At 36.7% G+C, this 70,372-nt stretch overlaps 6 protein-coding genes across 8 annotated transcripts in view; all 6 read right to left on the reverse strand.

Moving 5' to 3' along the window:
* On the reverse strand, positions 1-15,320 carry spop (speckle type BTB/POZ protein). The gene is made up of 10 exons (XM_028005141.1): positions 15,226-15,320; positions 9,247-9,463; positions 8,797-8,918; positions 7,408-7,559; positions 6,575-6,702; positions 6,324-6,501; positions 4,844-4,899; positions 3,760-3,882; positions 2,413-2,555; positions 1-381 (listed from the first exon to the last, which is right to left on the reverse strand). Exons 2-10 carry the CDS (start codon positions 9,322-9,324, stop codon positions 237-239), a joined length of 1,125 nt encoding a protein of 374 aa, XP_027860942.1. The 5' UTR covers positions 9,325-9,463; positions 15,226-15,320; the 3' UTR covers positions 1-236.
* Positions 15,321-15,833: 513 nt separating this feature from the next.
* Positions 15,834-23,538, reverse strand: cenpt (centromere protein T). Of its 3 annotated transcripts, none has more exons than XM_028025952.1 (14): positions 23,220-23,538; positions 22,047-22,167; positions 21,831-21,966; positions 21,646-21,739; positions 21,413-21,540; positions 21,211-21,268; positions 20,988-21,124; positions 20,202-20,654; positions 19,566-20,093; positions 18,238-18,528; positions 18,059-18,158; positions 17,786-17,953; positions 17,523-17,627; positions 15,834-16,203 (listed from the first exon to the last, which is right to left on the reverse strand). In XM_028025952.1, the coding sequence occupies exons 1-14, from the start codon at positions 23,303-23,305 to the stop codon at positions 16,074-16,076; spliced, it is 2,535 nt and encodes an 844-aa protein (XP_027881753.1). In that variant the 5' UTR covers positions 23,306-23,538; the 3' UTR covers positions 15,834-16,073. The 3 variants fall into 3 exon arrangements, with proteins under 3 accessions (XP_027881753.1, XP_027881762.1, XP_027881747.1); XM_028025961.1 differs by having other exon boundaries at positions 19,566-19,979; positions 21,404-21,540; XM_028025946.1 differs by having other exon boundaries at positions 21,404-21,540.
* Positions 23,539-24,962: 1,424 nt separating this feature from the next.
* Positions 24,963-30,115, reverse strand: LOC114149722 (cytochrome c oxidase subunit NDUFA4). Its single transcript, XM_028025757.1, has 4 exons — positions 29,923-30,115; positions 26,643-26,731; positions 25,397-25,457; positions 24,963-25,242 (listed from the first exon to the last, which is right to left on the reverse strand). Exons 1-4 carry the CDS (start codon positions 29,968-29,970, stop codon positions 25,186-25,188), a joined length of 255 nt encoding a protein of 84 aa, XP_027881558.1. The 5' UTR covers positions 29,971-30,115; the 3' UTR covers positions 24,963-25,185.
* A 2,064-nt stretch (positions 30,116-32,179) lies between these two features.
* Positions 32,180-44,044, reverse strand: LOC114134880 (glucocorticoid-induced transcript 1 protein-like). The gene is made up of 8 exons (XM_028001741.1): positions 43,365-44,044; positions 41,608-41,753; positions 40,152-40,253; positions 39,765-39,881; positions 37,786-37,914; positions 37,542-37,710; positions 36,452-36,614; positions 32,180-34,856 (listed from the first exon to the last, which is right to left on the reverse strand). The coding sequence occupies exons 1-8, from the start codon at positions 43,486-43,488 to the stop codon at positions 34,580-34,582; spliced, it is 1,227 nt and encodes a 408-aa protein (XP_027857542.1). The 5' UTR covers positions 43,489-44,044; the 3' UTR covers positions 32,180-34,579.
* A 6,581-nt stretch (positions 44,045-50,625) lies between these two features.
* Positions 50,626-58,721, reverse strand: rundc3ab (RUN domain containing 3Ab). Its single transcript, XM_028027617.1, has 11 exons — positions 58,360-58,721; positions 56,251-56,366; positions 55,281-55,408; positions 55,078-55,163; positions 54,581-54,670; positions 54,408-54,488; positions 54,053-54,215; positions 53,042-53,199; positions 52,019-52,138; positions 51,071-51,171; positions 50,626-50,978 (listed from the first exon to the last, which is right to left on the reverse strand). The coding sequence occupies exons 1-11, from the start codon at positions 58,464-58,466 to the stop codon at positions 50,836-50,838; spliced, it is 1,293 nt and encodes a 430-aa protein (XP_027883418.1). The 5' UTR covers positions 58,467-58,721; the 3' UTR covers positions 50,626-50,835.
* Positions 58,722-64,161: 5,440 nt separating this feature from the next.
* Positions 64,162-70,372, reverse strand: part of pth3r (parathyroid hormone 3 receptor) — a 20,777-nt gene continuing 14,566 nt past the window's right edge. Inside the window, exons 7-13 of the mRNA XM_028028568.1 lie at positions 69,690-69,843; positions 69,496-69,556; positions 68,668-68,734; positions 68,489-68,583; positions 67,157-67,298; positions 67,031-67,072; positions 64,162-66,174 (exon numbers count right to left, since the gene is read on the reverse strand). Of these exons, the coding sequence (XP_027884369.1) occupies positions 65,734-66,174; positions 67,031-67,072; positions 67,157-67,298; positions 68,489-68,583; positions 68,668-68,734; positions 69,496-69,556; positions 69,690-69,843 (1,002 nt within the window). The 3' untranslated portion in view covers positions 64,162-65,733. The remainder of the gene's footprint in view (positions 66,175-67,030; positions 67,073-67,156; positions 67,299-68,488; positions 68,584-68,667; positions 68,735-69,495; positions 69,557-69,689; positions 69,844-70,372) is intronic.

The following is a 70,372-nucleotide window of genomic DNA, read 5'->3' on the forward strand; positions in this document are numbered from 1 at the left end:
GGGTTCTGCGGGTTTTATTGTAAACACTAAAAAATCCACGTTACAATCCCCTCTTCCTCCTCTTCCTCTTCTTCCTCTTCTTCTTCTTTAAAAAGACAGGATACAGCAGGTTCTGGGTGGTAGTGTTGTAGGTAACATCAAGGAGACTGGTTATCCCTGTGTGTCTGGGAGCTTTTGTCTGTGCGTGTGTGTGTATGAGAGAGAGAGAGAGCGAGCGAGAGTGTGTTTTGTTGCCTTTAGGATTGTTTGAGGCGCTTGCGGGGCGGTCCGAGGAAGGGGCACTGGGCGGACGCCAGCGAGCGGTAAGCTTCAGCCACCAGGTGCGGATGGGAGGCGACCATCGACTTCCAGCCGGCGGTTTCCATCACCTCCGCTGCGTGGCTGGAGGGACGAGAGACAGAGGTCACCAGAGGTCAAACCAAACCGCCTGGCACATGTAGAAAAAATGGTTTTCATAGCTGGACATTCATTTCAAATAAAAAAAAAAAGGAAATAAAATTTTTTATTTCCTTTTTTTTCCCAAAAGGAAATTAAATGCTGTTCACTATAATCATAATTATAAGGTTTTTTTTTTATCTGTTAACCTTTAAAGTTCGTAATAAAGTCCAGATTCCTGATTTCTTCAACTTAAGTAGAAATCAGGAAAAAAAAAAACATTCTGTAAAAAATGTAAATTAAAAATTAGAAAGAATCAATAAATAAGAGAATTTTAAAAAAACCATTAAAAATCAGTTGGAATACCAAAAAACGAAGGATGAACCGATCGATCGATATCAATATTGATAACCGATATACTGTAGGTCTCCAACAAATCAGTTTTATTTTTCTGAATTTCACATTTTCCATTTAATCATATTTATTGTTATGGTGCGAATGAATACGGTAGTTTCTTAGTTTGTTTACTAACAGTTTTGTTAGTAAACAAACTACTTGTAGTTTGTTTACTAACCGTTTTTTTAGTAAACAAACTACTTGTAGTTTGTTTACTAACCAGCTGTACCAGACAAACTACAGTTTACTAACAAACTGCCGTGATCCGGCAGAACATTGAATGTTTTCTTTTAAATAATTTTTTTAATCAATAACCATAAAAATAAATCAATCAATAAACACAAAAAAGTAGAAATAAAATTTTTTTATACAAAATTCAAATTCAAAATAAAAAAAATCAATAAATAAGAGAAAGTCCCAGTTTTCCCACTTCCAAAGAATATCAACATATTTTAATAAATCTCTTCCACAACGTTTTTCTGAAAAAAGGGCTTTACAAGATACTTAAAAGCATTTCTGTTATTGTTTGAAAGAACTAAAACTCCTGATATTTTGATGTTTTTTAACATTTTAAAATGTTTTTTAGAGTTGAACTCAACACCAAAATGTGTCCATCATAGAAACGTTGCATTATTTTACCAAACAATCTGCAAATCTGCTTAATTTCTTTCCTATATTTCATTCAACACACAAAACAACAAAACATAAACATAAAATATTAGAAATGCATTAAAAGATGCAAATAAACAAATAATTCAATTCCTTTTTTAAATAAGAAAATAAACATTTTACTACCTGAAATGCAGTAACAGCATCCCTTTAGTGAAAGTTTGATTAATTCCAGGAAATCTGAAGCTAAAAATACTTTAACATCAACATGTGAAAATTCTGGCTTTTCTGTGGAGCAGCTGATTATTTCTGAATTAACTGATTGACAATTAGATGGAAAAATTTCCCTAAAAGGAGATTTCTGTTTTTAAGAAGTTGAACCTAAGCTATAACTGACATTTGAATAGTTTGGGTCGAACATATTTACAGTTTAGGCTTAATTGCTGTGATGTTCTTTCAGAAATTGGTCTCTTTTTTGAGTCTGTGTACTTCATTTATCGATTACTAAATGAATTGATAGTTACTTCAACAATCGATTAATTGTGATTAATCACTTCACCCGTATGTGAATCCTCACAAAAAACTACATTTTTCATGATGAATCAGTAAAAAACATTCAGTATTGAGAAAGGGGTAGTGCGTTTCTTTATCATATTTTGTCTATTTATGTTTCTTACCGCTAACGCAAACATTTTTGTGACCCATCGGCTCCTACACAAAGTCTGTGTGAGCCAGAAGTCTGTAAAGACACGTGATCGATCTTTATCACACATCCCGTCTCTGCGGCAACAGAGGAGGTGGCAATGGGGCGCGGCGAGGAGTCAGGATGCCCTGATCCTTCGGGAACATTCGCCACGCTTTAATAACATCAAACCCGCCACTTCGCCGAGACACGTGTGAAATTAAATCAGGAACTCTAACAAACCAGAGTCCTGGTGCCGTCTGAAAGGAAGAAACGAGATTAAACGAGCTGACACGACGCGAACACGGCGGACCTGTGAGGCGCGACGAAGAGTCTGTGTGTGAACTCACTAGTTGATGAAGTCGACCGCCTGCGTTTTGAGCTGGTCGGCGCTGTGCAGGTCGGCCAGGATGAGGATCTCGGCGGCGTTCTCCACGGACAGGCTGGTGCACAGCGCGTCTTCGCACATGACCTTGAGTCTCTCCAGAGCGTACTGAAAGGAGACAGAGACACAGAGGCTTTAGTGTTCCCTATACTTTCCTCTATTTTATAGCAACAAAATTTTAAATCTAACTTCTGACAGAGATAACTGGTTATAAGAGGAGGATAGTGCAGCTACAAAAAATGTACTCAGGTAAAAATAGCACTACTTGAACTGGAGGTGCAACCCTGTGAATTCTGAATCAATTTTAAAGTGCGTTTAAACTGAAGGTTTCCTATTTGAATGTTGCTTGTTCTTGTTTACATTTGAAAATTTCGCAAAATTGGAGGGCAAAAAGACGCTTTCTTTACTTCCCATCCATAACCGCAATGTCGCGGAGAAACAGCTCCGTTAGCAAAGTGAAACCTGGAGGTGTGGGTTTTATTATTAATTCAGTGCAATGCACCACAAAAAAGGAAGGAAAAAAACCCGCAGAAAACCATTGAGGAAAACTCATATTCTTCTTTTTTCTCGCTTTTTGTGCCGGCTACGCTACACGCAGACTCGTTGCTGTAGCAACTGACAACAACGCCGCTTCACGTTTCAGGTTTCAACACCAAACATTTCCCGCATAAAGAACCGAACATTCAGTCTGTTCCAGTTTTATGTTTTAAGGCTCGATGTTTGTTTTGAGATTAACATCAAAGAGTGTCGCCTTTTTTTGTTTTTTATCTGAAACGAAACACACCGAATTCCACAGCACATCTACATGTTACGGTTTTCAAAGTCAAGCTAGCATAACAGAACTGCTTCCCTCTCCCTATATATATTTTTCTCTTAAACTTTTTCCTGGCCTTGATATCTAGTTGTTGCAGTGTTGACACTTAGTAGGGACGCAAAGCACCGCGTCCCTTTTCTTTTTATATATCAGGCGTACAATTAAGATTTAGCGCGTTATATTGACAACTTGTCAGCTAAAACCAAAGCTATTCATCGCCAGCTAACAGCTGGGCGGCTGTTTTCCCCATGGTATAAATTTTTAACAATAGCCAGGCAGAAGATCATAAACAATTGGATATAATAAACATTGTAGAAACTTAAATGTAGCTGCATTTCGAAATGCGTTAACTGGTGTATGTGACCTGAATCACATTGGAAATATTTACAAATGACATGTTTTCTACCTGCTTAATGAAGAATATAATAAAATATCTACTGCTGAAATGTCTTCATTCCAACCTATGATGAGCCCTTGAGGAAAAAGTGAGTGCATTACCTTATCGGCTGCTGCTAGCAGGTCGTCGGCCATCTTGTCCAGGTTGGGAGCTTTGTCTGTGTAAATGAAGCACATCATCTCCTTGAAAACTTCTGGCTCCACGTCGTTGATCTCCACACGATTCTGACGGAGGAGGACGGTTGATTAATGAGATTTATTAAAACCCTGTTTGTGATCAGTAAAACTTTAGTTATTCCAGTGAATAAGGGAATTTTATAGGTATTTTTTCACAGCTATTCAACTTTGACTTTTATTATTTTTCACTGATAAAAGACGCTTGAAACACAGATTGTGAAACATTCACTTAAAATGTTATTTTTGTTCTTGTGTCCAGAGTTTCTACACATTTTCCACTTTGAAATTTCATCCTTTTTCAGGTTTTTCCCCATCAGTTTTAATAACACTTAACATTTGAAAAGGAAAAAAATAACATTTACCTGCTTAGTTTTTCCCTATAATTTCTGCAACAAATCATGAAAGAACACCGTACTAAAGAAAAGGTGGTCAGGAGCTAATCCGTAGGGTTTTTTCTTTCCTTTTTTCTCATTTTCTGGTAATTATTTTTTTTAAAATGTTGTTAAATCTTCACTTAATTATCCTAAATGTACAATAAATTAATTAAAACAAACGCTGGGACACGTCAGCCCTTTTATTGTATTTGTAAAGATATCAAGTTATGTGCTTCATCAAAGACAAATTATGCCACTTTAGTGAAAACCAATGTAAATATGATCTAATGATAACATTTTTTCAAATTTATTCAAAATTTATTTAAAATTAAAAGTATCTCTGCTGGTCTGACTAAACAAACAAAAATCAGTGGGGCTGTAATTTCATCTCTTGTCGTCAACAGAAGAGGCGAAAAAGCAATTCTCTGTTTCTGTGGCTCTAACAGTGAAGGATGAGTCCCGACCCCCGAGTGAAAGCGGGACAATTGCGTTTGGGTTTCACTATCATCCAGTTTCTGCAAACACCTTTGTGTTGCAGCTGTTCAGTGACATGCAATCTTTCAAAAATTGGAAAATTACAGCCATCAAGGAACAAAACAAACTAATTTTTTAGGAGAGGGACGGTTCGGACTCACCTTTTTGCTCTCCTCCATCTCGTGCTCAAACATGGCGCTGAATACAGGGGAACGCGCTGAAACAGAGGAAACAATATCAAGCACTTTTGAGCACATGCAAGCTTGTTTTAAGTAAATTATTCCTTAACAATTGACATGACGTCGGCTCCGCCCCCATGCGGAAGTAGAGCAGTCCCCCGACAACCACACCGTTATTAAGGCAGACTAACAGACCTCAGTGCGTTACCCTAGACATTTTTTGAGTCAATTTCGCCTTATAAACCAACGCTGAGGCAAAGACGGCGGGCAAGAAAATTCTGTAACTACGTCAGGTCTGTAAGGTTATTGGCGGGAAATAACGGAAAAATCAACGATAAAGACCAAGAGGACAAATGAGGGACAAAAAAGTCTGATCGGATGTAAGTGTGAACGCTGCGGGACAAAATGGGTGAGTAATTACTTAAATAATACCGGCTTGTGAAAATCCGCCTTCAGGAAAATGCTTAGAAATAAACAGTAGCATGAAACGGTGTTGAAATGCCAATATAGCAGGTTAGCGCAGTTTGTTTTCATGCTGCCACAGAGCTATCGTTGGAATCTACATGCATAAAATCCAGCATAACTACCTTCACTTATTGATCTGGAAATGATTAGATGTTTAGCATTGCTACTTTAATCTAACTGAGTTGTGAGCCGTTAGCACAGAGTTACCAGTAAGAATCATTACTGAAGGTAATTACTACCAGTTACCTTCGTGGTGCTGACTAACATGGTAGTTCCCGTCCATCGGTTTCATTCAACTGGACCTGAGGTCGGCTGCAGTCCATGATCCATTTCTTGCGTTATTCCAGATTCCTTTTAGATTTTGGAAATGTGATAAATTGTATTCCACCCTCTGTATGTTCTGGGTGACGGCTGTCAGGATTGCATATTACCCACTGACAACTTGGACCGTGATTATCTATTATTTTCCTCCAAATCTCTGTGACTGCAGTGTGTTTTCTATGATAGAAACTGTCAATACTGTTGGAGAACTGTACTTGGAATGCTGATTGGTCAGTTTCTGACAAATGCCCTGGAATGATTGGGGGAGGATTGCTCTATGTCAGCAGGGGGCGGAGCCGGCGTCATGTCAATTCCAGACCGAACGGATCAGCGACGACCCAGACAAATTACCGTAATAACCCCCAGACTTTGTGCTATCTGAAAAATTCCAACAGTTTTGGAAAGGGTAGACGTTGCGCTTTCCAGCCAACATCGGGTTATTACGGTAATTTCACTCCCACCGTAGCAGGAAGTGAAATTAACCGGAGGTAAACTGCAAAAATAACTTCCTAGATATTGAAAGTTTTAGTTGTTATGGATAAATCGGAAAATATATTTACACACAGGACATTGAAAGAACTGCATACAATTAAAATAAGCAAAAATATCCAGGCGGACATTTGAAACTTAGGACTTGGAGGGTTTCAGGGTTAACCTGATAGGTGTGTTTGTTTACCTGCCAGGATGGCTTTGTGGGCCTGAAACTCCTGTCCAGCCACACACAGGGAGCAGTCTGTGAAGCGCGAGTTCTCCCACAAGCCACCCAGCTCGTCCGCTAGCCGGCAGTCCGGTACCTTCACCATGTTCATCGTGTTCTGACCCGATATGTTGACCGAGTCCTGCACAACGCTCACCTGAAGGAAGCAAAGCCGCAGCTGAAACACAGCTCAGTAAACGCGATGAAAACGGGAGAAAAATCAGCGTTACCTCGCAGAACAGCGTTAGCTTATCGTCAGGTAGGAGACCGTTAGCCTCGTCCAGGAGGAAGTCTCTCCGGATGAACTTCTTAAAGCCCCAGTCTTTTCCCTGGACGAAGCGGTACGCCCTCTGGCTTTCTGCAGACGGACAAAGAAATGGTTCAACGTTTAAAAGAAATACACTGTAAAAAATTATCATTTTAAAATGTTACCACAGGTGGGAGGACTATCCAAAAATTGTACTCAAGTAGGAGTAATACAACATATTTTTACTCAAGTTAAAAGTAGCTGTCCAAGAAATTACTCAAGGAAAGTAAAAAGGTATTAGGTAAAACATTACAAAATAATTAATCAAATCCTAAATCATTATTTTTTTTTAAATTACATCATCAGATGAACCAAAAACAGTGGAAATTTCCGCATTTTAAAGATGAAAATGACAAGTAACAAAAATAACGAAATCAGGCAAAAGGAAAAGAAAGAAAACTTATGAAACTTTAACAGAAACTGCAGGTGTGTCTGTGTCTGGTGAATTTTTGGTTAAAACATGTTTGTTTTTCACTCAGTGGGTAGAAAATCCAGACATTTTGCTCCAGTAAAAATACTTCACAATAAAATTACTCAGAAGTACAGCATAGTAAAAACACTTTTATAAGTACATTTGTTCAAAAATGTTACTCACGTTAATATAACTAGTTACTACCCAGCTCTGAATGCTCCATAATGTTAATTCAAATTGCTTGTTTTGTTCTTGTTTCCTGCCCTTTGATATACAGGGCATTATAACTAAACTATATTATTATTATTATTATTATTATTATTATTATTAATGTTTTTGCTCACCCATTGCTTTGGTCTCCTCTCCCTTGGCGTTGAGGATGGAGAACTTGAACTTTGCTCGCACCTCTGCTTTTGGACAGCTGACCAGCAGCAGGTACAGAGACAGGTAATCTTTGCTTTCCTCATCCAGGCCTTTGGGATTCACTCGCAAACACCTGAGGAAAAAAAGAAATAAGAGCTCCTGTTGGTGCTAACCGACCCAAAACGTACTGGTTTCACTGGAAGAATACTTCACCTACAAAATGGGAAAATGTCTTGCTGTAAGTGAAAAAATCTGCTAGTAGAACTAGAACTTGGTTGCTAGGTGACGGGCTGGGATTGGCAGGTGTTGCTAGGTAACGGTTGTGAGACACACTGCCAGCGGAACTAGCACTTTTTCATTAATATCAAGAAATTATTGGCGTATAAAAAGCTCCTATTTCCAGCTGAACAGCTACTTCTAATTTATTTTTGTCTTATTTAAAGTGTACTAAGATGTATTCCGAAGAAATTAAGAGCAAAAAAACTTGGTAAGATTTGTATTTTTTTTTGTAATACGGAGAGTTGTTTAGCTCAAAGTTTAATTCTAATTCAAAATTTCTAGAATGGCACCATTCATGGAGCAGCTCCATTATGTTAGCCCTGATTTACTGTTTTTTTTTAGATATTATGATAATCATTTTTTCTTTGAGGCGTTGCATGTTTGGACAATTATTCCCTCTGGTTTTGTTCGCATCTCATCACCATTCTTTGAAGGTACTTCAATGATACGAGTTACGGCAACATTTAGTTTTTCTTTGGGGTAAATACAGTCATTTTGTATTGAATACTCATATATTACAACGTCCTAGTCGTTGTAACATATTTAAGTCCTGACTTAAATCCAACTGAGAATCGCTGGCAAGATTCGAAATCCAGCTAAATTTAGCAAAGAATTGGAAAAAAATGTCCAGATTCAAAATACTTGTAGATTAAATTACAGCAAAAGATAAATTTAAGGGACTAAACACAACAGCAGAGATATGAAGGTTCAGGTTCTCACCCAGGAAACTAGCCAAACGCGGTGTTAACGTTGTCCTACAATGTTTTCATGTTTAAAAAAGTTGACAGAATATTTTGGAAATAAAACATCAACAACAAAGAAAATAGATTAATAGAAGGTTATGCCGTTATCTTTTTAAATAGGTAATTGTCTACTAAAGATTAATAATGTTTTATATTGCTTTTACTGCTACTGTTGTACATATAAAAAATTGTAATTTAAAATAAACAGGTAACACTTAGCCTGGCGGGGGAGGAAGTAAAGCCTGGTGGCCCGCCAGGCTTATAATACACTGGGGAGTGAAAATATGAAGTTTGATTTCCAGCCTGTATTTTGTGTTTTTTTAACAGAATATTTCCTGTTATTCTCACCATTTGAGTTTGTCGTTGGCCCCAGAAGAGAAGGTCGAACTCTTGATGACTTCGCCCATTTCCTCACGACAGAAGCTGAAGTTGTTGATGGTCCACATGTAGGAAAACTTCACCACTTTGATCTGGTAGAGAGAGACGACGCAGCAAAAGATTGAGGTGTTTTATGATAGATAAATGCCTTAATTTATTTATTCAAGAACTTTTTTACTTTCTTAAGGTAAGTTTTCAAACTTTTCATACACAACATATTTATCAATAAGCTCCTTTTTAAACTTTGTTTTGTTCCAAAGTTTTATCTTTGCATTAAAAGTTTCATGTCAGTCTTATGCACAACTCTTCAAATGAAGTATTTCTGTCTCTTTTTAGTTTTTAGTTGGTGTCTGAAAGTATCAACTGCAAATAACATTTACAAGCGTTGTCACAGAATTGTGCAGGTTGAAATCATCTTACCTGCGTGTAGCACCAGCTCTCGGCCACGGGCCCGCTGGACATTTCCGCAGGGGGCGGCGGACTCGGGACCCTGGACATTGCCAGCGTGACAGAGGGAGGAGTGGGACACAAGGGTGAAGAAGAAGGAGAAGAGCTGGAATGTGACACTTCCTCTAGTCAGCGTCGGGTCCCGACGTCCATCTGCATCGGTGAACAGCAGAGGGAAGCAGGGCGCCCCCTACAGGCAGAACCAGACACAGTAGAGTCAATATTGTTATTATTCAGTTCATGTTGCAGGATGAGAAACTGTCTCTGAGTATCGTTTTAATGTCGGGGTGAAAAATAAACAAGGATCCTGGTTCACCTGAACAGAAAGAATCAAGTTTAAAATTAATTTATTTGTATAATAAATTAATTTTATTGTATAAATTATACAAGTTTTACCAAAGAAAGAAAGAAAGGAAAGACGGACGGATGGAAGGAAGGAGAGAGAGAAGGAGGGAGGGAGAAAAACAAGAAAAAAGAAAGAAGGAAGGAATAAAGAAAGAAAGAAGGGAGGGAGCGATGAAGGAAGTTGTTCTTATTTGTTCTGTGCGATCAGGCGGAGCTGATGGATTCTGTCATGAGGAATTCATGACACAATTTAATCTTCATTATTTACAACTGATATTGTTTCAATATCAATATGCCGCCTTAATCTGGGATCGTAATCTGTCATCAGAACCAATCAATGGGATTAAAGTGAAATATAAAATATTCAACAATAAATAAATTAGAATCAAAGTTAGTAGAACAGACAGATAAATAATTAGACTTTGGTCTGAATTTTAAATCAAAGTTATTGAGAAAATCCGTTGATAATACTCAGGAACAAATTAATCAATCCAGATTTCCATCTATCAATTAATAAATGATCATAAATTATCAGCAGCAGCTTTTCTTATTCTGCACCAGGTGAGACGGAGAGAGAAGATGACCAGCGAAGAAAGCGCAGAGGGAGACGATTAAAGGAAAAGTGAAATGAAAAATCAAGAGGTGGATGAAGGATGGAGCCGCATCTGTGGAACCATTCACCAAGATAAATTGGAACAAAAAGAGGTTAGATGGAGGCGGCAGAAAATCAAAGAAACACATGAAAGAGAAATCAAATCCAGATCTACAGACAGGAGGGGAAACTTTAAACCTGCAGGTTCGAAACGACACCCAGAGCGGGCAGAGTACCCAAAAAATACTCAATAAGAGTAAAAAAGTATTTGGTGAAAAGTACTGAGTAACTAACCAAGTTATCAATCATTTAATATTTAAAAATTACATAATAATATAAAGTTAAGAGGAAAATTTAGGTATTTTAAGGGTTAAATTGACAATAATTCATATAAGTAACAGAAAATAACAAAAGCAGGTAGAAGACTTTTTTCTTTCAAAATAAAACGTACAAAACTATAACAGAAACTGTAAGTGTGTGTTTGTGTCTGGTAAATTTTTGGTTTGTTTTTCATTCAGTGGGTAGAAAATCCAGAAATTTTAGGAGTAGAAAGAGTAGAAATACGTCATAATAAAATTACTCAAGTAAATTGTAGTAAAAAAAAATACTCCTAAAAGTACATTTACTACCCAACTCTAACAATGAAATACAAGATGTTTTTAAAAAGCTAGATAAAATGGTAAATGGAGACTCAAGAACATTGAAATAATAGAAAATAAACACAGTAAGGTATCCAGAAAAGTTATGAAATAAAACAGAATCGGTTTCATTTGCTGCACAGAGCAGTCAGAGTTTATAACCTATTAATTATGAAATAAACAAATAGGCCTGTCATAACAAACAATAAATCAATTAATCGCACAGTAAATTAAAACGAGCTCATTAAATTTCCATTTGATTTATCATATCAACAGACACTACACATTAACAAAGTACTACACTGGACTCTTTTCCTATTTTTCCTTTTTTTCCTTTATTGTAAACCCAATTCTAACATCTGTATTTTTTATTTATTATATGACAATAAAAATTTAAATAAAAAGAAGATAATTCTGCTATTGATACCAACAAACAAACATCAGAATATTGATGAAATGAAGCTTTAATTTGCTAAAATTCACCCTGAAATTTTTGCTTTATGCACCAAGATGTTGTAATTTATCAGCACACTTTGTTGAGAGCAAACATCCACAACAGCCAGACATTTGACCTGAAGGTAAAAAAAAAAAGTGAAATTTGAAAACATGTGGGACAGAAAGTTAAAGTTATGTCCTTTTCATCGACATTTCACATAAGAAAGAAGAAATCAATCTCCGCTCCAAATTAAAGACTGAAAGTATGAAGGCATTTCAGAGCGCAATTTCCAAGAGAGATGAAAAAACTGCAGCGCTTGTCAAAGTGTCAGCGAACACAACGTCTGTTTCCAAAGCGCCGGTCTGTGAGGACGGCGGCGAGCCAAAGACGAACCTTAAAGCTGTAATTGGTACAGGAGCCGGGATCGATTGCAACGAGCGCGCTCGGCCTCAGTGGAAGCGATTTCATATTCTGCCCTCGGTCACGGCGCTTCTCCTTCCCTAAAAACTCAATCTCAGTGAGGTATGAACTATTGATTCTGCAGCAGCGACCGGCTCGCCTCGCTTTCATCCCCCCACCAACAACAGTCCTCCGACTTTGTGCGGACCCGCAATTACAGCGAAGGGCAAAAAAAGAAAGAAAGAAAGCATTAGCAGCCGGCCTTCACCTCCTCCCATCTGTGGTTCCCAACAAAAACTCTGCGTTTTCTCCACACCTGGCAGGTTAAACGCAGGAGGGACCCCAATGCATAACTAATGCCTCCGCTCACCTCGTCCAGACAATTCAAGCTCTACACTTCATTTATTTTACATTTAAACCTGGCCTGCAACTAGCAATTATTCTGACGATTAATCGATTTATCGAATAAAAAAAATCGCCACATTCTGCTGATTCAATAAAAGATGCAAATAAACAAATATTCAATTCCTTTTTATTAAGAAAATAAACATTTTAAAATGCAATAGCAGCATTTGTTTAGTGAACGCTGAATCATTTGTAACATAAGATACATCAGCTCAGCCTTTTCTTCACTTCTCATAAACACAGTGTGGCGCTCATCTCTTTATTTTTATGTTTGTTTGTTTTTATTAACCGATTAATACCAGGATAACAAAAGTACTCAATAGGAGATTTTGTACAAAATTTAAACCAGGTGCAGCTAAAACTGTCACTTGAGGAAATCTTGGTTGAAAATATTTAACGACAAATGTGTGCTTTTTATATCTTAAATGCAAAATGTCTATATGTGTATTATGTTTTCTATATATTTATATTCCAGTCAATAATTAATTGCTTATTAAATTAGTTGACTATTATTGATAATTGCATTGGGGTTCATTTTTGGGTTAACCAATGAGTAAAATTACATTTGATCTTCTATGCAAAATGTGTATATTTTTCTTAATATCTGCTCAGAGTATGTTGTTCTTTCTGCAAATCACCGTTTTTTGAGTTTGTATTCTCCAGTTAACGATTAATCGATTACTAAATTGGTTGACAGTTATTTCAATAATCAGTTAATCACAATTAATAGTGATTAATTGATTCAGTCCTAGAATGTATATGTGTATATTTCATTACAGTTTTGGATAATTACTGTTCTGAATATGTTGTTCTTTAAGAAAATGGCCTTTTTGAGTCTGCATGCTCTAGTTAATAATTAATCAGTCACTAAATTGGTTGACGATTATTTAAATAATGGCTTAATCACAATTAATCAATTCAGCCCTACTATATCCAAGGCACAAACTTCAGATTTTTATGTTTGTATGAAAATTTGAGAGCAGTTGTTATTTTCCTTTTTCTCCACATTCATGCGTTTTGTGTTGATCCATCCCATAAAACTCCAATAAGAAGCTTTAAGGTTCATGGCTGTAAAGTGACAAAATGTGAAAAAGTTCAATAGGTTTGAATAAGAGAAATGGATGAGCCAGTTCTTCCAGTCAGGACTGATTCTAGCTGTCATGTTAGCATCTTGCTAAGTGTTTAAATCTTTAAATAACTACTGCAGCAAACACTGCCACAAAGCAAGACCCTGACACTGGGGCAAAATTTACATTTTCAGTTATAATAAATAGAAACTCTGATTTATTGTGTGTGTCACATTTAGGTGAGTCCATTTATTCCTTACAAGCCGCTTCAGATTCAAGGCTGAGAAGGTGAAGGGTGACTGAAAAGTCCAACTGAGAGCAAAATACGTTTCACAGCTGTTTGCATAAAAATACTACAATGTTTTTAACGTGGTAAACTGTTTAGCTGAGAAGATAACAACAGACTGCTGCGTTGCCAAAAAGCACTGCAAGACGATATGAAAGCTATTAGCCTCCGTGTCCAGACAATGTTTATACCAACCATGAAACACAAATTTAGATTAAATTTCACTTTGTTTTATAAGTATATTAATATTATGTAACTGAAACAGGTGATATGCATCGACAAGTTCTGCTAAATTAAAAAAATGACTTTCAAGCCATTAAATAAGCTTAAACGTGTAAATTTGACTTAATATTTTCAGATTGAATGAAAAACTCACCAAAACATTCATAAACAAGAGTAACTCAAACACAATATAATTTCCTAAACGTATTTTGAAAACAAGCAAAAACAATCAGTTAAATAAAATTCCTACAAACTTTAAGTTTATGAAGGAATAATGCGCATTTTTTCCTTCAGAAATGTTGATTCACTTCTTTGTTGTTTCGCCAAACTTTACCAAAAATAAAAACAAGCCTTAAAGGTTTATGTGGATATTTTTCATTCAGTTTACGTTTGTCAATGCAGGCAAATCTTATAGAGAAATGAGGTGAGAAACAACAAATAAGAGCAACAAAATGTCAACAACAGGAATGATTATCGTGATTAATTCAACAGTCATTCCTATATCTTAACAAATGTTAAGTTATTCTCGGTAAATAACTTAACATTGCTTCCAAAACAAAGCTTTGTTTGTTCACATGCTGTTTTCATGTTTTATATTGAAAAAAAATGTGGAAAAGTGTTTCTTCTGTGTATTCTACTTTATATTGCAATTATACTAATTACTAGTTTTTTTGTTTTCATTCGTATAAGTCTTAGAAGTACCTGAATTTGCATATAACTTCATATTTTTGACAGATGAAATAAAAAAAATAAAAAAAATCTGATGTACTTCAGTAGTTTTTGTACAGAATACTTTTTACTCTTGGCTGCTACTTTTTACTTTAGAGTAACAATATGCTGAAGCAGCGCTACTCTTGTTTGGCTGTGGTGTATCAGTAATATCTTACTAAACTTTATCATGTCATCTTTGAAACAACCATAAAACCAACCAGCTGCTGAGCCTGTCAGTGTCTGGGCTGCTTCGTTAATTACTTGGGAGGTAAAATACGAGCCCCAACATAAACCACTAACAAATATGCTACAATGTATTGAGTAAAAGATCGTAAATGATACGTATAATAGCGACACGACACAAAATGTCATATTCTATAGTTTAAATGTGAACCTCAAATTTACTTTCATTTAAAAAATAACCGATTTTGCATGAAGTCCAAAACTCTTAAGATGCTGTAAACTTTAACACTTTAGAGTTGGTCATTGCAGGCGGAGCAGGTAGTTAACCTGCTAGCAATACACGTAGCCTACACCTCACTTCATTTCAATTTAAAACACCCAGGAAGACGAAAGGGACAGTTTTAAATGACAAATGACAGCGTCCGACCCTGATAAAACTACAGAAAGCCCATCAATAATCCACGGTAATCTAACGGTAACATGGCAGCTAATTCCAGAGCGGGTCTCGGTTAGCTTCCCTCCTGTAGCAGCTAGCCCGAGACAAACAAATAACACCGGGATTTTTACGCCAATTGATAAATAATAGCGACACAACCGTCCCCATCGTGGGGTTACAAGTTATTAATCCTAATATTATTCTTTTTGGGTTAATCTGTGGACAAACTCACCTTTATGTCGGGTCCAATTAAAACGTTTGCCGACCGGGATTTTCTGTTGTTGTTAGCTAGTGACAGCTCTCCATAATCACGTTCCATTAACAACGCCCCTGGTGTCAAGGCGTGGAATTACAGCCCAGTTACAATAAAAACAAGCTTTTCTCATATTAGCGCAAAATAAATTGGTTAATTTTCATCCTAATGTATAAAAAAAACCTGAAATTGAATATTATGCATGCTTTTGAGTCAACAGCTTGAGTTTAAGTTAGCTGCAACCAGCGAACATCCATGGAAATATTGCACATTATTTAGCACAAAGCATTTCCAATTGGACTTCAACAGGCAATAAAATGAATGGACAAATCTGCAGTAGTTTTGGGACTTGGTTTCAGTTCCTTTAATTTTAGACAAGAGAGCTGTTGAAGGCGCAAGTCACCTGGACTAGTTCAGGTGATTTGCGCCATCTAGTGGATAGTGAAGAAATCTGACAACTTTCAACTTAAAATTCCCCAAAAATAAAAAGCGAAAAAATTTAAAACCAGTTTTTAGTCCAGCTACAGCTGCAAGTTGCTTCATAATACCTAGCAGGTAAAATAATTTAAAGTCTAAAATGATTTCCTTTATGCAAATAATCTTTATTAATGGCTGAAACGATACCTATTTGTGTTTTCAATCAGAAGAGAATAAAATTAAAAGATAATTAATACAATCCCACTTATCAGAGCACAACCATCTCAACATTTACATATACAGAAGAAAAAAAAACAATACAATGATGGAAAGAAAGAAATTAACAACTCCATATAGAAATCACATTTATTTACAGAGATAAATAGACAAAAAAGGTGCTTTAAAAGTATTCACTTCCGTATTTTAGGGATCACAACATTTCCACTGGTTGCGATGGGGATGAGGATCTTCCGCTGGTCCAAGCGCAGATACTTTTCAATGAGAACCTCCACTGGCACCTTGTCGTTTACGAATCCCTGCCTGCAGTATGCAAGAAAAAAACAAACAAGCATGAGTTAAAGACTGATAGAGTAATGCATGCAAACTGTGAACGGTTATTTATAAAGAATCAATTCATAAATGTTGCGGTCCCTGGCCTTTTCTTCAGCACAAACGTAAAACTCAACCATGCAGGATTGAGCTTTTCACAGTCAGGAAAATTTTATTTTCAAGCTAGAAATGGACGGTCAGAAGGAACCACCAAGAAAAAAAGATTAAATAAAATTTTATGGGATTAATATAAAAATATTGCATATTTTATTAACAAAAGAGGATTGTGGTGGAAAATTTCATCTGGTAAATTATTCATCAGATTAATAAAGTCATGATATATTACCTGATAATTTCCTCTAAAATACTGGTTGCCAACTAAAATCAGAAGGTGTCAGAGAGGAAGAGTTTATGCTAAATAAATGTAATAATTATTGAATAGTAAATAAAAGTGAGAAAAAATGTAAATTTGATTCTTTACATTTTGCAGCATTTTCTGTGGGTTTGTGAATCCCGGGCAGAAGCTAATGCTTTTCTGTTTTTAAAAATAGTTTTTTAAAATTTGTTTTATGTAACATTCTAATTTTAAATGTAAAGTTTTTATTAACTGTAAACTGAAAATCGTCATAACAGAAATAAAGGTTTTCACACATCCATATGTGTATAATTAATCTACATCATGTTTTCACCTAATAATAAAATAAATGGACTTTTCAATAATATTCTAATTTATTGAATGTGTCAGGATACCTTTAAAGATGTTGGTTATGTTTTATGTCAAATCAGATCATAAAACAATAATCTAAAAGTTATAAAAATTGGACAATTCTCCCCCGATTGATTCTTAGGGGAAAAACAGAAAAAATTATTTTGTGAACACAGCAAACAGCATATAATCCATGTACATTAAAGTTTGGTGAAAATCAGATACGTTTTGATAAATAAATTGATAGAATAAAGCACATCCTTCATTTTTAAAACTGTTGCCTCCATCAGGAAGTTGTGGTTAATGTGTTACATTTAACCGCTTAGTGAAAACAGTTTCAAAGAACCAGTAAAACCGGTGATCAGTATCGGCCTGCAGCAGCTGATCGGTGCGTCTCCAACTATAATCTCTGGAATCAACATGAGGAAATCTGTCTGATTGAATATGAATGTTTTAAATCTGATTTTTTTTTCTGTCTAAAAATATTTTTAAAACCCGTAAATTAACGTTAAAAACTCAACAGAAACTGGAAGAGTACACTAAATCCTGTTACCATAGCAATTAATCAGACCTCGAGTTCGACACATGTCAAATTCAAACGTACCGTCTCAACAGAAGCTCAACATCTTCAACTTCGATAGTTTTTCTCTTTGCGTGGGCCGCGTACGTCTCCAGGTCCTCAGCAACACGGTCGAAGAACTCATCCACTCTGCCACAAAGTCGATAAGCATCGATTACAAAAGTAAAAACTGTTTGTGGTTATTTCTGCAGGATCAAAATCTAACAGCAGTAAAAAAAAAAAAATGCTTTTCAGAATGAAGTCGCTGATTTTTTTTGTATAAACAAAACAAGTATTATTTTTGTTACATCTCATTTAGGACGGGGAAGACATCTGCAGAGACTTTTGTTTTGGCGAAGTGCTTGAAGACACTCATCAGGTAAGTCTTTGGTAGGACGGTTTCCCTCCTGGACAGCCCAGTTCGCCGCCGTCTTGCCTGCTTTGGTTTAACTGCAGGTAAAGCTTCGCTTGCACTACTGCAAGGATAAAGAACAAGCAGTAAATAGGAGAAATGTTATACTTCAGCACATTATTTCACTGGGGAAAGCTTGTTTAACGCTGCAGAAAGAAATGTGACTTGCCTTGCTGGGAGATTTTTAAAAACTGAAGGCGACGCTGGAGGACTGGAGGTAAAAAACTTTATTTTCTCTCTGACAAAAGCTGGCGTCTTGCCTGGGAAATCTGGATTTTAAAGAATCCAAATTATGATCACTTTTTTAAATATGAAGAATCACACAAACTAAAAGTTACGAGCCTTCACCTTCATTATCATCCTCCTCCTCATCCGACTCTTCCTCCTGTTCCCCGGCTTCCTCTGCAGCAGCTTCAACATCCTCCTGCTGCCTGCTGACCTCTGCATCATGGCTGACACGGAGGAGGTGGAACGAGGCGTTTTTTCTGTCCGCCGGATCGTTTACATCCCAGGAATCTTCGTCCAGATGTTGGAGCGAAGGTTTAGCCCAGTCTGGTTTTTCAGTTTGATTCTGGATTCTTTCCAAACTGGTGTTCAAACCCAGAGCGCTGTAGCTTTTGGACTTTATTAATGACAGACCTATAAAAATAAAACGGCAGGAATTTGTTTTTGTTTTTTTAAAGAAAAACACATTTGATTCTCCTTTCATCATTTCTTTTCATCCAGATCCATAAGCTACTGTTCTAAAAAAATGTCTTCATAAACTTATGTAGCAATACGACTAATTGTTAATTAATGGTTTATTAGATTCAAATTAGTTCCAATCTTTTGACTAATAACGTCTGCTTTGACCTTCTTTTAGTGTTGTAGTTTGACCGCCATCCGGCAGAGGGCGCCGCTGGTCTTCCTTAAATGGAGCCGCTGATACGGAATCAAAGATGGCGCCCATAAGGGAACGGTAAAGAGTAACGGTCCAGACAGAGTCCGGTACGGGATGCAAAATACACTTTCTACGTGTCGGCTTTGAAATAAAAACACTCAAACTCCTTAAGTTGTTTTGAAATATAATCACTCGACAAAATCCTTTAGTTTTCACCTTAATAGCGCTCATTTAGCCGAGCTGCATCAATTTCTTATTCAAAAATGACCGACGTGCTACGAAGGCGAGGATTCATGACAGAAAAGCGGAGGATACAACAGAAAAATGGAGCCTAATGGCTTTCGTAGGTTAAAACTTTTCTCCATTAATTGCGTCAACATTCCTTCTACAGCAACCACAGACCACTTTGCGTGACCGTATCTCTGTTAATGGGGGATTTAATGTTTAACATATTTAATTTTTCTATTCAGCAGCCTAAGAGGTTCCTGTTTAGTTATATTTTATAAATATGTCCAGGTTTAATAATGTGAAAACAAAATTGTCAGTCTATTCAGTCAGTATTTAATACAGCTGACACAAAATAATGTTAAATTAAGTATATTATGAAAGATTTAGGAAAGACGGTCATCCTTCTTGATACCAGAGGTTTTTAAGAAAATGGCCGCCTATCGATTAACTATTATTCGATCGATAATATCAATCAACTTTAGATAAACTCATAAATTGATAACTTGGGTAAGAATGTCAGTTTGGGTTGTAAAGTTAGCAGATGATGCCAACAGGTGAGTAGCTGTACCTTCTGTCGCCTTGACGACCGGCAGAATGAGCCCGCCCTCTGAGCGAAAAGCCCTGCGACTGATGTGTCGCTCTTCCTCCTGATTCCTCTCTTCATCGTTATAGTCTTGGTCAGTCTGACGATCGGCTCCGTCCGACTTTTCCTCGTCGTCACGTTGGAGTTGATTAACTCTTACTACTGATCCACCTTCATCCTCGGGTTGAGAGCCAGCCGCAGCCTCCTCTTCCTCAGACGGAGAAGCTGCTGCGGCGTCTTCAGGAAGACTGTCCTCCACACCTTCATCCTCAGCCTGAGGGCTCACTGCAGCCTCTTCCTCAGACTGAGAATCAGCCGCAGCTTCTTCCTCAGTTGGGGATTGCTCCACACCTTCATCCTCAGCTTGAGAACCCACTGCAGCCTCCTCTTCCTCAGAGCCTCCTTCGACGTCTTCAGACTGAGAATCGGCTGCAGTTTCTTCCTCAGTTGGGGATTGCTCCACACCTTCATCCTCAGCTTGAGAACCCACTGCAGCCTCCTCTTCCTCAGAGCCTCCTTCGACATCCTCAGCTTGAGAACCCACTGCAGCCTCCTCTTCCTCAGAGCCTCCTTCGACATCTTCAGCTTGAGAACCCACTGCAGCCTCCTCTTCCTCAGAGCCTCCTTTGACGTCTTCAGACTGAGAATCGACTGCAGCCTCAGCTCCATCATCCAGATCAAAAGTCTGGAATCCAACTGCATCGTCCTTTTCCTCAGGTTTCGATGAAACATCTCGTGTTTTATCAACATTTTCCTTGCCTTCATCTTCCTCCATGTTGGTCACAACTTCTTCTTCTTCTTCAGCTGATTTCTGTCTCTCCTCATCCCTGTGCTCCTCCTCCTCTTGTATGTCTCTCTGGAGCTGAGTCGCCATGACGGCGGGTTTATCCTGAGTGGCAGTGATGGAGAAGTTGGAGGTCAGGGCGTCATGCTGGTCGTACAGAGCCGTCTGGCAGTTCACGATGTCGACCGTGACGTCGGGCTCGCTCAGTTTGCTCAGACCCAACGTAATTCCCGCCAAGTTTGTGTCTTCGCAGCCGACCTCTCGCCCCTGAAGTACTTCATGTCTCACGTCTGGAACACAATGTAGAGAAAAAGAGCCGAAATAAAAAGGAAAGTTCTTGTATTAAAACTAGAGATGCACCAATTTGACAATGTCTGTATCGGTCCCGATCCAATTATTAATAAAGATTTGCTGTAAAATAAGAAGTAGGGATTTGTTGATTTTATGTGAATTTTGCAAATTTGTGAAAAACTGGAGGAACTTATTGGACTCTAGAGGGCCACATAAAAAGTTACAGCGGACCAGATTTGGCCCCCGGGCCTCAAGTTTGACACTTTTGCTGTAAAGAATCAGAATAATTTAATGAACAGAAGCTTTTGGTTGCAGTGAAAAGACAGAATCACCTCCCATCTGCTGCTTGCTGAGGGCAGCACAAAACTCTTCCTCTGTGATCTTTCTGCGGCGCGAAACTCGTCTCTGAAGGCCTCTCTTCTCAGTGTGAACGTCAATAAACGGGGTTTTCAGACTCAGGGAGGAGGAGCTGGGCGGCAGAAAGAACATGCAGATCATTTTATACTAAATAAATATACTTATTTCACTTGGAAGGTTTTTTTTTTTAAACTTTACCTTGACAGGGAAAGAGATGAATGATCACCGATTGAATTTTCTGGTTCTTCTTCAGCAGCTGTAAGCATAAAAATCCCCAAAACACATAAATATAACAACTCCGTTAACTCTAGAGTCCGTATCAGCACTGGGTCACAAGTAAAAATGTTTACAATCTTTCACAGAAAAATAAATAAATAAAGTTTAACTTTACCGTTTTCACCTTTAAGTCGTTTTTCAAAAGCGGTGACGTTGAGGCTCTGACGCGGTCTCTTTCTGCTCAGGCCCTTAGCGGCGCTCGCAATGTTCCCCATCGTCACATCCGGCAGATCCAGACCCGACAGCTCAAAACTGGACACAAAAAATAAACACATAAATGTACAAACAGTCAACATAAAGGTGCTGAGAAACAGAAAAAACTTTAGATTTTACACCAAACAGTCATCTTAAACACACCTAGACCGACTTCTAGTAACTGTATTGTCTTCTGAAGGAGGCTGCAGCTCTGCAGGGGCGCCTTTGTCATGAACCACTGGGGACTTCACAGGCTCTGAAAAGCAGAGCCAAACGACATGGATGTAAAGAGGAAAACAAAAACATCAGCCTCACTGAGAACCAGAAGGGCGGATAAAGCCACTCACCTGTCTGCAGGATGTTCCTGAGTAAATGCCTGGGAGTTTCTCCATCATCAAACATCATGGAGGAGGAGGGAGCTTGCTGTCTGAGCCCAGCGGAGGCGGTTCTTCGCTTGAGAGGCAGGGATTTCCTGGTTATATTCTGAAAACAAAAACACGGTCAGATTTAGAGGGTTAAACTGATGCCGCCTTCCACAGCTGAGTCGTTTGTGTTCTTCTCACCTCCTGGATTTTGTTCCTCAGGCTGCGTCGCAGGATGTTCTGTGGAGTTTTGGGCTCAGCATCTCTCGTGCTGCGCCTGCTCTTGCGCCGCGGCTCGCTGCTACCTGCTGCCTGGGGCTCACTGACATGCAGACAGAGAAGAAAATTATCCATTTTCAATCAAAATTCCTAGGTTGTTTTTTTTTTTTCACCCTTAAATTCTTAAATTTAAGCGACTTCCTGTTAACACAACTAGCGCATCTGTTTCTATTATGTCTTTATAACACTGGATATGGCTAAAAAAATAAAACTGTTAGCTAATTGCAGCAAGGTGTAATATCTTAAAGTCAAAGCATCTTTTAACACAACATGTCTGTCACAATAAGCAATAAATAAGTTAACCACATAACAAATTAAAACAAACTCAATAATTCTATTATTGTAAAATGTATTGGGTTTTTTTCTTTTCTCTGTTTTTCTACCAAAAACTGGAAGACAAAAGTCTTCAGTCTGCTGCTTTGGTCTAGCCATTTTTGGAAGGACAGAGACTTTATAATTCATTTTATTTGCTGTTTTTGTTTATTTTGGATTAGAATTTAAAGTTAATTGATTTTTTGAGAATGTGTTCTTGTATTATTATACCATTTCCATAGTAGTACTTGAAAATGGCCTCAAAACAACGTTATCGTTTATCGCACAAACTTCTGGGACAATTTCTCGTCCAGTAAATGTACATTTTGTTTTCACTTAAAAGTTCATTCCGATCCAGTTGTACATTGTGGTCAGACTTTTTTCAACAAATGAGAAAATACTGTGATAAAGTCTATACTGCCTCTTAAATTTAAAGACACTGTAAAATACCAAAAGGGTTTATTACAAGGTCATGGCGTTTGTTAGAGAAGTGAAAATAGGTCGTACTTGGGTCTTTCAGCAGAGTAATCATCAAAGATAATTGTCCAAATAAACACAGGAACAAACATAAATCTATATTTTTACCAATTAAACTATACAGAAAATCTGTGTCTAAGCTGGAGAATAGAAAAAAATATAGTACAATACGATAGTAGGAGAGCCAATAATTTTGGTCATTTGCTTAAAAGGCAGGATGTTGTGACGGGGTTTGTCATTTATACTTTTAAACTTTGTTTTAAAAAACAAACAAACACTATTTCTCCCTGAAAGAGAAGGCAGTACCTGCTGCCGACAGGAGTCCTCGGCGGCTCGGTGATCAGAATTTGCTTGAGGAGAATTCGAGGGGTTAAATCTTCGGTAAAATCCATTAGCCTGCCGAGCTAAAAATCCAGCTAACAAACCTCAGAGAAACTCCGTCTGACAACAAGCTGTAGCCACAGACAAACTGTCACAACAGCGCGAAGTTTTACCAACCAAAGAGAGCCAAAAACGGCGTAAATTACTGTCACTCGACTCTAAATTACCATAACATTCGTATGCGCTAAGCTGTAACTGTTTTCTGGTTCAACATGAATGTTTTTACCAACGGTCCCGCGCTATATTTGAGTGTAGTCTCGCGATAAGATAGTTTTACCTTCTTTCTTCTTCAACGTGGCGTGCTTCGATTGGTGTGTTGCTGCCCTCTAGCGGCTGTACACTGAACTGACAAATGTCGCTTTTTGTTTTTCTCTTGCATATTCTCTTCCATTTCTCATGTAAAATATATATTTTTATAATATATGTATATAAAAATATAAAATAATACAATAATAAAATTAGTTCTCAGGATCTTTGCAAAGAAATTTTGCCTGATATGACAAAATAGCCAGGCCTCTATTTGAACTCAAGTACCGTGGGGTTTTTTTTTGTTTGTTTGTTTGTTTTGCTTTCTTTCTTTGCAACCCTGCTCTTTTTCAGTAGAGGTACATTTTCATGCATTTTCCCACAGATAGGAGATGAAGCTCTGTCTCATAGTTTGTTTTTCGTACAACACAGTCACATCTTGCTTTACTTCCAGTTGCTCCGTGCTCCAATTTCGAGTGATATTTCCCAACTCCTGCAAGTCTTCTAGGCGGGTTCAGTCTTCTGTTTACTACTGATAATGTTTTATACTAGTAATAGAAATCCTCTGCTTCTGACAGGTCAAAGTTTGCTTTAAAAGTCACAGCTTCCACTGGGCTGGCAATGCTTTAGTGCAGCTCACTGCTGAAATGTAAATATTAGTGCGAAAGCAGAAGCAGTGACATTTTAACTTGGAGACGAAACAGCTGGGGCTGCACAGTGGCGCAGTTGGTAGCACTGTTGCCTTGCAGCAAGAAGGTCCTGGGTTCGATTCCCGGCCGGGGTCTTTCTGCATGGAGTTTGTATGTTCTCCCTGTGCATGCGTGGGTTCTCTCCGGGTACTCCGGCTTCCTCCCACAGTCCAAAAACATGACTGTTAGGTTAATTGGTTTCTCTAAATTCTCCCTAGGTGTGAGTGTGTGGTTGTGAATGGTTGTTTGTCCTGTATGTCTTTGTGTTGCCCTGCGACAGACTGGCGACCTGTCCAGGGTGAACCCCGCCTCCCGCCTGGAACGTAGCTGGAGATAGGCACCAGCAACCCTCCCGACCCCATTAGGGACAAAGGGTGAACAGAAAATGGATGGATGGATGGACGAAACAGCTGCCTGGTTAAATACTCAACCTTTATGTTAAGTAAAAACCAAGTGATGTCAATATTATTACCCTTTAATGGTTAGATGGGAATTTTTAATGACAAAATCTGTCCTATTCAATGTGAAAAGAATGCAAGTAAACAAAAAACAGGAAGACTAAATATCTCTGATCTGTTGCCTTTTGTGACATCACCAGAAGCCTGCTTTCAAGTAAACTTGCTTCGGGAAAGAATTTATTTTTAATCTAGATTAGACAATTATTCCCAACAAAGCGCAAAACAAACTGACCGTGACGTTTTCTCTTGGAGAATAACTAAACTTAACATACTAATGAGGTTAATCATTTTAATTGCTTTAATAATTTACAACACATAAAAGAAAAAAAAAACAGAAATCATCAGTAGAAAACAGGTGGTACCCTGCTTTTATTCAAACTTGTATAGGTTTATGATTCCTCTCCTGCTGACAATCAACTGTTAACTGACCAACATTCAACTTGAACTTTGGCGAAACAAAAACAGTGCATAATCTCGGCACCCCGGTTGTGAAAGGACCTAGAAATCTGGCCGGTCCTTCTTCAGTTTGGAGTAATCCGTGTTGACGCTGAAAAACTGGAAGAGTGAGGAAAAGAGGCGTGAAAGGACACAGTCAGGGTGAGGAAGGAAACATGGACTTTGACGCATGATAAGAACACAAGTTGTGCTTCATCTTGATATGAAGAAATAACAACTATTAACTAGCATGTGTTTTATTTTAATGTCTTACTTTGTACTGCTGATTGGGCCCCAGCTTGTTCCAGGGCTCTGGGTTGTTTGTGCGATCCCACCTGAAGATGACATATTGTAGGAGATATCAGAGGTTAAAATATGATGATTTACAAAACAAAAAAATCTTAAAATCACACTATATATCGCGTTACACTGCAAAAACACAAAATCTTACCAAGAACTTTTGTCTAGTCTCTTGAAATAAGACAAAACTAACTTACAAGTAACTTTTCAGGAAGATATAGCAGCTTGTTTTAAGTAAATAATTATTTAATATTGATGAAAAACTTCTAGTTCCACTGGCAGATACTTCAACTAATAACTTGGGAAAATGTCTTGTTATACATTAAATAATCTGCCAGTGGATCTAGTACTGTGTCATCAATGTTAAAGAAATATTTATTTAAAGCAAGCCTACATGTCTTTGCACTACTAACATATTTGCACTAGAAACTAGATAAAAAAAACTTGGTAAGATTTGTATTTATGCTGTTTTGCAGGTAATCTTCAATGCAAAAACATGAAATTATTAAGTATTTTTCCAGTGGGAATATTTTTGTACACATGAAGTAAGATAAAATTCACTTACATGTAACTTTTCGGAGCTTGTTTCAATAATTCTTTAATATTAATGAAAAGTGCTAGTTATACTTATAACCTAATAAAAATGTTTTGTTATAAGTGAAATAATCTGCCAATAGAACAAATAAATTTCATCAATATTAAGAAATTATTTACTTAAACAAGCTTCTAGATCTTGTGGAAAAGTTATTTGTAAGTTTGTTTCGTTTTATTTCAAGAATACTAATATAATTACACTAGAAACTACTTGGTAAGATTGAGTGTTTTTGCAGTGTAGAGACAATTCTTCCTGGGGTTCACAGCACAAACATTACAATAACATCACTAAAAAGACCTCAAAATACCTCACAGAAACAATATTAAAACATAAAAATACAAATAAACAGCCTCAACCATTTCAAAATAAGTCAAAAATAAACCATATAAAATTGGCCATCCAGTCAATTCAATGTTATTTCATTGTCTATTATAGATTTTTAATATTCTTTTTAAACTTTAGCCAGAACTTATTTATGTATTTTAGGGAATTATTGACTTAAACCAAGCTCCTGAAAATATATATTTGTAAATAAGTGTTGTCTTATTTCAAGTGTACTAAGATATTTGCATAAGAAACTAAAGTAAAAATACTTGGTAAGTTTTTGCAGTGCAGAGATACTTACGAGACGTCAGGATTCTTCAGGGCCAGTCTGGCCAAGTACAACATGCTCATCGTCGCTCCACCGCCGATGAAGATGAAGAGGGGGATCAGCTGTAGAAAACAAGCATTTATTGTGTTAAAACATAAACAGATAATATGATATTATCATCAGAACCCGTCCAATCACCGAACAGATAAATGTGTGGATGTGCCAAAACTTTCTCCAGCTGAACAGAAACAAAACTGAAGTTATTATTTTTGGACCTAAAGAGGAACAATCTAGAGTTATAGATCTAGAGTTATAGATCTAGAGTCAATGCACAGCTTCAGTTATTACAACTAAAAACCAGCGATCAGCCCAAAACCTGGGAGTAGTGATGGACTCTGACCTGAACCTCCAGAGCCACATAAAGACAGTTACAAAGTCGGCCTTCTATCACCTGAAGAACATTTCCAGGATTAAAGGACTAATGTCTCAGCCAGATCTAGAGAAACTCATCCATGCGTTCATCTTCAGTCGTATTGATTATTGCAACAGCGTCTTCACGGGTCTGTCCAACAAATCAATCAAACAGCTGCAGCTGATCCAGAATGCTGCTGCTGGCGTTCTCACTAAAACCAGGAAGATAGAGCACATAACACCAGTTTTAAAGTCCCTCCACTGGCTCCCTGTAGCTCAAAGAATAGACTTTGAAATACTGTTGTTAGTTTACAAATCATTGAATGGCTTAGCACCACAATACATCAAAGAGCTGCTGTTATTGTATGAACCTTCCAGACCTCTCAGGTCTTCTGGTTCTGGTTCTGCTCTGCATCCCCAAAACCAGAACCAAACAAGGAGAAGCAGCTTTCAGCATCTATGCACCACAAATTTGGAACAAACTTCCAGAAAACTGTAAAACAGTTGAAACACTGACCTCTTTTAAATCTCGACTTAAAGACCCACCTGTTTAGGATTGTATTTGAAATGTAATCAATTACAAATTTATTGATGGAACTTGACTTAATGCTTTGTTTTGATTATTGATTCTATATTGCATTGTGTTTCTGTGTTTGTAATGATGTAAAGCACTTTGAAATGCCTTGCTGCTGAAATGTGCTATACAAATAAAATTTGATTGATTGATTGATAATAAAGCCTTATTACATTGAATAAGAAATAATAACATAAACCCCTGTTATTTCACATATACAGTCTTTATGTGATGTAAAAATATTACATACAACCTGTACAATTAAACTAAAATAAACATTGACAATCCCAGATCATAATACCACCCCCACCATGTTTTACTGTAAAATAGTAGAAATGGTAAATGGCTTTTACTTGTATAATGCTTTACCAAGTCAGAGAACTCCAAAGCGCTTTAGTCTACATTTAGTAATTTATACATTTACAAAGAGACTGAGGCTGAAAGGATCAGGGATTCAAACCGGCAACCCAATGCTGCCAGTGGCAATTTCAGCCCAAAATATGTTTGATTTCATCCAACAAAGTTTTTACAATATTTTATCCATCCCTAGATGCTTTCTCTGGAAAAAAAAAGGCAAACGTTTTTGTTAGTACAGATAAACTGTGAATATAAGTGATTTCTGCTCCGTCAAAAACAACAAAAAAGTGAGTATGCACTATAGGCGGCGCATATGGGTGCTATGCTAAAGAGGGCGCCAAATGATGGTGGAAAAACTATCCTATGTAGAATGCATGTGAGTGTGACTGCCTTTACTTTATTTTATTTTATTTGAATCCTGTTTGATGACAAGATTGATGACAATTATTTCAGTATCAAGACGAGGTTTGTAAGTATTCAGGTTAGTTTATGTTACTAATAAAATGACACTTTACTTTTGTCTTGCTACTGTGTGTTGTAGTTACAGGTGTGTAGTGATGCTACCTCATTTCTTCTCAAACACCTCAGAAAGTATGTAGTTGCTCCCCTGTCATAAGCTGTTTTTATTACAAAAGTGCACAAAACGTTGCTGATATTCCGCTAACGTAAAACAACAACAACACCATTTTGCAACTGCAGTGTTTCTATTAAATAAATAATACAGTTAAAATAAGTTTGTTCACGCTGAAAGTCATTTTAAAACTTGCTGGCAATCATCCTTCTACCGCTTCCTGTAGTTTTCGTCATTTCCGCCAGTCGCAACATCCGGTTGTTGATCACATGACTCGTGTGACGTGGGGGAAAAAGACATTTCTTTCAATTCAGCCGGAAAACCACCTTTTTTTTATGAAGAAAAAAAAAACATTCACTTTTTCTTAATTAGCGTTCCAAAAGACGCAAATTTTCGAAATAGCGTTAAATAAAGATAATTTATTTTCGTAATTAACTATGCGCAATTTTAAGGTCAACCGAAACGCAGCTAATGTCGCCGTTTAGCTAAGTAATGCAAATTGAGGGCTGAGTTTTATTTTTGGGTTGACGACATTCACTGCGGGAATCCAAAAAGATTGAATATTGAAAGTATATCAAAAGTTTCAAAATATATTAATCAGTTGAAATGGATGAGATAAAGGGTTTTGAAATCATTTATCCATTAATTTTGGGGGGTTTATTCTTCTGAAGTCGATTGAATTTTATTTCCAGATTGGAGATTTGGTGTGATAATCAAACTCTTCACGACAAAATGCCCCAACCAGCTAAACAAACTGGCAAATGGGTGAGTCACCGACCAGCAGAGGACATAAACATATCAGTGGCCTATTTATATGGTCTCTGCCGTAAAGCAGACTGTTTCACCCCGGCGTCCTTGGAAAAATAGACTTCAGTCAGTCAGGCCTATATGGATATCAGACGTGCTTTGGCGACCACCATGCATGGCTGCGGTATTAATCCCCTCATCTGGATCTTTTCCGGCTGGGTTCGGCCAGATGTGGCTCCTGAGTGTAAAGTGCAGCAAATCCCAGCAGGTGAAAGGGAAACCGCAAGAAAAATCTGTGCAATTCATTTGTTTCTACTAAAGAAATTAACCCAAATTAGGTGCGTTCGTGTTTTAATCATCCATTCTTTTTTCATTTGTTGGTGTAAAAAAAATAAGCCATTTGGGTCAAATTTTTAGGATTTAAGGTGATTGGAAGGAAAAACCTCCCAAACATTGCGTTCAGATCCCATTAATGTGGATATATTTTTTTATTTTATTTTATATAGTATTTAATAAGTGATCGCCCTTTTGTTTGGAATATTTCAGCAATCGGGAACGCGCCTCCCCCTCCGCGCTCACGTTTCAATGTCAAATAAGGATAATAAGCACAGGAGAAAACATAAATAAATTAAATTACAGCATTCTAGACTTACAGAGGGGTGACTCTTCATCTGCTTCCGGACGACCGAGAACATGGACATGGTGGAGGGTCTTTTCGCAACAGCGACCGGAGTCTGTTGGGTTTATAGGAATCTGCGGACAAACAGGCAGAGCTGCTGCGGATCTTCTTTCTGCAGGCCTGGAGGCACGCAGCGGAGCTGAACACCCACTCCTCTGCTGCCAGCCAATCCCAGCCGGGTACACGGACCCCGGTCACACCGCGAGGCTGCGGAGCTCTTAAAGAAAAATCACCTGCTGCCGCCCGTCACTGCTTTTACAATCACATGTTCATATTTTCCCCACAACTTTGATGCATGTCAATGAAAGATGCGTTGTTTTAAATTTTTAAATAAATAATAAATCACAAAGAATTGAGCCAAAACTCCATCAGAATCCTCCCTTATGCTTGTGCACCTTTTCCTTCCACTCAACTTTTTATTCATACACTTGGACAAAAAAAAAAACTCTTTATTGTTCTTGTGCAACATTCTAATTTCTATGATGATAAATACATGAAATATACCACTTTGTTCAACTGAATTACTAACAGAAATTAACTATATTATGCTTTACACTTAGTAAAGTCAGGGTGATGTTTAACATTTTGTTCGCAAACACATCTGGAAGGAAATGTTATTACTCATATTTAGTTGCATAGAAGGAAAACAGCTCAGTCTACTGAGAGTTGCTAATATTGATTCTGTAAATCAAACTAAAAAAGTACCAAATATTTGTGCCACATTGCAAAAAAACAAAATAACCTCCACAAATTTGACCAAGTTTTGTTCTAGTTTCTAGTGCAAATATCTTAGTGTACCTGAAATAAGACAAAACTGACTTAAAGTAACTAACATGGGTAAAAATGTTTTGTTCTGCCAGTGGAACTAGAACCTTTTCATCAATATAAAAGGAATTATTGACTGATATCAAACTCTAATGTCTTGCTGAAAGTTAGTTTTGTCTTATTTCAAATGTACAGATATTTGCACAAGAAACTAGAACAAAATCTCTCATTTTAAAAATGCAATAAACCCTTAAAAGCAGGTCAAAACTCATTCAGATCCAAATTAACCCAAAACAAAAGAGTTTTAATGTTTCTTTGTTCTCCATTTTTTCTACATTAATTTAAATATTACAAAAGTATATAAACAAAACTAAAACAATGATTGCGACCAGCAGGGGGGGAAATCTTTATCATTTTTTAAATGATGGTGATAAAAACCAAAATGGCTTCACTGTCTGGTGAAAAGTGACCGAGATTTTTAATTAGCCTCAACAAAAATCTTTTTTATTTTTTTTATTTTTACAAATCTTTGTGAATTTAAACGCCCGCATGGGTCACGCACCAGCAGAGGGCGCTAAAGGGTCGGAGTTTGCATTTGCGTTGGGCCAGATCTGCAAACTTTGGAGTCAACAGAAGTTATAATAGCTAGTTTTTATTTTACATCAGTACAGAAGAGACCAAGTCTGGGGTGTTCAAAGTGTGGCCCAGGGGCCTTTGGGGCCTAAGACTGATTTTGTGCAGCCCCTTCAAACTGCAATTCAAAAGTGATACAAGTTTTTAATAAGGGTTAAATAATTACCAACATAATTTTCTGACAAAGCATTCATATTTTTATAGCCAAGCTTTAAAAGAAAATATTAAACCACATTTATCCAGAGACTTTTTCTGAAAACCCCCCAAAACAAATGAGCTTCTTTTTATTAAACTTGGATAAATATAGCAAGAGTTTTTAAAGAAAGTGACCAAAATTCTATTACTGAAAATAAAGTCATTCAATCAGGCAAAAAAAGTTCAAACTACAAGACTTTCTTTAAATACAAGAAATGTGCAAAATCTACAATCATGTAATTATAGAGAGAGAAAAAAGTAGCAAGTAGTAAATTTCTGCCAAAAAAATCAGAAATTTATAAATGAATCTCAGAAATTTTCTACTAAAAATTTAGAAATTTCTGAGTTTCAAATGTTGAAAATGTTTTGACTTTTGAAAGTTTTTTCTAGAAAATGTCTGAGATTAATCATTAAACATCTGAAGTATTTGGCATAAATCTACTCCACCTTTTTACTTTATTTTATTTTTTTTATTTACAACTTCCCTCATCCCTGTCAACTTTTGGATTGACAATAAATATCCATTTTGAAAAACTGAAAATGAGAAAAAATGGGCCACTTTATATTGATTCTAGGTTGCTTTTTTTTTAAACAGATGTGGTAAAAAGTTTGAAGTGGATAAATGACAGAAACCAGAGTTTATTGTCACACCATATTTATGTGGACAGGACACAGAACCTGAGAAAACAGCAAATTCCCAACATCCAAACAGAAAGGAAGCATTTTATATCAAATGGGAAAAGAACAATTCTATTCTGTATTTTTAATAATAATAATTAAAAAAAAACTACAAGTTAGTGGAAAGATCAATCAAGTCTCCATCACCATGCTCACTAACACACACACACCCACACACACACAAATCTGTCAGACATTTTACCCAGAAATGTGTAAAAAGTGGAAAAAAACCAAACATCCTCTCCTGGAAGTGCATAAAACTCCACCTGATGATGAAAAACATGCCACAAACAAACATCAACAAAACTAGAAATAACAGGATTTTTTTTCTTTTTACTTTTAGCTTATGCTGCAGGTAACTGATAAAGACGTACAAAATGCACTTTACTACTCTTAAGATTTACAATGAAGTACAAAAGGTATGAATGTAAAAGAAAAAAGAAAAGAAAACAACAAAGAATTGCAACTCAAAGGTAACAGTTCAATCTGTGCAAACTTGTCTACCGGAAATAAAACTAGTTGATCGACTTGTCAGCTTGGCAGAACGAAAACATATCAAAGCAAACATTAAAGGCGACACATCTATACCACTAAAACTGGTTAGGTAGTCAACTAGGCCGTGAAACCTCAAAACTATCAACATAGTGTCAAAAACACACCCATCTGGTGTATTCTTGATACACCAACATCAAAAAACAACATCTTTAACTACTAACTCACATATTTTTACAAAAACAACAAACTACCTTAAAGCAGGAAGCTGAAGCTCTTGGGTATAAATGCTACCCAACTCCAACAAACGGAAATTTCCCTTCAGTCTAGTAGAATAAAACAAAAAAAGTGATTTCATTGTCTTCTCTTGAGTCAAGCAAAGATTACCAGCTGATTTGTCATGCACTAGCAACATCCAGTTACACATAAATATCTTTGAATACCTAAAACAAGGAAGAAAACTCATTTTAATAAGAGGTGAGTGTTCTCAGAAGACCTAGACTCCTGATATTTTGGACAAACATAAAAAAGAGGAGGATCTAGGCAGGAAGTGAAGCCAGTAAAGTCAAAGCTCTGTTGTATGTTTTTTTTTGGCCATAAATTTCTTTGGAAAATAAAACTGATTGACCTTAATTTAAATGGTTTGAGTTTCTGGAAGCAAATTGTAGCTTATAAAGTCTTTCCTTTGGGTTTTGACGGAGCTCAGAAGTGTTCATACCCCTGGTAAAATTTTGTTTTTTAAAGGAAATTCTGATAAATAATCAAAACTTTCCACTTTTAATGCGACATATTCTGAACTGATCTGTTAAAGAGCAAATATTTTGGGGGAAAAAGCAGCAATAACCTCTTGTTTTAATTGCGTTCAGATTTTCTACCATCTTTCTAGTGAATCTGGTAGCTAAAGTCAGAAAAGCCTCGATGTTTAAAGGTACCAGTCATAAGAAGGCTACGAATAAAATTCCTCAGCATTATTTTCCATAGCATCTCACCATGAGAAATGTATCCAAAAACAAAACGTGAACCCGTCAGGAAGACAACAGCAGCACTGATTCTATATTAGATGATATATTCTATTATCCATATATCTAGACTAAGAAGAAGGGACTCAAGAGAGAATTCCCTACCGAGGTAAACATGGTGGTGGCATCATTATGCTGTGGGCTTGTTTAATTTTCTTGCTAATGGTGGATACATTTCTGAAAACTTTCATGAATTTTTACACAAAACCTTCAGGATTTCTGCTAGAAAATAAAAATTTGAAGTCCAAACATACAGTTAAGCACAAAATTATTGTATCGAATTATTATATTATTTTAATTTTACTGGGATGTGGATGTAAAATGAATGTTTTTGAAGCCGAGACTCACAAAGCGATTATTGAGAAGGATATAACTAATTTGCAACACAATTTTTAATACAAATTTAAATAAATACAGCTATATTATTATATTTTTTTAATACAAAACTCATTTTACAGTTTTATCATGTTGAGAAATAACATTTTGGTTTAAGGTGAGACTTAAAATCCAAATACGTCAGGAAATATGAATAATTCGGGGCTAAAAGGTACATCTACAAACACAAATGAATGAATTTGGATTAAAATTAGAGTTAAATTTGACTGAAAGTGCAATGGACTAAGAGAAAAAGTCACAATAAAAGGTGGAAAGACTTGATTTGTCAGGAAAAATACCTGAAATTTCACCAGGGGTGTTCACACTACCATGTCATTTATTTGCCCCTCCTCCAGAGTTATTTATAAATCAGATTATTTTATATCTAAAGAAGAAGAGCAGTTCAAACACACCTGTCCTGGTCCAGGTAAACATTTGCATCATCATTTTCACAGAAAAGAGCTGCAGCTGTGATCAGAAGGCGAGCGCCTCTCCCGATGCGTCTCCCAGCACGGCGGAGGCGGCGGCCGGATCCGGGGAGGCGCCGCGGTTCCCGGCGGACGGCGTTCCCTGGCCGGAGCAGTTCCCGACGGGAGAGACTGTGAGGCTGCGGATCAGCAGGTCCATGGAGGGGAACAGGGGCTTCAGCAGGCTGACGGGGCAGAAGGCCGAGCCGCCGTGGGGGGTGAAGTTCACCTTGTTGGGGTCGGGGCAGGAGGAGACCGGGGCCTCCTTGTGGTGGTGTGAGATACTGCAGGAGAGACCAGGACTTAGATTTTGGATCGAGGTCATCATCGTTAAGTAAACAATTTAACTGAAACATACTGGAGGAAAACTGTAACTTTTATAAAACCAACTAAAACATACTGAAATTATAGCAATAACATTTTTATTAGTATATTTATTAGCCTTTCAAACTGATGTGAAATTAATTTTAGTTTACGCCAGCTGTTGGTAAATTACGACGATACATTTTCCTCCTGGTGGCAAAATGACGATGTGAGAAAACACCAGAGTTGGGTAGTAACTAGTTACATTTACTCAGTTACATTTGGGAGTGTTTTTACTTTCACTTGAGTAATCTTATTATAAAGTTTTTCTACTCTTACTTGAATAAAATTTCAGGATTTTCTACACACTGAATGAGAAACAAACGTTTTAACCAAAAATTCCCCAGAGACAGACACACACCTGCAGTTTTCTTTAGTTTCATAAGTTTTTTATTAAAAGAAACCGATTTGGAAACATTTATTTTGCCTGACTTTGTTCTTTTTTGTTACTTATATCGTCATTTGTGTCCTTAAAATACCAAAATTTCCACTTATTACTATATAATTTTTAATATTAAATGATTAATAATCTTATTAGTAACTCAGTACTTGAGTAAACGTTTTACCAAATACTCTTTTACTCTTCAGTAATTTCTTTGATACTTTTTACTTTTACTTAAAGTAAAAGTAAATGTTGAAGTAGTGCTGCTCTTACTTGAGGACAATTTTTGGATACTCTACCCAAACCTGCTTGGTTGCTTAGCAATAAATCAATCAATTTTTTGAAAATAGTAATTTCTGTTGAGTATTTGTTACCCAATCTTTGTACCATACTTCGAACCTTTAGAATTTTGCACGTACAATTAAACCAAAGTATGAAAAAACTAAAACTACTATTATTACTACTGAAAACTAAACAATATTTAACAAATAAACAGAATTACACAATCAAACTACACTACAATAAAAAAAAACTAAAACTTTTATAATTCTATTTTGGATTCATGAATGCACAGATTACCAACAGATTACCAACAGATTACCAGATTATGTGCAATGTGCCTGAAAAAAGAGCTAAATGTCATCACTGTAAACCAGAAGCTGTTAGTTTAACTCATGAATCAGAGGGAGTGAGAGACTAAAACCAAGACAAACGGGAACGAAAACGCAGCTTCACTTCCTATTAGTGATTTTACTCCTAATAAGTTTCAACAGTTCAGCTCATTTTCAGCCAATAATGCAAAACAATTTCCACACATAATGAAAAGTGGATATGAAACTAGATATTCTCCCAGGCGGAGCAGGAACTACGATAAAATATTATTTTCAGTTTATGTACATAAATAAATAACAAAAATTTTTTCTAATTTTACGTTTCTCATCAGAAAAGATCGATGTGTCAGACTCATCTGAATCCTAAACAGTTTCTGTTAAAGCATCAAATAACAATCCTGCAGGTGGAACAGGTGGTTTTATCAATACATTCTGCTGCAAGTGGCCCTTTCAGTACATTTGTGATCTTGATGTTGCCTGAAACTAAGATTATCTGGACGTCCCTGCAGCAGCAGAACGGTACCTGAACTCCTCCCAGACTCGGACCTTCTCGCAGCCCTCTGGAGGTTCTCGCTGGAAGCAGAAGCTTTTGTTGAGTCCTGGAGAGGAGGAGATTTGTGGTGGCTGGCTGAGCTCGGCCTCGCTTTGGGAGGACACTGGAGACAGCGGACATTTCTCTACTGAGCCTGAAACAAAAAGGAAAAAAATGCATATAAAGTATTTGTTTGCTGCTTTATTAAAGGAGACATATTAGTCTTCCTTCAACAGGTTAGGATGAGTTTATACAAAACAGTTACATCATATTTTTTGGTCAAAATCATTCATAGATAATGAGAATTTAGTCCTATGAGTGAATGAGCTGTTTTAGGGCTCTGTCTCTTTAAATCCAAACAAACTACTTCTGGCCATATTTACATTCGCATCTGAAAATGGCTGCAAACAGATTCATAATTATACAACCATACATCTTTGAAAAGCAGAAGTGGAGCCTCCTGCACAACCAACAAGAATACAGCAAGTGGTTTCTGGACAATAAGTCAACAACAAAACACTTGTCTTTTCCAGCAGCCATTGGGGTAAAACCAGACGACCAAATGTGACTAATTGCATAACAAATTAAAATGTTTTGTTTTTCTCTACCAAAACCTGGATGACAAAAGACTTCAGTTTGGTGCTTTTGTCTCAATTATCCCTTTTTTTGTTTAAAGATATTTCAAAATTCATTTTATTTGTTGTTTTATTTATTTTTGGACAATTAAAATGTCTTCCATTTCCAGTGTTAAATGTTCATTGCAATTTAAAGTTCATTGATCTTTGAGAATGTATTCTTGATTTATTTTGCCAGTATATTACTTGAAAATGTTCTCAAAACAACAATAGTATCTTTTATCGCAATAACGTCTTGGTCAGTTTATTGTCCAGTAAAATTTGTCATTGCGACAGGCTTAGTGAGCGTCGAATGAGAGTTCAGGTTTTTGGAACGGCTCGTTTTCCAGACACCAAAGAAACATTAACTTATTTTTAAGCGCTTGGGTTGATTTTAGAAGCCACATGCAAGTACAAAAACATCCAAAATGTGGATTTATTTTGCAAAATAAACTACATAAACTAGCCTTGGTGAGGGTCCAGAGGAGCATCTAGAGCGTTAGATGGAGGTGAGGCGCAGGGGGAGGAGCAGTTGGAGGAGGAGGAGAGGGGTGTGGTGGCGCGGTCGCTCTGCGAACCGCTGCTGCAGCTGTGCAGAGGCACCGGAGCGCGGTGACCGTCTGGAACTTCGAGCAGCTGACGAGAAGGAGAACAAAATAAATCAGGCATCACTGTGATTTTCTGAAGACAGAAGACATGAGAGACACCTACCCTGTGCTGTGGGGGAGGAGACTGGCTGATGAACATGCCCTCCAGCTCCTGGTTGAGGCCCTCCACGCTGCAGCGCAGGCGGGGAACCAGAGTAGACAGAGGCGAGAGGGGGATGGGAACCGGCTGGGTCTGAGGACACAAACACGTTCCACTTAACTTTTAGTTCAAAACATTTTAAAGGCAGCTCCTGACTTCAGTTCAACAACCACACAAATTACCAGTTCAGTTATTTGATATAAATTAATCAGTCAAGTTTCAGCAACAAGGCAGTTCAAAGTGCGTTACGTCGTAAAAATCACAAAAAATGCAAAGTTATAAAACTGTGGCGAAACCAGTGGCGAAAATTGTCAAATACCGTCAATCACATGGAAATGTGATTGACATTTATAATGTTTCGACTCCACACAGGTGCTTTATAGTCTCGATTTAAAGGAACTCATCTGCAGACTTGGCTCCGCCCCCTAGTCTCTTAGCTCCGCCCATGTAAACATTTAAATATATGAGATGAGACTATTTTAACTTCTACTCATATCTATAAGTTATAAAAAATACTTACTACAAACTAAATCTAATCCTGCTGCACCCATCTGTACACAAATTTGGACCAGAACTGGATCATCAACAGGACAATGAACCCCTGTCCTTCTGCTGCAAGGAACTGAAATGCAGCCGAGTTGTAAAGAAGAGAAAGAGGAGAAAATTTCTTCTCAACATTGTAAACAACTGAAGCATCCAGAACACTAGCTAATGTTGCTAGTGGTTGTTCGTCATTTTCCCCGTGTCGAAAAAATTCATTCTTTCATCTTTCAGAAAGAGAAAATGAAAGGCCTCACACTAACATGTCCACATCCAATAAGGTCAAAAGTCCAGAAAAAGAAAAACTCAACCCATATACCCAATATCTGATATTAAACTCTAGGAAATTGTTCAATTTTATCAGAAATTCTGCTTAAAAAATCGATAAGCTTAATAGCTTTTCATGCAATTAAGCCAATTTCTTCAGTGTAAATAAAATTTCACGATTTACAAAAACAAAATACAGATTTAAATGGAAGGGGTGAGAACGGATTGCAGAATGAATGTGACATTTTATTGAGCAAGGACTGGATTTCTAAGCCACGCCCCTTTGGTTCCGCAATCCCAGCTTCTCATTATTGAGTGCTTGGTCACAGTATACTCAAAAGATGTGAAAAAAACAGAAGAACTGATTTGCAACAGGCGGTGCTGCACACATATTGCAAAACTTTGAAAGGGGGTAGGAATGAAAAACTTTAAAAACCCAGAGAACTGGGTTTGAGAAAGTTGTTATGCTCCAAATTACACTTCACCTAAAAAAACTTGCTGCTTAATTTTTCTAACGGATTAATTGACTCGGCTAGAAAAACTCTTCAGTGAACAAGCATCCAACTCTGCTAAGGATCTTTGCACAGGAAGGACTTTGCTGAGATGCTAGGCTAATGCTAGCTTGTTTCCTCTCGGATTTGATACGACTTGTTGATAATTCAGCTCATATTGATGTTTCCTTGTGAGCATGCAGAATTTAAAGAAACAACACTTCTGTTGCATCAGAATCTAAACGCTATGCTTTAATTTACAAATTGTTGTTATGAAAATGTGTGTTTTTGGGTCTTTCCCACAACAATAAGTCACGAAATGAGCCTAGAATGACTGCCTTTGTTGCTCTAAAATAGCCAGTATAAACTACAAACTGATTTTATTTTAAACAATTGTGGCCACAAGCCTCAAAAACCAAATCAAGCGTGCAATTACCAAACACTACAAAATGACCAGCTGTGCTCAAAAGCAGAACTATGTGATGTAGTGATCTTCCTGTTGCTTCAGTGTTTTAATTCAGTCACTTCCTGTAAATAGTTGCACACTTGACGTATAAATTCAAAAATTGGACACAGACAGTCGTAGTAGAAGACTATGAAGTCTCAATGGGCCCCTGTGTTTGTTTGATGATGGTGGTAAAGTACCTGAGTTGCTCCTAGGCTACAGCTCCCATGAGGATAACAACACTGACGATCTTTGTCATGCACCCCAGAGGCTGCAGGCTTGCTGCCCTGCTGCAGTTGTTGTTTCAGTTTGGCAATCTGCAAAATAACACAGGTTACAGCCAAGCACATTTGTGCATACGTCGGCATTAATAGCTTTAGTCATGCATGTTAAAAAAAAAAAAAAAATCATTTGCAAATAACAGCTGAAATATGCTGTAACCAGATTTTCATGTGCATGTAGGTGAGAAAACAGGAAGTTTCCAAGCAGCAGATGAGATCACAGCTCAGAAAAGTTAGTTTTTTTAATGAGCTTGGCCACTTGAATCCAGAGTTATAACCTGCTGAGGAATAAAAGCAGAAACTGACCTCTCGAAGATGCTCAGCGCTGCCCCACGATGCCGAGCGTCTGTGGCTGCCGCTGTTGCTAGCTCGCCTGCTCCTGGACTTCTCCACCCATGACTCCGGAGTCTACAGATAAAAACAACAGAAAAAGGTTTTTAATGTGAATTTTTAGCTCAGATCATCACATCATGTGAGTCTGGCCAAAAAAACAGCGACAAAAATAAACCTCACATAACATCAAAACCTCTGGTTTGGATCACACAGATAAGGTGGTTTTATTTCGTTCTTGGCTTGATATTTTAAACAGCTAACACCCACAGATATGCTCTTCACACTTCTAGAAGAGCAAAAGAGCAGGAGAAACTGAAAAACAGAGCGAGTGGAGGATGTGGGCAACCGAAGACCAGTGGCGAGGCCCTGCACACACGGAGCAGAGAGGATGGGTGCAGCCAGAACAGCCTCATCAGCTGACTTCAGTCACTGTTCTCATGGCTGTGGTTCACACTATGTAATAGCTGTGCAAGCACCGGACACTCCCTCCCCTCTCCTTCCACTCACGTCTCACTTCTATCTTTGCAGAAAACTCAGGGTAATAAATAGACCCCATGACTCAAGCCTACTCAAACAAAACTATACTGTAAATTCATGCAGAGCTTTAACAAAATTGTGATAAACTCATTTCTCTGACTCACTTTTAAACTCCTAAAATAACAAATGCTGCAGAAGTTGTGCGGTAAATGATAATATTGTCATTCTGAGACCATTTTCAACTAAAAATAGAAACATATTGATGCAACTATAACCTCTCAAATATACATTTCTAAAGAACATTCAACACTGGAACTGGAAAATATTTCAAATGTACAAAATGAACAAACAAAACAACATTAATTAAAATGATTTATTAAGACTCAATAACCAAAACTGCATTAAAAAAATATTAATAATAATAATAATAATAATAATTCAGGCAAAAGTGGCAGGAAGTGCAAACTAGCTTTATAAATTAAAACAAGATTAATAATTTCCATTTGCATTATTTTTTTTTTTCTCTCTCTTATCAAAAACTGGATGACAAAAGTTTTCATTTTGGTGCCTTGGTCTCAAGCAGCCCTTTTTTTTGAAGGATAATTTTGTTTACAGAGACTATATTTGTTGTTAATTTTTGATATTTAAAATGTCTTCCAGTTCCAGAGTTAAATGTTCTCTAGATTTTAAAGTTCATTGATCTTTGAGAATGTGTCATTGCCATTATATTAATTGAAAATGATCTCAAAAACAACATTCTCGTTTATCGCAATAACTTCTAGGACGATTTATTGTCCAGTAAGATTTATTGTGACATGCCGAGTTTCAAAATGGAGGCTTTTTGTTGATATTAAAGGGAAGCTTCTCTTTAACGAATGGAAATTATCACGGTAATGTTAATTTACTATGTGATTAGTCGATTTATTGCTGATTAACTCCATTTATAGCATACCTGGGTTGATTTGTCCTTGCAGGACGGACCGCAGTGGACTTCTGGTTCTTTCGGCCAGTGTCCCTGCAGGTACGGCCCGATGATGGCGTCCAGCGACATCGTCCGTCTCATCCCCGAGCTCAGCTGGTGCAGCCTGGGCTTTCCTGCTACAAACGTTGCAAAAAAACATAATGCATTTTTAAAAAAGGCAAGCAGGTTAGACATTTTGTATCAGAAATTCATGTTTTCATTTAAACATCCGGTTTTGTAAGGGAATCTGATATTTTGGAATAAATCTGGACAATGAAATTGACCATTTTATTCTTCAAAAAAGATAAATATTTAAGTTCCTTCTATGAAAATCTGCATCTCAATTTCCACATCAAAACGACCGCTGTTCTTTAAGGACATCAAAACATTTCATAGAAACATCGCCAATATTTAATCAATTATTTCGTAGACCTATGGATGTTGCACATGGTTTTACAGCACTGCCCCTCCCCTGCCTGTTGCTGCTAAAGCTACTGAACTGCACTGCCAAGAAACAGATTATAAAACCAGACAGTCATGGTGTGAAAACTGAACGAACCTCACCCACTGAGGTTACACAGGTCGACTAATTACCCAGCAAATATCAGTTTGTTACATTCATAATGTTACACTATTAAAAAATCCCACATATATCAGCTCTTATTTTAAATTCATGCATACAAAAGAACAAATCAATGTTTAAAACTCTAATAACTAACATGCTATGTACAATTACTGCTTTCCTGTTTCAAATAAAAGCCGTTTTTAAAAAACTTTTGGTGTAGCTATTTATTCTGGTAGTCATAACTAAATATAGTGCTACTGGGTTAAAAACCACCTCATGAATACATTCAATCAGGCAGGAAAAGGGTTTGTGAAACTGCAGTAACCTTTAAGTTCGGTAACCTTCTGCCCTTTTGGAGGAGAATGAAACTTCTCCAGATCAGAAAACAAATTAAGAATTTATTTTGCAAATAGAAATATCACATCCAGACTCTCAGTACATGTTACGCACTTCCTATTTGTTTACCCAATATTTAATGCAACATTAAGAACCTAAAATAACTAAATGCATGCTATAACTAATTGTTTTGTAAGAAGCCCATTAGTGTTTGATTATTGATATAATTTTATTTCTTCCTATGCGGTACCACACAGGGTGTTTCGTTAACAGTGGTGTGCAACAAACTTTCACAATAAACAACATCAGCTAATAATAAACAAGTTAAAAAAACATATAGGCCTTTTTAAAAATAAAATTAGGTGCATTTCCACAACAGAATCATACTAAAAGTACCACCAATATTTTTTAGATCAATATTTTTCACAAATATCCACTTTCTTGACTCGTTTTTCTTCACTTTAAAGCGTAAAAATGGATATAAAATGGTGGTTGTTTAAAAAGTATAACGTTTCCTCCAGTAGACATTTATTCAAATTGTAAGTCGCCCTTTGTCAAAACATTTGCAGCTCTTGACGAGTTTTATTCAGCTGTACTGAGAGCAAAGATGGCTCTGATCTAGAATTACAGATCATGCCCAGATTACAGATAAATAAGTCAAAAATATTTTACATTTAAAGCATTAATTGTCTGGAGTAATTTTCCTGTTAAAAAATTGATTTGGGGGACAAATATGACATCTTTCCAGAGTAAAAGTTGTATAAAAATCCTCGTCATCCTTGCCTGATATGATGTTGTATAAGTTTCTGTTTCCAGTCAGAGCTTAACAGGTGTTTTGAGTCCATACCTGACTTCCCATCCCTCCGGTTCGGTCGCGGTTTGCTGGCCAGCCTGAAGGGAACAGTCGCCTTGAGGGGCTGCGGACCCAGAGAGCCGGGCCGGGGATGTCCAGGTCCACTTCGGCCGGACATGTCTGCGGGAACCAGCTTGAACTAATCACCTAAAAACTGGCAGCCCAGTTTCAGCTGTACGAGTTGGGCTGCTGCTCGTAGCTTGGCTAAAGTTACCCACTGCAGCTCTTCCTCCTTTAGTGATGATGATGATTACTCGAAACCGTTACAAAGTTCTCCCCTGAGCCGCACACATAACTTTCACAGTGAATTAAACAAGTTAACGTCACTCAGCTCGACATATACACGTTTTATTGAGCAAGCGCCGTCGCTAGTGGTACTTTTTTTTGTTGTTGTTGACTTGGTCGTTTTCGAGTTAGCAGCCTAGCAAAGCAAAGTTTCTTTGTGAGGATGTTGAGATGTTTCGCCCCTCTGCCGAACGAGGAAGCAGCGCTAGCTTAAAAAAAAAGTCACCCTAACGTCAACTCCTCCGTCTTCAGAGCTCATTTACAGGCCTGTTTCATTATGTGTTTTTCGGGCCGAGGTGTGTTTTTGACGGCCTTGAAAGTTGCGAAAGTAGACGTGGTTCTCTTCCCCCTCCAGTGTTCTGGCTTTAATGGCAAACTCAAAACACTTCCACCGCAACCACGCTGTAGTGGATTTAATTATGCCAAAGTTAGACGCAGCTCTGACTTCTGATTGGCTGGTGGGGACTTGCTCTTGAACCCTATTGGTCAATGCCCCATCAATCCGTCAAATCTCAAACAATAAAATTTTCTATCCCCGCCCCCATTCATACGTCGCATTAACAGATTTACTATGTTTAAAATCCCCCTAAATACTAAATTTTATCTTGTTAGGGCTGTAAATTCTCATTTTTATTGATACCCACCTCATTACAGATGAACAGGCTGCTTTTAAAAAGGGAATAATTATGACTTCTGACAAGTATGTAAAACTACTAGCCAAACTCCTCTGTAAAATCAAACATTGAAGGGCATCTCATTAAATCAGTAGCACACATAGAGTTATAAAATCTCTATTTGTCAACATATTCCTTTCATTAAAAAACCCCATAAAATTCAGAGAATTGTTATTGTATTTAATTACTGACAATAGTTAGCTCCAGACCAATTAGCCCCACAGTGACTGATAAAGAGCAGATCCTCATATTTGGTTTGTTGTGCCTCAAAATGTTTGCTGCAACCCTGATTTGAGGTTTTGTTAATGTGAATTTTCTGTCACAATAAAGGGTGGAAATTTCTTGCAGACCAATTAAACAAGAGCAAAGTGAAATCATTGTCACACTCAATTTTCATTTCATTTTATACATTTTCTTATTGTTTTTATTCATTTAATATAGATTTTATTGTTAATTCATAGCATAGAACAAAAGGCAGAGAAACATAATAAAACATAAATATATAAAAACCAACAATCGATAAACGCATGTACAATAAGTTGGTAATATGAAGAAGGCTATCTTTTAACAGCTTAATGCAGAAACCTGTACAGTAGTCTGGTTGTTGTGCATTTCATGTTAACTTTCAGAAAGTTCACAAAGAGGATGTGAGGAGTCTCTCATGGTTCAGTGCTCTGTACTTTCTCACTATATTCTGCAGAACCTTGATGCAGAACCATCAAGATTCAGTTGTTTATCTACTACAGCTGATTCTGGTCTCTTAGGAAAACGAGGGCACAGCTGGATATTTAAAAAGTTTATCATTAAAAGCAAAATGAGAGAAAAAAATCTAAATGACAACATGAATCTGCAGGACTACTTGAGTACATTTTAGAGTACTTTTACTAAACATTGTCCTCATGTAAGAATAGCACTACTTCAATGTATTTTTACTCAAGTAAAAGTAAAACATAACCATCTAAAAGAGTGAAAAGTATTTGGTAACAAAACTACTCAAGTACTGAGTAACTGATCAAATTATTAATTATTAGTATTTAAAAATTACAAAATGAGACAGACAAAAATGTAAAGTTAGATGGAAATGTTGGCATTTTAAAATACCAACATTTTTCTTCCTTAAAATTGTCATCTTAAGGAAGAAAATAACAATCATTCATATAAGTAACAATAAATAACAAAATCAGGCAAATGAAAATGCTGCCAAATCAGTTTCTTTCAATAAATAACTGATGAAACTTTAACAAAAACTACAGATGTGTGTCTGTCTGGTGAATTTGTTTGTTTTTTATTCAGTGGGTCGAGAATCCAGAAATTTTACTGAAGTAAGAGTAGCAATACTTCATAGTAAAATTACTCCAAGGTACAGCGTAGTACAAATACCCCTAAAAGTAATTTTTTTCAAAAAAGTTAAGTAAATGTAACACCCAACTGTGCTTTTACCTAAATACAATGTTTGACTTTCTCCAAGATAACATATAATCAAAATATGTCTCCATCTTTTTCATTTGATCCTTTTTTCAACCAATAACTGTCAGCTGTGTGTGTACGTGTGTGTGTGTGTGTGTGTGTGCGTGTGTGGGTGTGGGTGTGTGTGTGTGTGTGTGTACCCTCTGTGTGGACTACGAGGCTGCTTTGGGTGGTGTGTGTGTGTGTGTGTGTGTCTATTAGCAGGACAGCGTGCTTTGTGTGAGATAAATGTCTTGCCTCTGTGTGAAAGGGAGTGCCATCGGCGGGGACAGGGGAAGAGGGCAAAAGATAACGTGACACCCTGCTGTCTCAAGCTGATCCCAGACCAGCGCCAAACCTCAACGCGTCCCCTCATCAAAACCGCGCAGATCCAAAATTGTGCCCTCGTCGAATGGATTCATGCCCCCTGACGCAAGAGATGACGGGTTTCCATTTGGCTCCGGGTGCTTGTTAGGGTACTATAATTAGCTAAAACGAGCAAAAACTGAAATTGAGAAAACATTTTTTGTTTACTGAAATAAATAAAAACGGTAATTCGTGAGGTAAAAATATAACTAACTGGAACTACATGGCGCGCTTATTTAACTAAAACATACTGATATTATAGCTATAATACCCTTCGTTTTCGTGTTTTCCACCACCTGTCATCTGTTTACGTCATCTGTCGGCAATTTACGGCATACCCCTCCTGGCGGCACTTAAGCTAGTCCGCTAAAATGGCAACAGCCAAAGCCGGGATAAAACGCCACAGTCAGTTGGTTGTTCAACAATAACTAAATACAGTTTTAGAAAATTATACCTGCTGTTGACTATTCATTACCCAATCATAAATATCTTTCAACGTTTTTTAATTCTGCTCCTAAAAATTAACCAAAGTATAAGAAAGTAGAACTATAACTAAAAATATTTAACTAATCATAAAAACTAGCAAGCACACTCTAAAAATTAAAACTAACTCAGTCAGTCACAACGAAATAAACTAAACTAAACTATAAAGAAAAACCTACCCAAGAATTGATGTCACGCGTGCAAAGAAACAGAGACAAAGCCTGATAACTAAACTCAAACTCTTCACATAACGCACTGGCATCCATTTATTTTCAGCCAGGGAGCTAATTGGACAGTACGTCAATCAGGAATGCATGTCCCACATAAAGCATTTCCAACATTTACCAAAGAACCTTCAGCTAATGTTTGCTTAGCTCTGTCTATTTGTCCGAGGTAATGGATAAATGAGCCTAACCTTTGACCTCACGTGAGCTAATTCAAACCTATCTGAAGGGAGACAAGACAAAGTTAGCTTTGCAAAGGGAAACTGTGAGACAAAAGTGGAGGAGGGGGGAAGATGGTGGCTTGGTGGGTTTCTTAATATTACAGTAAATGACATTTCAATCAGCAGATTCTGTGGTGTGGCTTTCATCTGGTGTTAAATCAACAGAATAACTTTGTCAGTGCTGTGAAAAAGAAGTTGAATATCAAAGCAGTAAGATGAAAATTAACACTAAAGTCTTCTGTGCAACAAAGAATCTTCATAATAATGAAGATTTTAGTCAAAATTAAAATGTTAAAACTTATAATAGTCATTCTGGGGGTTAGAACATCTCAGGGGGCTTCAGATACACTGCAAAAACACACATCTTACCAAGTATTTTTGGTCTAGTTTGAAAACCCATTCAGTGAGGCTGAATTAAATCTATTCTGCAAAGAAACGTGGACCAGAATTTCTTCATTAAGACACAAAAGAGTAATTTTCAGTTGTCATAAATGCTTCATATTTCTCCTAGGGTTGGATGATTTTCCTCATTGTCATAAATGAAACATCTAGTCAACAGAAAAACCCAAAAACTTACAAAGTAATGTCTAATTACTAGTGTAATTTTCTCAAATTAAGACAAAACTAACACATAAGTAACATTTCAGCAAGATATGAGTTTACTTTAGGTCAATAATTTCTTAATGTACATCAGACCAATTTCTAATGTGGGAAACTTTTTTCATGTTTATATTTGGTAGTTATTTACAGAAAAGAAATAGTAATAGTTCAGGAATTAACATCCTGAATAAAACGTGTGCTAGCTGCCTACAATGCAAAAAAATACAAATCTTACTAAGCATTTTTGGTGTAGTTTCTAGTGAAATATCTTAGTACACTTGAATTGAGACAAAAATAACATATAAGTAACTTTTCAACAAGATATAAGAGCTTGTTGTAAGTCAATAATTCCTTGATATTGATGAAAGATGTGCTAATTCACCTGTAAAATGAAAAAAACAATGTGTGAAGTGAAATAATCTGCCAGCTGAACTCAAACTGGGTTGCTAGGAGACGGACTGGGTTTGGCAGGTGTTGCTAGGTAACGGTGAAGGGCCAGTTGATTGTTAAATAAGTGACATTGATCTTTCAGTGGAACTAGAACTTTTTCACACCAAAAAAGTTTTTAAAAACTCAGTATTCATTTTATTATTTTTATTTATGGCTAGACTTTCATCTCCAATCCATCCAACAACTTTAGGAATAACCCCATAATCGAGAAACGTAAATCTACATCCGACAGTGAAATGCTTATTTGGAGGAACAACATGTACACACCAGCAATTACTGTTTCCAAAAAAAGGCAGTTTTTATTGCAGTTTTAAGTAATGCGACGATTTCCAGTTTTCAACCACACTGCATTAGATTGAAATGTTGATGGAGGAAAAAATTACAGCATCCTCCATTTTTACTGAACATGATGTTAAAGATGTGTAAAAAATTTAAAATAAATTCACATCTTACTGCAGTAGCAAAATCCAACAGTGGATTTGATCACAATTATTCAATGGGGAAAGATAATGTTACATTTGTTTTACAATTTAAATCACAACTTTCTGGTTTTGAGAGTTTTGTTTCAAGTGAAAATATCTTAGTACGCTTGAAATTAGACAAAACTAACTAACAAGTAACTGCTCAGTAAAATATAGGAGCTTTTTATGTCAATAATTGCTTGATATTGATGAAAAATGTACTGTTTGTATAAGTTCCACTTATAACTGGGCATTTTCCACATATATTCATCCACTTTAAGGAATTATTGACTTAAAAAGCTCCTATATTTTGCTGAAATTTTACTTTTAAGTTAGTTTTGTCTTATTTCAAATGTACTAGAAAAAAAATGGATAAATATAAAGATAAACAATTGAAATTCACTGTTAACCATGATGGAGGATCTGTGTGGAACTTTGTAATCACTGAATTTTTTAACTATATGTTTCAAAACATATGCTACTTCAGTGAAATTTGACTTTATTTCCACCTTTTTTTTCCATTCCTTTACCAGGTCTTACAAATAAGTACGGCGGGCATCATGAACGTAGTCGGGAAATGAAAACAAAGGGAACAAAGGCACACAGACACGTGGCAGATTCACTAGTTCTCATCTACTCAAACTATTTCATCAAGCGGGTAGAAAAACACAAAGAAAACATTCATCCTGCATAGTCCCAAAGCATTTTGTCTTTTTATGCAACAGATTTACCGAGGCAGACTCACATGTCCTAAAATCAGCAACTAATTGGATTATTACATACTTTCTCTGTTACATTTTAAATAATCTTCACCATAGATCACTTGTCTCATTGTAAAAAGCCTCAGCTCGCTCTGATCTCTGACAATATTGTACGTAACTGTGGTAAAATGATGCTTTTATATCCCAAAATGTTACAACAGCTGAGCCAGTCTGCCTGTTAGGCAACAGAGAGAAAACACAGACGGACTGATAAAGACACAGCGGACTCAATGGACAGGGATGCACGGTGAGGACGGACGGTGATGTGGGACTTTATCTGCGTGAAGCGTAAACAGGCTCTGAAATGCAGTGGAGATGAAGACAGAGGCAGTACAGCAGCTATTTCTGCATCCATGTTGGAAAAGTTCAGGACATGCAGGATCCTCCTTCACTCAAGTTTGATTCAGGAGAGAGAGACAGGCTCAGAGCGTAAAGGTCAAGGGTCAGATGAAAGCGCACATCAGTGAGGTACGACGGCGTGCCATGGCCAGAGAGAAAGGAGAAGGTTTCTGACAAAAAAACTCCAAAAGTTTTAGATTAATCGCTGAAATTTTCTAGAAAAAAAAAACAAGGAAAATTGTGAGCTCCAAAAGACTTGCGTAGTTTTGTGAGAAAAAAAGTCACAAATTTTGAGAATAATCTCAGAATAATAAAAAATATCAGAGCTGGAAAAGTTGAAAATTTGTGAGAGAAAAACTCAGAAATTTTGGCATTAATCACTATATAAAATTTTGGAACTCGTTTCTTGGATTTTTTTGTTCAGTTTCAAAAGTCCAAAATTTACAACTTTTCAAATTCAGAAATGTTCATGTTTTTTTCAATAAAATTTCTGACATTCATCTCAAAATAACTGAGATTCTTTGGTAAATTTTCTACTTTTAAACTCAGAAAGTTCCACATTTTTTCTGCAAGATTTCTGAGATTTATCTGAAAATCTTTTACTTTTGCAGCTCAGAAATTTCTTTGATTTTCCTAACAAAATGTCTGAGATTAGTCTCAAAATTTCAGTTTTTTTTTCCTTGTAAAATTTTGACTTTTTCTCTGTTCTAGAAAATTTCTGAGATGAATCTCAAAATGTAAGAGTTTTTCCTCTCACAAATTTTCAACTTTTGGAGCTCAGAAATCTCCTTGTTTTATCCAGAACATTTCTGAGATTAATCTCAAAATTTCTGAATTATTTTCTCACAAACGTTTGACTTTTCAAACTCAGAAACTTGAAAGATTCTTCTGGAAAATTTGCAAGATTAATCTCAAAATTAAAAAAAAACAAATTCTTGCAAATTTTTGACTTTTGGAACTTAGAATTTTTCTTGTTTTTTTCCAGAATATTTCTGAGATTCATCTCAAAACTTCTGAGTTGTTTTATTTATTTATTTTTTGCATTAATGTACTCTCCTTTTGTATCTATAGAGGCCAACAGGCCATCGCAGTGAGGAGCAGTCACTTTGTCTAACAGTTGAATTGTCTGTTTTTCCAGTGCGTCTTTGGCGCCCCCTAGCTGGGAGACAGAGCAGGGCTGTTCTCTGTGCTGATGTTAACCAGACATTCACTTGATTTGAAGCTGGCTAGAGATTTGGTGCTTGGAAGAGAAGTCAAAGACCCACACAGGCCCATCATGGAGGGGGTGTAGTCCTTTCCTGGAGGGGAAACAAAGCAGCCATTTTAATTCTTTAGGGTAAATAATCATTTAGAGTTTTAAAAGTAAACATTTCAGTGGCTGCAGCGCCACCTGTGCACCAGGTTCCTCCGTTCTGTTTGCCCTCGATCCTCTGGGAGTCGGAGTCCAGACTGACCTCCACTGACAGCAGCTCCGTGCTCGGGAAACTCCTCCTGCAGGTCAACAGGAGGACAAGAGAGGGAGACGTTCAGCAGCCGGCCCGGAGTCGCATTAATCTGAATTAACTGACAGACAAACTAAATGCAGTCAATATTCCTGTTCGCAGTGAGCTCTGTTTCTGGTTTCATTGTGTGGCAGTAGATTTAATTAAAACAAAAATAAATATTCAGCCAGTAATTTTAATATATTTGTGATTTAACATACATTTATCCAGTGGAAAATTTATACTGGGTAGAAAATAAAACTTTTTTTAAATGATTTTTTCACCAAAACTTTTAAAGATGGTTAGGTAAAAAAAACAACAACAACAAATATATTCCTAAATATTATGCCAATTTTATCTAACAATTCCCAGAATCCATAGCTAGAAGTGTTAAAATCCTTAATCCATGACTACCTGGATCCTTTAAATCCATAAATATAACGTGACACAAAAAGAGAAGAAAAACGGCAAAAAAGAAACAAAAGTAAAACAAAGAATAAAAACAGAATGGGCAATAAAAGAGATTGAAAAGAATCTAAAAAACAGAAAAACAAAGGAAGAAAAATAATGATGTGCCCATAATAGGAAAAAACAAATAAAAAGTGTTTAACTAGAAGGAAACAAACAAACATAGATTACAAGACCAATCTATGAAAAAAAATCTGTAATTTTTAACCAAGCAAACCTAAACTATTTATATTTAAAATTTTGTAAGATAAATTGTTCTCGCTAACACGACTTTTGAATTATTCAAACTTCTCATCAATTGTCTTTTCAAATCTCAGTGAATTAAAGATTGTTATTCCAACAACATAATAATGAATTGTTATATTTAGGTGAAGTTTTGCCAGTCAAACCTGCGGAAAAGCTTCATGTCCTCTTGGATGTTGTAGGGGTCAAGGGTCGGCCACTGGTTGATGAGGGGGATCGGCAGATCTTTGGCCAGATGGTTGGAGTCGCATGGAATCAGGCTCGTCCTAACGCACAGCAGGGGGAAACATGACGGAAATATCCCGGTTTATTTTTCTTCCAAAAACCAATAAGAGAACCCCTTTAAATTAAAGCTGACTTATGATGCAAAATTCACTTTTGCAAGTTTTTATACTTCCATTCGGGCCTCAACTCATTCTAAAAATATTCCAAGCGCTTAAACAAACAACAAAACACCCAACTATTTTTGGCAATAAGTTATTGTTTTTTGTTTTGTGGAAAATGATCAAACTGCACCATCACCCAGCAACCCCAGCCTAACTCAGCCCGTTACCTAGCAACCGAACTGGAGCTCCAGCATGTTTGATTTTACAGCTGTATGCTGTAAAATCTGTACAATGGCTGCTGGAAAAGACAAGTATTTTGTCGTCTTGCCGTCCAGAAACCACTACTTTCTGCTTTCTTGTTGGTTGTGCAGGAGGCTCTACTAATGCTTTTCAAAGACATACGATTGTATAATTATGCATTTGTTTCCAGCCACTTTCACATGCAGCAGCTTATTTGGATTTAAAGCAACAGGACGCCGTAAAACAGCTCATTCTGATCGTCATCGCAGTCCTGCCTGTCAGGCAGAACTGAATCTTATTATCCAAAAACTATAAGTGCAACAACTGAAATAAACATGTTTTGTGTAACCCAGAAACCTTGCATAGAGGCTTCATGGGTGACCATTACAGATTGGTGGTGTGTTAAATGGGCTGCAGCGTTGGTACATAGTACAAAGATATTAATACATTTTTTCAGATGTACTAAATAGTTAGCGTGTGCTACTATTCATTTTGTGAATGAATTCCTGTCCTGTTGAGTAAAGCTGCCATAACCTTCAGGTTTGTAAGATTCCCCTGATCTGATCTTATGACAGACATGATGAAGATGTTTAGTGAACTCACAGTTGCTCCTGCAGCTCCAGGATAACATCCTCTAGCTCCTTCTTCTCCTGTTGGCTTTGGCTCTGAATTTCCTCCAGCTGAGATTTCAGCTTCTTGTTCTCCGTCTCTGTGTTCTTCAGCTGAGATTCACGCAGGCGCACGAGCTCCTCCAGGTATCCCTGACAACGTTTTCCAAATTTATGTGTTTGATTTTTTATGCACAAAATACACTGGTGATTATTTAGTAATGTGCTTCAAAATATTAAAGCACAAAATTAAAGCGCATTTTAAAGCACATTATGAGGCATAAAAGGAAAATGAGGAATGCATTTTGGCCAAATAATTAAGAAATTTTTAGATTAATCTCAAATTTTCAAAAAAATTGAATTAAATTTCTCAACTTGAAAAGTAGAAAATTTGCAAGAAAAAATGTATTAATTTTACAATTGATTTAACATTTTCTGAAAAAAAATCTGAAAAAGTAGATTATTTGCTACAAAAAAATCATAAATTTTTAAATTAATCTTAAATTTTATAAAAAAACTAAATTCTCAGCTGCAAAGGTAGAAAATCTGCTAGGCAAAACTGACGCATTTGAGATTAAGTTCAGACATTTTCTGAATTTTCTGAAAAAACTTGGAATTTCCTGAGCTTGAAAATTCAAAAAATTGTGAGAAAAAACTTGGAAATTAATCTCAAATAAAAAAAATGAAAAAAATAAAACATTCTCAGTTAGAAAAGTCAAACATTTGCCTCAAAAGAACTGCAGCTCCAGTTCTGCAGACTGGAACTAAACCCAGAAGAAAAAAAACGTTACGTTTCAGAGCTTGAAAAGTCAGAAATTACTAGAAAACATCTAAGAAATTTTGAAATGAATCTCAGAAAAGAAAAAGAAAAAACTTGGAAATTTGTGAGTTTCAAATTTTTAAAATTTTCAATTCATAATTTTCTGAGGTTTTTTTTGTTTTTCTATCTACAGTGTCTCTAACTAGAGAGGCTGTTTGGTGATCAAGCAGTGAAATGTGCGAACACCTTCTGAGCGTTGACGATCTTGAACCTCTGCTCCATTTTGCGGCACTTCGTGCTCCAGCTCTCGTCGTCGGTGACCAGCGGGACGTACGGATGCTCGGGGACGCTGTCGTCGCTGGCGCTGCTGTCGACGCTCCGCTGATCATCATCGCTCAAGTATTCATAGCTGCACAGAAAACAACTGCTGTACTTCCTCTCTCTCTCTGTGACTGTTTTACAGCCATCTTGTTTTACTGTTTAAAGTAAGATGGCCGACCCGACTGATGCAGCTCGTTTCTCATTTTAAAGCTCCAGAGTGAAATGCTGAACATTCCTGCTGCTGTCTTCACAACCTTATCTGCTGCTTTGCTGCCGTTACCTCTGTGTGAATTTCAAGTATGGAGTGTAGTCGATCACCGCCGGGGATTTCCCGTCCAGGGCCTCTCCTTTCAGGCAGAAACTGTGGGAAGGTAGACGCTCTAAATTAAGACCATAAATTACATCAACAAAAATATTTCTCTCTGTACAAGGGTCAAAGGTCAATCCCAGTACCTAAAATCTATGGCTCCCACACCAATGAGCATCCCCGTTAGCACTGTGGCTTCTTCTCTCAGCATTATGGCTCCTTCTGAGTAAAACCTCCTGAAGCGCAAAGACAACAACAGACACAAAGGAACATCAACATTTTGGAGGACAGTCAGACATTTTGGAGGACAGTCAGACATTCTGGAGGACAGTCATTCAGCCATTTTAGAGGAGTCAGTAATTTTAAAGGACAGTCAACCACTTTGGAGGACAGTTAGTCACTTTGTGGGACAGTCAGTCATTTTGGGGGCCAGTCAGTCATTTTGGGGGCCAGTCAGTCATTTTGGAGGACAGTTAGTCACTTTTGAGGACATTTAATCACTTTGGAAGACAGTCAGTCATTTTGGGGGCCAGTCAGTCATTTTGGGGGCCAGTCAGCCATTTTGGAGGACAGTTAGTCACTTTGGAAGACAGTTAGTCACTTTGTGGGACAGTCAGTCATTTTAGACTACAGTCAGTCTGACCTGGTTGTCCTGCTGTCTCGCAGAGCTGTGGCGATGTACTCAGACAGCCTCTTCTCCATGAGGGCGACTCTCATCCAGGCTCGACCCTGAAAACATCAAATGGAAACACGGCTACAGTTTACACCAACACCGCTATGGTGCTATGCTATGCTGCTATGCTATGTTCCTAGCTAACAGCTACCGGTTGGTTTTTTGTGACTCACTTTCGCTCGAGATGTGTTGATGTTTTCCATGCTTTCAATGCTGCTGATGCAGCTGTTGGGGACTTTAGCACATGCCAGGCGGATGTAGTCCCAATAACTCCTCTGACCGTCAAACCAGCTACTAGAGCCTGGAAAATAAAAACATTTTAACAACATAAATTATATTTAGGTTTAAAACAGCATAACCATCTATAGGGTGTCAAAATAACAGCAATAATTTGGGTTATTTGGTCTGTAATAAAGTATTTTCATGCTAACTAAATAACATGCTAACTAGACTAAATTTAGTCTATTAAATCTATTTAGCCTAGACATTAAATATTTAGTTTACCAAGTAAAAATATCTTGCTAGCTTCCTAATGAAATGTCTAGTTTGGATTGAAATACAGAGATGGTAAATTAAAACCTTTTCACTAAACTAAATATTTAGTTTGCTAGCTAAATCTTTAGTTTGGAGCTAAATATTCAATTGCTAAGCTAAATATTTAGTTGGTAAATACAATATTTAGTTTGCTAACTAAATGCTTAGCTAAACAACTGAATATTTAGCTACTAGCTGAATACTTTGCTCCAAACTAAGTATTTAGTTTCAAACAAGACTTAATATTTTGTTTGCACCCAAATAGTTGCTAAGCTAAATATTTAGGTGGTAAATTAAATATTTAGCTTGCTAGCTAAATGTGTAGTTTACACTTTAATCCTTAGCTCAATAATTCATTTGGAAATTAATATTTAGTTTATTATTTATTATTATTTAGCTTGCAAAATTAAATTAACCCACATCTTTTTACTCTCATGACAGGCTAAATAATCCGAATTATTGCTGTTAATTTTTGACAGTAACTTTTGTAAATGGTGCAACATAACCACGAACCAGTTAAATTTAAATCCAGGTAACTTAATCATTGCCAGCGTCTCATTATTTTTGTTTTTCAGCCTGAAGTTGGGCTCTGATATTCGGGTCTGCTACCTTTAAAACGGTGGCTGAGGATGTGTTCAAGGACTGCTGCAAAATTTATGAACTCTTCGGATGAATCATCGATGGGCTCGGCAGTGTATTTCTCTAACAGAGTCTTAACGGAAAACCTGCATGGGAGAGAAATAAAAATTAAGTGACCTTGGAAAATAGATTTTCCAACAGGAAACTTAACAATAATCAAAATACGGCAGGACTTTACTGGTAAAGATTTTTAAATCTAACATTAACTCAGCGCTTCTTAAAAATATTTTGAATTTCTACTTGATATTTAGAAGCAGATTTGTCTCTTAGTGGAACGGTAATGGTGATGAAATGATTTAATCCTCCATATTGTTATATTACACTCTGGTGACTACTGAGAGCATCACTGCTTTCTGTAATCCGGCCTGATGTCATCCACTTCCTGCGAAGAAAACCTGGTCATGCCGACTCTCAGGAAGCTCAAACAAAGAGTTTACTGAAGAGCCTTTATGTTTCTGTTCACACGCAGACAAACATCAGTTCAGAATTTAAAGGTTGATTCTCCAAAAGATTTTAACCAAACTTTTACTTTTCAGCAACATAAATGCTCTCCAAAAATGTCTTCTTCATATACTAGTAACTTTTTTATATATATATAAATTTACTTTTAGGAGTATTTTTACTACTCTGTACTTTTTACTTTTACTTGAGTCATTTTCTTATTAAGTATCTCTACTCTTAGTTGAGTAAAATGTATGGCTTTTTACCCACTGAATAAAAAAGAAGCATAATTTAACCAAAAGGTCACCAGACACAGACACTCACCTGCAGGTTTTGTTAAAGCTTCATACGTTTTTCATTGAAAGAACATTTTCTTTTGCCTGATTTTGTTATTTTTTTTTGTTACTAAAATGAATTATTGTAATTTTGTTCTTTAAAATAACAAAATTTTACAAAATGCTGTTACTGCACTAATGCAGTTAGAGGAATAAAGACTATTTTGAAACTGTTTTCAATTTCAGCAAATAAATTGGAAGTAAAACTAATCTGTTAATTAATGTATAACTTTAAACCACAGTCTGTCCATTTTCACACATCGATAAGACAAAGCTTAACTTAACAAAGCGATTTCAGCCTCCATTGTTCCCAAGACAACAATGTCTCATTGTGTTTGGGTTGGACGACAACTGGACGACTGTCCTCAAAGCGAGGACATTAGCATCGCTGTCGCAGCAGCACAGAAAGCAGGACGAATTATTCTCCACTTCACCGTATGCAGAGATCTAAAAATGAGCCCAAAAGTTTCTAAAACAGACGTTTAACTGGAGACAGCATGCTAATTCTGCAACTATAAAAATAACAGAAATGGATTTTCTATCTGTAACAGTGCTTAGTTTTTTATTATTCTATTTCATATATATATATATATATATATATATATATATATATATATATATTTATCAGGCTAGCTTGGCAGAGGTGGGCAGGGTATCCAAAAATTGTCCTCAAGTAAAACAGTATTTATAAAAATATTCTAAGAAACTGGCTCAATTATAAATCATTTAATATTTAAAAATTATATAATCAGACAGACCAAAATCTAAAATTAAGTGAAAAGTTTGGTACATTAAAGACCAAAATGACAATAGTGCATATAATTAATAAAAAAACAACAATATTAGGCAAAGTAATTTTTGTCTAAATTAGTTTTTTCAATAAAAAATTCATGAAACATATTTGTTTTTCATTCAGTGGGTAGAGAATCCAGAAATTTTACTGAAGTAAGAGTAGAGATACTTCAAAATAAAATAAAAAATACTTTTCAAAAAACGTTGCTCAAGTAAATGTAATTGAGTAAATGTAACGAGTTACTACTTAACTTTAGCTTGGTGTTTTTGGGTAGCTGCTTAACTCGCATATGCCTACGGCCGGCCCTGCTTCATAATGTGATAATGCCCCAGTCCCTGGGGAGCCAGGACGTTTACCAACATGGCAACCAGACCATCAGAGTTCACAAAATTAAACTGCAATTCATCCTCCAGAACCATCACATGTCTTCCCTTTGGTTACATTTATTATAAATTCGTATTAACAGAACAGAAAAGGGAATATTAAAGTAAAACATTTAATTAAACTTACCTGCAGACCGTGAGGAGGTTTTTTCTCTCCACCGCCACGTTTCGAGCCGACACCCTCTTCGACACTTCTGCCATCGCCATCGCTGCTTGCACATATCCGGGCTCCATGCGGAGGAAAAAGCCCCGGGATGGAGGGACCCCTCCCTGCCGGCCCCTCCGCGGTCACTGCCGGCGGAGGATGCTGAGGCTGACGGGCCGCATCATCCCGTCCGCCGTCCGGCTCCCGCAGCGCGACTGCAGCGGGGAGGAAGCAAACCCCCGAAACTCATCGGATCGACAGATGACCCGGGTTTATTATGATTCCTGCGTTTAGAGGACTCAAAGGCGCCCGTGTCTTCTCGCGATTTCTCCCCCTAAATGGTGACTTCATCGTGACGTAAGCGGCGTGCGTCATCTTCAATCGTACAGAGGGACATGACGTATTAGCCCCAGTGTGCAGTGTTTTTTTTGTTTTGTTTTTTTTTTACATTTTATTTCAACAGATAACATTACAAAGAGGACATTTAACACAATGACAAATTTCACAATACTACACTGTAAAAAAAAACAACCTGCATCTCGGCAGCTGTGGTGGCCAGAATTTCTTTAAGCTAAAATTTATACTGGAAATTTTACTGTATTTGTACGATAAAATTCGTATTTCTACTAATTTTACTGAACAAATTTTACCATACTTATATGGTAAAATTCTGGCAACCAAAGAATTTCACCATATAAATACGGATTTTACCACATTTATACAGTAAAATCCTTATATATGGTAACATTTGTGTACGGTAAAATTCTGCCAATATTTTACCGTAAATTATAAAAAAAAATTCTTACGGTGTATATTAAAAATAAAGACACAAGGTACTTAGTTTTATTCCTTAACAATCAGAAAATAACCAGATTTTTACGGAAATGTTGATATATATTTTTATCATTTACATTAAATTGGCCTCCAGAATGTTTGTTACCTTGAACAGAAACTATTTGTGATCTCTAAACCACACCCTGCTACACTTCAGTTTTCTTTAAACCAGCTTTTAAAAATTTAAATCTAATTTATTACAGCTAATTTTATTAGTTTTGCTCAGGCTATAATTCTTATTTCAATTACTTTATATCAGAAAAGCTAATAAAACAAAAGCTAATAAAACAAAAACAAAAATTCTATAGATATTTTTTGTTTTTCTTCTTGTACAAACTGTTCATCCATTGTAGCTTTATGTTTATGTTTATGTGACTGGAGCTGCATGGAGCTGTTAGCACTGTTGCCTAGCAACAAGAAGGACCCGTTTCTTGACCTTTCTGCGTGGAGTTTGCGCATGCGTGGGCTCGCTCTGGAGGACCCACCCAAAAACACACAGAACCTCTAAGTGTAATCGACCTGTATAGGTATAGCTGTCTGTTTGTTTATTTTTCATTAAGCTCTTCTGTGTGTATTTTAAATTACTCCTTTAGTTATTTTGTTCTTGCTGTGAAACATCATTCTGTGCGCAAAACTTCGTCAACATACCGCTACTGTCGAAAGAAAAAAAACACTATTTCGAAATTACAGTAAAAACAGCTTAAAATAAAAAATAATATTAGATATTGATAATTTTGTGTGCTCTGTGAAATTAGAAGTTTTTTAAAACTACAATTCCGAAGCATGTTGCTTGAATTGTAACAGGGTGTTATTTTAAGAATATTTTAGATGTAAAGTCTGCCAAAATTGGTTTATGTATTCATCAAGTTAATGTTGCAAAAAGCTATTTATTCGTTTCGGTAAATCACTTTACGTCACGCTGCTCTTGGCGGTTACCATGGCAACCGGTAACTGACAACTTCTCCCGCTTTTTCTGTTGTCGCGTGTTTGTTCGTCGCGCTAACTCTGCTCCGTTTTTGTCTTTACACGCATTACATCTTAGCATACAGCTTAGAGACACGTAATTATACACTTTTTGTACGTCTCCTTTTTAGCTGTTATCATAATTAATGTTATCTATGTCAACCGCTGTCAACTGTTCAGTGGGAGCCGTTGCTAAATATATAAATCGCGCTGTTTCCACTTGAAGAATAACACAAACATGTGTCTGCTTTGTTGCTCCAGACATCATGATTACATGTTGCTGGTCTGAAAGTGGGTTTCCAGCAGAAGACGGACGGTGACGCAATCAGAACCATCACCACAGCCATCCTGCTAGCTTATTTCACCGTTTTCTTTTACTCCTCCCTTTCTCCTTCCTTCTCATTAAATGATTATAAATGCTTATACATGTGGCTGGTGGTGTCACATTTCTTTTTCCCTCTCCAATGAGCTGACAGAGGATTGCCACCATGTCTCTGGTGAGTCTTGCAGGAGATTTGTGGGCTTCTTGGTGTTGCTGCAGCAGTAATCACTCATATGCATCCTTGTGCGCTGATGGTTTTGTGGGATTTTCTCACATACCTCCATCTTGTGATGCCATTTTTCCAGCAGTCATGTGGTGAGAGGCGGAGGTACACCCCGGAAACGTCACAGGACCAAAACAAAAAAACATGCTGGCACTTGAAATAACAAATTACCCTAAGTTGAAAGTACACAAACACTTTAGTTAAGTAAGAAGTAAAAATAAGTCAACAAAAAGTACTCTAGTAAAAGTAAAAGTACCACATTTACATTTTTACATGAAAAAGTACAAAAGTAAGTAAGTTCTTGCTTTAAAAAAAGAAAGAGTTATGTCCAAATTATGGTATTTTAAAGACTAAAATGAAAAAAAACCTAATAACAAAATAACAGATCAATTCAGCTTTTTTCCCCAAATAAACAATTATAAAACTAACTTATTGTTAGTAATACAAATATATTGCATCATGCTAAGTGATACAGCAGATATAGTGCAAAAATCACAAAATGTTATCAAGTATTTATTGTCTAGTTTCTACTGCAAATAAGACAGTCTTATCGCTTAAGATAAGACAAACTTACACGTAACTTTTCAGCAAAATATAGGAGCTCGTTTTAAGTAAATAACTCCTTAACATTAATTATGGCTTACTCTACTGGCAGATGTTTCACTTATAAAAATGGAAAAATAATCCAGAACCAGTCATTTATTAAATCAACATTAAGAAATTATTGACTTTAAACAAGACCCTATGTCTTACTTTAAAGGTTTTTTAAGTTAATTTTGTCTTATTTCAAGTGTACCATGACATGTGCGATGGAAACTAGACCAGCAATAGTTGGTAAAATTTGTGTTTTTTTGCAGTGCACACAGTTTAATTTTTTCCAGGTATTAAAACCACAGTTTTAAACGTATTTCATTTGTATTTTATGTGTTTTTATTAATGGAAATGTGAAAAGTGTGTTTATTCAGCCCTCCTGAGTCAATATTTTCTAGAATACATTTTTACTGTTGTTACACCTGCAGCTCGTTTGAAACCAGATGAACATTTTCTGAGTCAGGCCAGAGGAAAGCTACTTTAAAACATCAGTTTTTAGGTCTTCTCAAATTGGACTTGGAATGGATTATTCTAGTTGATAAACCAGGGATTATTTCATATTTAATGATAATCAGTAACTATAGCAACAATAACATAAATACCTTTTAATTTTACTTCAAATGTTGAAAATGTGCTTCTCTTTAAGCTTTTAAATGAACAAAGATGAGCTGGGTGTCGCAGTACTCTTTTTTTACGACAGAGGGCGCATGACCTTCCTTGGGAATTCAATTCATTTTATTCACTTTTTCAAAATTAAATACTGAAGTGAGATACGGATTTTCAATCAAGTCTGTACAATTTATTAGAAATATCACATTTTACTCCAAAAACATTTATTAAATAATCAGAATTTTCTTTTTTTCTTATTACAATTAACACATACAACTACAATAGTGCTTTAGGACCAGTATAGATGAAAAAAAGGAGTACATTTCTGCCACACACTCACAAATTTTGAGATTTAGAGCAGGATTCTTATTTGTAAGAAGGACATTTTTGAGTTTGAGAAGTTTAAATGTTCTTTCAAAAAACATCAGAAATCTTGAGATTAATATTTGACATTTTTTTAGAGACAAAATGTGAACATGTCTGAAGTTCTCAAATATTTTCAGAGATTTTTAGAAATCTTAGGATTAATCTCAAACATCTGGAAAAAACATGGACATTTTTGACATTTCAGAAAACTTTCTAGACAAAACTTGGACATTTCAAACGTTGAAAATGTTTGACTTTTGAAATCGACAAATATTTGAGTTTTTTTCTACAAATTTCAGAGATGAATTTCAACAATATTCATTTTTTCAAGCAAATCTTAAAGTTTTCAACCTCAAATTTCCAAGTTTTTTTTCTAGAAAATTTCAGAAATGAATCTAAAAATTAATTTTTTGCTACCAAATTTTCAACTTTTGAAAGTCAGACATGTCATCTTTTTATACAAAATTTTGTATATAAATCTCAAAATTTATGAGTTTTCTAGAAAATTTAAGATTCTTGTGCTGTATTTTCCACGTTTTTTCCTGGATTTCTTTGAGATCAATAAAAAATTTCAGTTTCTTCTAGAAAATATTAGACTTTTCAAACAGAAATATCCAAGGTCTTTTCTAGAAAATGTTTGAGATTTGAGATAAATTTCGGACTCTTTTCTAGCAGGTTTTTGACTTATGAGAATCTGAAATTTCTTGTACAAAATTTTGGAGATAAATATTAAAGTTTTTAGCTTTCTTCTAGCAAATTTTAAGCTCAAATTTCCAAGGTTTTTTCTTTTTAGATCTCAAAATTTCTGAGTTTCTTCTAGATTTCTTTGTACTTTTCAAACTCAGAAATTTCCCTGTTTTTTTCTATAAAATCTCCAAAGTTAATCTAAAAATGTTTTTTTGTTTTTGCTGAAATTTACTCCTGTTTTGGCCCTGAAACACCATCGTATAACACAGAGTAAACATCATAAAATATTTACAGATGCAGTCCTTTTGTCTGTTTACCTGGTGAATGCTGGCGGCTCGCCCTGCAGGCTTCTCACTCGGGCTCCAGCTCTCCAAAATAACTCCGGTGTCTGTTGCTCCGAGCCGCGGCCTGAAGGGAACGTGTGAAATTCTGGACGGTGTTGTGAGGGAACTTGGGGCAGAGGTCACACCAGAGGAAGGAATCAAGGGTAAAAAGTGCATCAACCCTGTGATTTGTGACAAGTTGAAAAATAGGACCATTCTGAGCGCTTGGGCAACAACAAGGGATGGAGATTTGTCTAGACACGCCGTCTAGACTCCAAAAAAATCTTGAGAAGTTGATGGATGGGTTGTTAAAGTAGAAGCTGGAGTTACTGTATGATGTCCTTGTAATAAATACCATGTGGAGGTCTACTTTTGGAAAAGGGAGCATCGTCGGAAGTACGATTTGGACTGAGGGTCCTCCGCAGGGGCTCGGAAAACCAAACACAGGCAGATGAGAGCAGGGAGAAGGATCACACTGGAAAATATTGCACCGTTTATACACACACAGTGTCCGTGGGTTTCTCCAAATCCTCCCCAGCATCACATCTTTCCACTGTTTGCACATGAACCTGCTCAGATTACTCTCACATAAATGAAAAAAAAAGCAATATTACAACTCATACGGTGAGAGAAATTAAATACCAGGCAGCATAAATCAGAACCACAGAGCTTAAATAACAATAAAACATAAACCATGAATGGTGAACATGTTTATCTGTCACCGTTTACCTGCAAAAAACACAAAACTTATCAAGTATTTTTGGTCTATAAGTGCAAATATCTCAGAACACTTGAAATAAGAGAAAACTAACTTATAAGTATTCATGAAAAGTGCTAATTTCACTTATAACAAAACATTTTCTCATGACATTAGTGAAATAATTTGCTAGAGGAAATAGAACTTTTTAATCCATAAATAAGAATTTTTGACTTAAAACAAGCTCCTACATCTTGCTGAAAAGTTACTTATAACTTTATATAAGGTGCACTTAGGTGTTTGCACTAGAAACTAGACCAAAATTACTTTGTAAAATTTTGCGTTTTTGTAGTGCAGTGAAACACAAACTTCAAATTGTTAACAAAACACACAGCCTTACAAAAGTATTCACACCCTGCTCTTTAATTTAGTGCTGAAGTACAATCCATGGATCAGATCAGGAAGAAAGTGAGAGCTGGTCCAAAAGGTATGAATACTTTTGGAAGGTGTAAATGGGTCGTACTTCTGTTTTGTTATCATTACACAAAATGTCTTTAGTTATTCGGATTGTTTCTATAACTCACTGTAAACACTTTACAAACCATTATGACTGTTATAAATGTGTGACTTTAAGATCAGGAGCCCCTCCTTATTTCTGTGGATTTGTTCAATTGTTTGCACTCCTTTATGTTTCATGTAAGTTTATTTCTAGATTTATTTCGGTGCATTTTTGTTATCATCACCATTGTAATATATATCCTTAGAGTAATGTCAATATTTAAGCGAACTTGCGATTATAAAGTCGCAGGAAATGACTTTAGTTTTGCTATAGACCCTCGCAAGTTATTGTTTAGATCCGGAAATTTCGCGCATGCGCACAACGCTGGAGGGCAAAAAGGCGATTCTTATACACGTCATCCCTATTCGCGCAGCCGCGGTAGAACAATCCCGTAAACAAAATGAAACCTTGAGATGTAGGTATTTGTAATTCAGGGCAGCGCGCCGCAGAAGAGGGGAAAATAACGCCGAAAAACCACTGAAGAACAACTCAAAACTATTCCTATTTGTATTTTTTTTCTCACTCTCTGCTGCGCTACGTTGCCATAGAAACGGACACATTTCAGGATTCAACTCCGAAAAAACACGCAAACATTTCCCATACAAACAACAGAACATTCGGTCCGTTACATTATCATGTTTTCAAGTTTGAAGTTTGCTTTGTGATCATTGTGGTAGATTAGCTATCGCTGCTATTAGCTAAGCTAACACAGCGGGGGTTGGCTAGCTAATTTAAACACCTGCTCTACCAATGATCTGTTAAGAGTTGGAGTGTTGGCCGTTTTTGTTTTTTATTTAGTAAAAATACGTCACATCTATATATTAAGGTTGTCAAAGTCAAACAAGAATAACTGAACTACATCCTTCTTAAGACTTAGTGTGTTATATTTAAAGTCTAACAGTTAAAACCAATACTGGTCATGGTCAGCCAGCAGCTTTTTGCAGAATGATGGCGGTGGGATCTTGCGCTGCAACGGGTCTATATACTTTTGTTTTGTGTAGTTATTAGAGTGGGCAGCCCATAACGGGGATTTATTCTGCTTTTTTCTTGTCAGAATAAAAGGAGAAACCATCAATTTCTAAGACAGTGAATATAGTGAATCCCTCCATATAACCATGACGACGACGCAGAAAGGATCCAGTTTCAAAACCGCTGTGTCCTGCCAACAACGATCAGTGAAGATTATAAAATGGTTTCTAGCTCTTTCACAGGTACGGAGCAGTCTGGATCTGCTGCTGCGTTGCTGCTGCTGTTATCATTCTCTTTGTTGGGTCTGGACTCGGCCCTCCCTGGTTTCCACACCGCCGCGTCCTGCTGGGAGCCTGAGGTCTCAGCGGTGCTGGGAACGAACACACACACGCTGCTGTGGTTGTGGTGGAGCGACGACGGGGCAGAGTGACGTGGCGGCCTGACCCCTGACCCCCCAGCGGCCCCTCCTGACCCCGCGGTGAAGGAGAAAGCCCTGGGATGAATGGCGGACATGCAGACGCTGTGGGTGGTGGCGTGGGACATCATGCCGCCGTAGTAGCAGCTCCCGCCGCCGCTGCTCGTCATCCTGGCTTTCTGCTTGAGGTCCAGCACCAAGCTGCGTCTTAACCAGGCCTTTTTTACCTCTGCCTGCACCTGATGCATATCAAAAGACACATACTCATTTCTGACAGCTGGAAACTTAATTTAACAAAACTACAACTGAAACGATTAATCGAATTAATCCTGATTAATTGGTTGTTGAAATATATGTCAAGTGGAGTTTACAGACTTAAAAGTGGACAATTTCTGAAAGAACAACATTCTTAGAAGAGTAATTAATTCAAAAGTCTACAAAGTGTAAAACAATAAAAATGCTGTCTACAATGCAAAAACAAAATCTTACTAAGCATTTTTTGGTCTAGTTTCTTAGTATATTTAAAATAAAACTAACTGAGAAGAAACTTCTCAGCATAATATAGGAACTTGTTTTAAACCAATAGGTCTCTAATACCGCTGAAACATTTCTTGTAAATTAAATAATCTGCCAGTGAAACTAGTACGTTCATCAATATTCAGGATTTATTGACTAATAATTAGTAAGATTTTGTGTTTTTGCAGTGTATAAATATGTTAAACCCAGAACTCTAGTTTTAGCTTCACCTGGTTTAAATTCTGTTTATAATATCTCATTTTAAGCACCTTTTGTTATCCAATTTTTGAAAAATAAACACAACAGCCCTACACTGTTTTGATGTTAAGTCAAATAGAAAAGGCTGAGCTTTTCACATGTTGACGTTAGAAATATTTTTCGACTTCATTCATTAAAGGAATGCTATGCTATTGCATTTTAGGCAATAAATAGCTAATTTTTATTTTAAAAAGTAATCTAATTATTTATTAGCATTTTTAATGAATTTCTAAGACTGTATAAGAAAAGCTCAAATGAAAAATCTGCAGAAAGTGCAAATTTTTAATCAATAACTAAAATTATTCTTAGTTGCAGCTTTACCTCGCCATTGCAGAAGCAGTAGATGAACGCCACAAAAAACCCCTGAAAACACAAATTTTAAGAAGACAATTAGCATAAATCGTTAACTCGTTAACCATGATCAAAGCAGTCATGTTGGGCTCTGACCTGAGAAGAGTTGAAGAACATCTCATAATGCATCTGCACCTGCCACAGCAGCCCAGTCACCTCAGTGTAGGGGAGGGCCATAAAAACTATGTAGTGGACTCCGAACAGAGGCATCAGGACCAGGGTGGACTTCAGGAGCTTCCTGCAGAGATCAATACAAGGGAGAAATTACCAAGTGAGAATGCTCAAAGTGTTTTCTTTATTATACCTAGTTCCCACATGTTTAAACCGGAAGTAATCCGTGCCATTTTAGTAGACAAGCACAGGTGCAGTGCATAGCAGACCCATGGCTTCGAGACAAAGAGAAAGAAAACATGTTGCTCAATATGCAAGAAAAGACACGTGAACAAAATGGCTGCTGTCGGGATCGACCCGTATGAGGAGGAAGAGTGAATACACCAGGGAGGAACTTCGTATGAAATCTATGGTTGCTTACAATCAGTTGTTTAAACAGATTTGTAAAGAACATATTAACTCTTTGTGTGAATAAAAGGGTTCTGGTGGCTGGCAGAGTAAGTACATGTAGTAGCATACACGTAGGCTACATGTCCGTCTTAGCTAGCGGATAAAGGCTACGTTAGCTAAGCTAATTTTGCTGGTTCAACAGTAAGTACTGCAGTAAATATCACTGACATTTATCATAGCATCACACGAAGGTGGAAAAATTACTCAAAATTTGTAATCGAGTAATAGTTGTAATGCACTTAGATAGAAAAAAGGAGAGAGCTAGTTCTAAGCTTGTGACTCGTTTATTGTTGTCATAGCAACTTCATAGCAACTGCCTGTCGGCTACAAAGTTACAAAGTGTGACATCACACGAGAACTATGCATTATTATTATTCCAGCTTCTGTATGTTTTTCAGTGCTCACCTACTTGTGCACACTTCAACTGATTTTAGCTATTCATATATAAAACAGTTCAGCTTCTTTTAGAGACTTCTATATCTTTTGGTAATTTCAGCTTTCACAGTTTTTGAAATATTTTTAACTTTTATGCAAATTTCAGCTCCATTGAAATGCATTCTGATGAACGAATTCCACAAGATTTTGTGCTCTTTGACAGCTCACCACTTCTGCCTACTTCAACCTAGAAACTCAGTTCAGCTTTTAAATAACTCACAAGATATTAAGCTATCTTCATGTGATTCAGCTTTTTGATATCTCTTATGGTTTTTCTAAAACCACAATTTGACTAGATTTTTGCCTGTTTTCACGTTTTCGATGTAAACCAATGATGGAATTCTTCAACTGCCAGAGAGCGACTTGTATACAGATAAAAAGGAAACTTTTACAGGTAAAAGGAAACTTTTACCTGTAAAAGGAAACTTTTACCTGTACTGCTGTCGAGGATCCAGTTTTCCGGTGTTGGTTTCCCACAGTTTAGAGGCCAGAACACGGATTATGTTTAGGAAAAGGAGGAAATTCACCTGTGTGGGCAAAGATGTAAAATTATATCATCCTTATATTAAAACCATCAATAAGGCAATTGAAGGTGAAAGTATTTTGATTACAACAATGGCTGCCAGAATGGGAACTTGGTAGATCCACTTCAGGTTTCCGGCGCTGATGTCCCAACATCTGGAAGCAGAAAAGAAGCAACTATAGTGAACATGACGAAAACATATGGGCCCAAAAGCCATAAAATAACAAAATGGCATCTTTTCCATTTTACTCACTTTGTAAGATTTGTGTTACAAAGTATTTTTGGTTTAGTTTCTACTGAAAGTATTTTTGTTTACTTGAAGTCAGACAAAACTACCTTATAAGCAACTTTTCAACAAGATATAGAAGTTTGTTTGAAGTTAATAAATCCCTGATATTCATAAAGTACTAGTTCCACTGGCAGATTATTTCACTTTTAACAAGACATGTTTCCCATAAGTGAAAAATTTCAATTATAACATTGTTATAAGTTAAATAATCTGCCACTGGAATAGGTACTTTTAACCAGGATTAAGTAATTACTGACTTAACACAATGTTCTATATCTTACTGAAAAGTTACTTTTAATTTTGTCTTATTTCAAGTGAACAGAGATATTTTCACTAGAAGTTACAACAAAAACACTTGGTAAAATGTTATGGTTTTTTTTGCAGTATAGATTACCTTAAAATGTTTTAGTTGTGTTCATTTCAAAACAACTAATACATTGTTTTGTAATTCTGTGAAAAATAGTAATTACTTTTTTTTTTTTGCTATTGAATGGCTATAATTTGATTCCTACAATTTCAATCAGAGTTTCTGCAACTGCAGTTAAATATAGGTTGCCAGTAGAGCCAGGAATTGTGGAGGGAGCTGCTTTTATGAGTATAAATATTACGTTGTATCAGTTAACTCACTGAGTATCTGCCAGCGAAGCTCGAGCGCTGACCCAAATGGACACAAACACAGCCGGAACACCTGGGACCAGCAGAAAGACATTACAGTCAATCCTGATAGAAAGTTTTCATGCTTTTTAGCTATTAGTGTAGTGTATTTTTTGGGTACTCTGCCCACCTCTGGACCTGTGCAGCCCGTCTGGGACGCCACTTACCCCAGCCCATGATGGTCAGAGCCCACAAGTAGTTCTTGTCAGACAGGAACGCCATGAAGATGAGGCTGTGGAGGTACAATCCCTCCACCAGAATCCAGTAGTGATTGGTTGCCAGGAAGTACAGGAAGAGCGTAACCGCAGCTTTACACCCAGCCTGATGGCACAGAAGCAGCCGTTACTGGAAACAGATCAACCCATTAGTGGAACTTTTATTTTAACACTGGGCGCTGGTCTACTGGCTTCCAGTAATTAGTCGGCCATTTTTGGTGCGCGCACTTACACAAATTCCTGCTGAGATCTAAACACAGGCTAATTTTTCAATCTTATCTGAGTATAAAGCCTGGAAAGATATGGACGCATTTAGCCTGGCTCCGTTCAGTGAAACAGAGGGGCCCAATATTTACTCAATTCTAGGAGTTACAACTTTATACCATGTTCACAAAACCAGAAAAATAACAGTTACTCAGTTTTAAAAGTCATAAAACAATCCTGATTCTAATTTAAGCTAACATGTCAATTTTAAACAGTCACTGTTCCTATGATTTAAACACCATTTTTTCCCACTATGTTCAATAAATATCTTTACATCATTTAAATTTAGTGTGAACTGTTTAATGACATTTAATGAAAATGTCCCTTTTTAAATTTCCATTTGGGTTCTCAAATGCTTCTAAAAATGTTCA

This window comes from Xiphophorus couchianus, chromosome 2 (assembly GCF_001444195.1).
Source record: "Xiphophorus couchianus chromosome 2, X_couchianus-1.0, whole genome shotgun sequence".
NCBI classification, from domain to species: domain Eukaryota; kingdom Metazoa; phylum Chordata; class Actinopteri; order Cyprinodontiformes; family Poeciliidae; genus Xiphophorus; species Xiphophorus couchianus.

Coding starts and splice junctions, on each gene's coding strand:
- LOC114134880 (XM_028001741.1), bottom strand. CDS start 43,488: ATGTCCGGCCGAAGTGGACCTGGACATCCCCGGCCCGGCTCTCTGGGT. Junction 41,754..43,364: donor CCGGAGGGATGGGAAGTCAG/GTATGGACTCAA, acceptor CAACGTTTGTAG/CAGGAAAGCCCAGGCTGCAC. Junction 37,711..37,785: donor CTCCTCCCCCACAGCACAGG/GTAGGTGTCTCT, acceptor CCTTCTCGTCAG/CTGCTCGAAGTTCCAGACGG.
- spop (XM_028005141.1), bottom strand. CDS start 9,324: ATGTCCAGGGTCCCGAGTCCGCCGCCCCCTGCGGAAATGTCCAGCGGG. Junction 8,919..9,246: donor AGAGCTGGTGCTACACGCAG/GTAAGATGATTT, acceptor TCTCTCTACCAG/ATCAAAGTGGTGAAGTTTTC. Junction 6,502..6,574: donor AGCTAACGCTGTTCTGCGAG/GTAACGCTGATT, acceptor TGCTTCCTTCAG/GTGAGCGTTGTGCAGGACTC.
- rundc3ab (XM_028027617.1), bottom strand. CDS start 58,466: ATGGAGCCCGGATATGTGCAAGCAGCGATGGCGATGGCAGAAGTGTCG. Junction 55,409..56,250: donor CCTCAGCCACCGTTTTAAAG/GTAGCAGACCCG, acceptor TTTATTTTCCAG/GCTCTAGTAGCTGGTTTGAC. Junction 54,216..54,407: donor TACTTGAAATTCACACAGAG/GTAACGGCAGCA, acceptor TTTTCTGTGCAG/CTATGAATACTTGAGCGATG.
- LOC114149722 (XM_028025757.1), bottom strand. CDS start 29,970: ATGTCCATGTTCTCGGTCGTCCGGAAGCAGATGAAGAGTCACCCCTCT. Junction 26,732..29,922: donor AGATGAAGAGTCACCCCTCT/GTAAGTCTAGAA, acceptor TGTTTTCTACAG/CTGATCCCCCTCTTCATCTT. Junction 25,458..26,642: donor CTGAAGAATCCTGACGTCTC/GTAAGTATCTCT, acceptor TGTCATCTTCAG/GTGGGATCGCACAAACAACC.
- cenpt (XM_028025946.1), bottom strand. CDS start 23,305: ATGGATTTTACCGAAGATTTAACCCCTCGAATTCTCCTCAAGCAAATT. Junction 21,269..21,403: donor ACGACTTAAAGGTGAAAACG/GTAAAGTTAAAC, acceptor TTATGCTTACAG/CTGCTGAAGAAGAACCAGAA. Junction 17,628..17,785: donor TTCCCCGTCCTAAATGAGAT/GTAACAAAAATA, acceptor ACTTTGTGGCAG/AGTGGATGAGTTCTTCGACC.